The sequence below is a fragment of the Tauraco erythrolophus genome, chromosome 2 (assembly GCF_009769465.1).
Source record: "Tauraco erythrolophus isolate bTauEry1 chromosome 2, bTauEry1.pri, whole genome shotgun sequence".
Lineage (NCBI taxonomy): Eukaryota > Metazoa > Chordata > Aves > Musophagiformes > Musophagidae > Tauraco > Tauraco erythrolophus.
In genome coordinates, this window is record NC_141466.1 from 125,864,339 (window position 1) to 125,933,138 (window position 68,800).

General features: G+C 44.6%; 1 protein-coding gene across 2 annotated transcripts; it reads right to left on the minus strand.

Moving 5' to 3' along the window:
- Window positions 1-11,574: 11,574 nt before the first annotated feature.
- Window positions 11,575-52,280, minus strand: ISM1 (isthmin 1). 2 transcript variants are annotated; one of them, XM_086631106.1, is made up of 7 exons: window positions 52,271-52,280; window positions 51,051-51,577; window positions 29,487-29,723; window positions 19,871-20,138; window positions 16,671-16,814; window positions 13,779-13,868; window positions 11,575-12,092 (listed from the first exon to the last, which is right to left on the minus strand). In XM_086631106.1, exons 1-7 carry the CDS (start codon window positions 52,278-52,280, stop codon window positions 11,575-11,577), a joined length of 1,794 nt encoding a protein of 597 aa, XP_086487232.1. The 2 variants fall into 2 exon arrangements, with proteins under 2 accessions (XP_086487232.1, XP_086487234.1); XM_086631108.1 differs by lacking the exon at window positions 52,271-52,280 and having other exon boundaries at window positions 29,487-29,707; window positions 51,047-51,179.
- Window positions 52,281-68,800: the final 16,520 nt, after the last annotated feature.

Below are 68,800 nucleotides of genomic sequence, written 5' to 3' on the forward strand. Positions count from 1 at the left end.
TGCCAGCAGCTTTTGTTGGTGGACTTTTAGGGGTGCTCATCCCTCTTCTTCTCCTTTCCCATTTTTCCCGTTTGTCTTTTAAAAGGGACTAGGGAACAGGGGCAGTGAGGTGGGTTGGGAGCTGATGTGGCCCAGTGAGGCAGCGGGAGGCAGCACGGTATCCAAGGGAGGTAGACGGGACTCGCAGCTCTCCTTTTTTCAGCCAAATCCTGGCGAGCAACTGAGAGGGCTTTATAGCTGGTGTTGCAGGGGAGGTTGCGTGCTGGTGTGTCCCCACTGCTGCATCCATACCTGCAGTTGGCTTTGTTGCTCTGCATCCATACCTGCTGTTGGCATTGTTGCTCTGCGTCCACACCTGCAGTTGGCTTTGTTGCTCTGCATCCATACCTGCTGTTGGCATTGTTGCTCTGCGTCCATACTTGCTGTTGGCTTTGTTGCTCTGTGGCTGGTTTGCAGCCTGTACCTGCCCCGGCCATCTGCCTGAGCTCTCACTGGCACCAAGTGGGAGGTGCTGGATGGGGACTGTGCCCCAACCACCTGCCCGTGCTGTCAGAGGGACTTCACCTGACCCAAGTGATCCTCCGTGAAGAAAACGCATGTCCTCTTTGCTTTCGTCGTACGCATGCTTACCCAACTGGCTTGGTGACTCATCCTTTGGGCTTCTGCGATTGTGTTTAATAAACCGAAGGCTGAGGTTTCACCCCACAGAGAACAAAGCCCTCCCGGATGCAGGACCGTGTATTGCCGAGCCGCTCCGCGAGCGGCGCATTCCTGGGGGCCGCTAAGAGCAAACGTCCACACCATCTGCCTGCACCCTGTCTGGCACTCTTTGAGGCGCGGAGCTTCTGTGCCTGTGCTGCTTTGAGGTGCGGGGGGTGTGCAATATGGGCAGAGGCTCCTGCCTCGCACAACCCGGTGGCTGCTCAGTTTCTGTATAAACTAATGGTGGATATGAGACCTAATCACGGAACTCTTAGGAAATACCAGCGTTAAAACCTGGAACTTATGTTCCAGTGATCTTCCCTGGTAGTGCTTTTGCCTTAAGAAGTAAGGTGGAGATCTATGGGAAAAGTGATTTAGTCAGGACCCAGTTTTGCGACAGCCCTTCCTCTCTGACTTTGGCCACGTTAATTCTCTTGACACCATGAGGTTCTCTAAAAATCATGAGGATAATATTAATTTTCACGATTTAAAGCTGGGGGAAAAATTAGCTCATGAATATTTGTAACAGCTGAGACTCCTGAGAGTGAGTGATTTAGAGAGGTTTTGCGTTGTGGCATAGAAACCTCCTGAGTATGGAGAGCATTGTAAACCAGATCGGGTACGATTGTGGTCCTGCTGCATAAGCCTGCCTGTCCCACCTGAAGGTGTGTAGTGGCTGACTATATTGCTCATCAGAAGCATCGGCAGATAATCCATTTTATTTTTAACATAGCGCTCATGTGAGAAAGGCTGTATTTGTGGAAAGGCCCCAGTTCCCTCCTCGTTTTGTCTGGAAATTCTGCCCGTGGTGGAGGAATGCTCTCAGGAAGGGGTTATACGAGCTTTGCTATATGGGTATAGTTAAGAGAACAGCTCATAGTCCCCTGAAGCCCTTTAGTTCTGTGCCAATAATCTAATGAAGTTTGCGTTACCATTGCCTATGGTTATAGGCAAGTTCCTCTGCATGGAAGTGCTAAAAAGCCTCACCCATATGTGTTTGTGAGGGATCACCAAGAAGCAGCACAGCCTTTATGTCTGCTCAGGCTTTGAGCTCTTTGTCTAACAGTGCCAGCTACAACCGGCTTTTGTAGCGGAGCTGCTTGTCCATGAGAACTGAACTGGGACCGTCAAATATTCCCAGTTAGCTATGGTCCAGTTAGCGACGATAACAAGATAGCTGTTGCTGTTTCCTTCCTGGGGAGAATCTGAAATAGTGGAAAACATGCAATGGTTCATTGGCCGTTTCCTACATTTTTCCTCCCTTGATGAGACCATCTCACCTTTCTGTCACGGTTTCTTTCATTGCCAGGTGACAGCGCAGTGTGGGTGTGCAGGTGAGGAGCTCCAGTGCCAGGTGAAGGGAACCAGTGGACTGTCAGCAGATGTCTGCCCAAGAGCCCATGGTCCTGGCACCAGGGAGGCCAGATATTGGGACGCTGCTTTGGTTTCATTACGGGCTCCTCTGTGACCACCAACAGCTCTGAAAACTGCCCTCTATTTCCAGTTCTTTGCTTCCTAAACCATTTGTTTTGCAAAACCATTGCAGAGTTTGATTCACAAAAGTGCTCTGAGCCTTGGGTGTGAAATATTATGATAAAAGAAGGCATTCCAGCTCTTTATTACATTGCACATTTTAAATCATGGAAAATTGGTCTTAAAATACAATAAAATTAGCATAAAAAGGAATGCTTTCCAATTGCCTGTCAGGATCCCTTCAGTCTCATAACTGTTTTCGTGTGAAGCAAGGAGTGTAATGCCTGTTGATAGTTGTTTGTTCCCTTGTTGTCTTGAAGTCGCTGGAAGCAATTTGCAAGTTACTCTTGCTCAACGTCTAGGAAGAGGAGAGAATGGAAAATGTTTACTTGTTTCTTTTTGGTAAAGCGTTCATTGCCAAAACAACGGACTGGGCTAAAGACAATTTGAGCCTCACCATTGACTTCGGAAGGTGAAGGATCTGGCCCTTTGTATCCCCGCCGCTCGCCGTAGGTGGCACTGAGCCGAAACGTGGGTGTCAGGCCCATACGCCCATGGCTGTGCCTGCGTGCTTCAATGTCCGTTTGTGCCATTCCCGTTAAGGAGAAAGTTGTCATGGCAAGAGTCATTATGGGAAAGACAGGATCTTCTAAAAGGTTTGTTTCCACACATTATTTTCACGAGTGCATGTCACTTCATTGAACGAGGGGTGGCATTTGGAACATGCCATGTTGGCATGCAGTGACAGAGTTTCTGAGCGCGTTTTAAATCGTGACCTGCCCAGGGATGCCGACCCAATGCTTTGGGGAAGAGACGTGATCGTCTCCTGGGGCTTGCACGTCTCTCACAGCACTGGAAGCATCACAGTTTGTTCTTTTTGACTTCCTGCAGACGGTCTAATTATATGAAAGAGCATCGCTCTCCATTTGGTCAGAAGATGTATTCTTAGCTAAGTTTACCTAATGCTTTCCTGATTTGTGTGGTTTTTTGCTCTTTTTTTTCCCCCCCTTGAGCTGGACAACAATGTGATCTTAGTCCAGCAATCAAACATGAAAGAGAGGCCATATGTATAAAGTACCCTCCTCATGCTGGAACTCGTCCAGAAGAGACAAATTGTCTCATGCAGGGGGTCTGGTTTTGCCTCGTCCCATTAAAAAAAAAGAAAAATCTGACATGAAAAGTATCTTGGGATAAGTCAGGGCAGTGCAGTGGCCATTGCCAGTGGTGCTGAGCTACCCTGTCAGACCTGAGAGCTCAGAGGTGTAGTGATGCTTGTGGCATGTGTGACTGTGTTCGTGTAAAGCTGATACTGGGCAAGTTAGCCATAAGAGGGGTGCTGTCACTTGTCCCCTGCACCGCGGGGTGAGCAGCAAATGTATTGGCATGGTATCTTTCAGAGGAGGCTTTTAAACGCTGGTTGCAATGGTAGTCACTGAAGTCTACACCTGTGTTATGTAAACAACTCAGCCAGTGGTTAGAAAAACTGAGAGGGCTGGTACAGGGAAGGACCCAGCAGCTCTTGGCATTTTTGGGGGTGTGACAAGATGGTAGATGTCATTTAGCTGTGTATGGGTTGATAGCTGCTGCTGTTCTTTTTCTGTGTTTTGTCACCAGACAATGAACCCGTCTGGGAGGACTTTGCCTTTAAAGAGGTTGGAGAGAAGCTATATGCCTGCTGAAAGCAGTGGGAAATTTTGAAGAAGGCAATCTGTGGGAGAATACGGTGAATATTCTTAGGAGAAAAAATCTCACAGTTTCTATCAAATTTGCTGTTCTCTACTTAATATCTGGTTAAAGTGACTTTTGCAGCTAAGGGTGTAATTACCAGCCTGGAGGTGTCTGCTTGACCTCATAGTCCTGTGGCACTCCCCAGCCTTGCAGATCTCCTCTCCTAAAGCCTAATTATCTGGTCTCATCTCCTTTCTAATGCAGACCAAAGACCCCCTGACAGTGGCTTAGATGTCAAAGCTCAGCTCTCCTTCTGTGTGTGCTTTTGGTGTGGGTGAGGCCCAGGTCCCTGTGTGGCGACCTCGGTGCTGTGTCCATCTCAGGACCGAGGTTCAGCTTGGCAGTGTTGGATCTTGTATGTAATTTGATCCTGAAGTGTGTAGCTCTTGGGGCTTCCCACCTTCCTGCTCCCTGTCATCACTGGTGACGGTCAGACACGGAGCCAGCTGGTGCTTTCCTCTTGGCTCACGGACTGAACCCACGGGGCAGTCCTACTGGCTACAAAACCAATGCTGTACTTCTAACCAGGCTACCCAACCTAGCAATGATAGATGCGGTTGTGTTTGAGGTTGAGGTTGGGTCAGCTTCCTCTCCCACCTCCAGCCTGTGCATCTCTGGTGGCTTCGTGCCTCCTCTCTGTGTGCTGGGAAGACAAAGCCGGGTCTTCCCTTCCTTGTGGGTAAAGAGGTTAGTTGCAAAATGACCCAAGTCAATACCCCTGCTCCATTGTGCAGCTGGTGGTGCTGGGACGAGGGCAAACCCACTGTCCTGGGTGGTTTATAGGGGGTGTGAGAGAAATGGGCTTGACCTTTTGCGCAAAAGCCGCATTAAATTACAGGAATACTGGTGGCTGTGCCACTATGGGCAAGGGCAAAACATAGTTATTTGTCAAGGTTAACCACCGCCACTGACCTCTCGCGAACAGCTGAAAGCTGTGGTGCAGCTACCGCTGTGCTGCGGCTGCTGGGACCGTGAGGCCATGTGGGCTCTTAGTCAGGGAAAACAGCTCAGTAACTTTTCCTCCCCTTACACCTACCACTGGACCTTTTAATTTGGCTTTTCTGGTACTGTGTACCTAGTGGTGGTTAAACGCGTGGTGAAACAGTTGGGGAATAGGTCTGTGAGTGTATGGCTAGGCAAGGGATGCCCTCAGCCTGCTGGGAATGCGGGCACTGCTTCATCATTGCCTTTGCTAGGCTCCTTTTCAAGACTTGCTTTGTGCCTCCTGACTTTCCTCTCGCTGAGGCCGTCCTCCTTCAGCTTATTATTACTCGCTGATTTAAATTTTGGTGTTTAATGGCCTTAATGAGGCCACTTTGTAACTCAAGGCACTGTTGTTTTCTGTCCACACTGGCCAGAAGTCACTTCCATTCCTGTTACTGCAACCTCTTTCTCAACCTGAAGAGACTCCTCCCGTTCCTACAACCTTTTCCTGTGTGTTTCCCAGGCAGGTTGTAAGAAGATGAGGGTTGTCTAAGAGAACTGACTGACTCTTACACACTGACTTCATGTCACCTTTGCTTTCAGACGTGGTTACTGCTGCAGAGGAGATGGTGGACCTTGCTGTGTCTCCAAGTCATCACTCGCTGGCACGCCTGGCTGTGCTGGCTTTGGACGGAGGCATCATGCCAAGCTGGATACCCTGTGCATTTAGGGGGTGACGAGGACCGCGGCAGTGCTGGTAAGCTTCTTGAGATTTGCCCTTAGGCTCCTTTGGCAGGCGAGAGGTGTAATACGTCATGCAGTGCTGTGGTCTGAAGGTGCTCCCCATTGAATTCCCGACAGTAAACGCTGCCGAGAGCAGTGGGACACAGGGATCCCTGTGTCTGCACAGTCAAGTATCTTTACACCTTTCCCATCTTCTTACCTGACTCAGGGAGCCCTGCTCAGCCAGACAGGGCTTTTCCCAAGGCCAGCCGTGCCCTGGCTGTGTGTTTTATGGCTGAGCAATGTCCCCTCAAGAGCTGCCTCTGGGAAGCGGAGAAGGGGGATGGCTACAGCTTGGCTTTGGGGACAGACGAATGGGTTAAGCATAGCTTGCAGAGGCAGGAGCCAGCCCAGAAGATGGTGCTTGAAGCGGGAGCTGGTTCCAAGCCTTCTCTGCTCCCCAAACCTTCTGACTCACATCCTGCCTCTACCACCATGGTGTGCAGATGCTGTCCCTTGCTTCAGGCATGGCTCAGAGTCATACCAGAGCCTTCCTGAAATCCATAGAATGAAGGACTGTTCCGCTCTAAGCAAAGCGTTGATCAGGCCCGTAATAAACTGCAAACTCTGACATTTAACACATGTAATGTTGTTTTCCCTGTTTCAAAAGGAAATATTATCTAAGCACTCCTCTGAAAACTAGAGCCACCCACACTTCGTTTAGTTAGGTTTGGCCGGTTTGACCTATGTAATATTGCTATCACTTCCAGACTATAGCATTCTGAATCCCTTATAAATTGTGCATTTTACTGAACGAAAAGCTGCTCTGCGTGTTTAAAAATCCTCCCCCCAGCTCTTTCCTGTGATAGAGAACAAACAAGGAAAAAATTTATAACCCCCTAAACTGACAGAAAATTAGCAAGAGTCGTAAAAGGCGTATGTGGCTTTAGCAATGCAGCTGAAAAGGAAAAATAAATAAACCTGCCACTCAGAAAGTAAAAGGCAGAGCCGAAGAATGACTGCTGCCATTCCAGCTTCCCAGCCCTTCTCCTCGCCGTGCAAGTGCAAAAATCGCCTCGTCCCGCTGTGCGGGCCGAAAGGAAGTGCTGCTCTGCGGGTCTGCTCCTGCAGGCACTACGCTCAGCAACGTACTGCTGGAAAGTGCATGACGAGAGGATATCCTAAGTTAATTTACATAGACATATAAATATATGCATGTGTGAGTATTTTGTATGAAATATGAAACCAGCGATTTCTTAGCCAACCCCGTAATTTGTCTGAAACAGCGCAGGCATAATGGAAACTGCCCACACATTTTTCCATTAAAAGTTACAAAGGGGAGCTGGGAGGGGGGGAACTGGTGATAGAAAAACACATGCTCTCTCAGCTGTCACATAAATACCACGCAGCCCGGCAGCGACACACACACTCACACCAGTTTGCCGGAAAAAGTGTCATCTTTATTCTGGTGCTTACTGCTGGTCTCCTTCCCGCTCCTGCCTTCCCCCCGAAGTGCCCCAGGCTCTGTGTGCATGGAGGGGAGGGACACGGCCGTGCTTGTGCCTGTGCAGGTGCATGCAGTGAGCATTACGGGATCTGAGCTTGTCCATATCTGTTTGCAGGCTGCTTCTTCTGGATTAAAAAGTGATAGCCATGCCGTGCCATTGCCCCCCGCGTGGTGCCAGGTGATCGGGCGGTGACTGTATGGAGCCTGCACAGTAGCTTTATCTTGGGTGGGTTATAAAGAGGCTCCCTGCCCTGCCAGCTTCTCGACCCTACTAGGAACAGCACCCGCCAGGTTTCTGTGTAATCTGTCCAACCTGGACCTAAGTAGTTTTCTCCAAGGACGGATGATCATGCAAGAATCTGTGCCGCTAAGTGTGAGCCGAGGCAGGGCTGCCCCACCGGCACCTACTGCAGCGAGCCACGCTGGCTGCTGGGCAGCTCCAGGGGCATCTTGATGGAGACAGCAGGAAGGGGAGCAAGGAGAGGCCTGGGAGAGCACCGGCAGTTCCTCAGCCTCAGGCAGCTCCTGGGCCATCACCACAAGGTGCAGGTGCTCCCTCGCTGTCTCGCTGCTGTCCACCAGGGAGCCCACCACAGGTGAGAGACTGCGGTATGAGGGCTCTTTGTGGTCTGGCAGGGGCATCCCCTCACTACACGGCACATAGATGCCCTGTAATCCTCTGCCACGCGGCAGCAGATTCTTAAACTGGGAAAGGTCACCTTTCCCCTTGTCTTTCCTTTGACTCTCCTGACCCCACTGAATGGAAAGCGTCAGGTGCATCAGTCATCCATTGCAACCAACCCTACAGTCTCAATGAAAATGCTGTATCTGGAAAAGGGAGTCCTATGAACTCACTAACATTTTTTTGAAAGAATACGTTGTGTTGACAGTGCTAACTATGCTGCACAGCGGGGGGAAGAAGTGCAGCTGGTAACTGAGGCAGGACTGTGGGGATGTTTTTGTTTTTCGCTATATTGTCCTATAACCCATATGCATCACTGCGGGTTGTGTTAGTGGAATTTTACTGCTCAGCAGCTGTCCGGGCAACGTGAAGCCAGGCCCACTCATCCTTTTAACCATCAAAGGTACACGTTCAATCCATTTATGGCTGCCTCGGGGCTCTGCTCCACACGTCTTTGTCAGCAGCAGTGCCAGCTTAAGGCGTTCCCGCCAACTCGACTCTGAAGCCGTGCGTTAATCTGTATCTGTTGATTGATCGGGGTTAAAAAAACTTGGGTGACTTGACTGGTTCCTTTTGCTGCACAAACAGCTTGGCCAAGAGAAAGGTAGTGCAGAGGAACGAGAGGCTGGGAGGTGAAAACACCCTACCCTGGCTTTGCTGATGAGAAATCAGCAAACGGAACTGCTCAGATACAGAGAGGTTGCTGTACAATCTGTATTTCAACTTTCCTTTCAGGAAGCAGGATGGCTGCCGGTGGGGGATTCTCTGAGGATTTCTCAGCGTTGAGACCACAAGCTCTGTTTAGTTCTGCTTGTTTCAATCCCCCTCTTATCTTTGGATGGGTCTTCCATTACTCAGAAATGTAACAGCAGCTTCTTCAAACTACCAACCTGTCCCTGGGAACGTAAGAGCACAAACCCTTCTTCAGGTTTTATTCTAATATGAAGAGCTCTGTATTTAACAGACTGAGCCAAATTTGGCCCTGGTAAACATCAGCACCTTGCTAAGGACCACTAAACAAAGTCATTCCAGGTACAATTTTAGTCACTGGAAAGGAGATAAAGAAAACAGAAAACAAGCAGCCCAGCCCTGAATGGATCATAATTTATTATAAAATAGGACTGACTTTGTTTTTAATAAAGACCATTGCTTAAGGCTGCAGAAGTGCCAATACTCTCTTGATGTGTGCTCCAGGCCTCATCCTATGGAAAACCTGGTAGGTTCTTATCAGTGGTTATTTAGTTCCCTCAACCTTGGCAAATTATGAGTGGTAACACTTGAAACTTTGTGCGTCATTTCATTTATTAGAATAATTTTTCCCCTTCCCTGACACTTTATTTGTTATGTTCAGTATTAATGGTGTAGTAGCATTTCTCAATAGCACCATAATTTAGTAATCCATTAACTGCAGGGATATGTTTCATATTTGAAGAATTGCGACTGCCCTCTCATCACTCTCCCAGAGAAACCTGAGACTGTTATTCCCCCCACGCTGCTAAGTGAATTAAAAAGCAGAGCTTTCTCCCCCATGTTGCAGAAAATACCTGTCTTCCCTATTAAGTGACTGATCCTGGAGTTGCTTATGCCTTTCATCCATCTGCTGTCAATTTAAGTGGCTCCGCTAGCGAGTGGCTCCTTCTTATGACCTTGCAAGAATTTAAAAAACCTGGTTCCTATAAAAATTAAAGGGGCGATCCCCATGTTTACTCTCTTGCTCAACTAACCATGTTTTGTTACTACCAGCTAGCGCTAGAATGTATCCTCATCTCCCCCACCTCTGACTCAAGCCTGCATCTGGGAAGATCCCATGACTTGGCCAAGACTTCCAGCTGCTGAAGTTACCTCCCTAGATCAGTTGCCGTTGCGTATGTGCAGTAGCTTTGCCTGGACCACTGTGTTTCTGGAAACCTGGAGCCAAGCACAGGGCTGAGGCTCTGCAGCCTGTCAGAGTAGGTCTGGCAGATCCGGGCAGAGCCTTTGCAGCCTGTGCACCACACGCTCGGTCGGAGTGGCTGTCCGAGGCCCAGGCTGCTTTTTAATCCCCTGATTTGCACCACCTGGGCAGACCAACACAAGCCTGACACTTCCCAGACTCAGCGGACTCATTATGCATATGTTAATGCTGGGGGGCCATGCACACATCTGTCCGGGAAGTTACAATCAACCAGCACCTGAAAAGCCAACAGAGCTAGAGAAAAGACTTATAGTATATATATGTGTGTACGTATATAGTAGAAGGAATTGTCATATATAGCAGAAGGAATTGTCTTTCGTGGCTGTCTTGGATCTTTCAGCTAAGACTGACTGCAATGTAAGCTGGGCTTTACGCTGGGTGAGGTTCCACACGCAGTGCACATCTGTGTATCAGACCACATAACCCGAAAATAGGCATTTCTCTAGTGACATTTAGCCTTAGTTTTCCAAATGGAAGACATTGACTTGCAGCAAGACAGCCTTTTACAGAATGGAACTGTAAGTATTTATTTACCCACGGTGTAATTTTTATCTTTCGTAAGAATGCAGGTATCAGCAGCTTAATTACAGGATTATTTATGTAAACGTGCACTTTATAAAAATTTGGAAGTAAAACCTTTGCCCAACGACAGTCTTATTCTTGGCAATCAAGCTCCATCTAAAGAAGCCTTTCATGTTAGAGACATATCCCACATGGTGAGTTATTGTTACAATTCAATAAATACTTTACAAAAATAATGCTAGCTTTTTAAAAGAATGAGGACATTTTAATTCACCAATAGTTTGTCCCAGATAGCTTCCTTAAAGAAGAGCTTCTTCTGTAGGACACTGTGCACTCAGCATATGACAAATGGGGGAAAAGGGCTGGTTGCACACTTTATCTCAGGGAACTCAGAAATGTGTATTTCACTTTTCCTGTTCTTTAAAACAACAAACTTCTTTCTTTTATTAAAAGAAAGAAACAAGCAGAGCTAAACACACTCTTAATATTAAAAACGGGGAAGTAATTGTTTTTTCCTTTGACATGGAAATTGAGGAAAATGAAACTACAGGCAGCTGCCCTGAAGATCTGCTCCCCAGCATAAGATGTAAGCCCTGACAGCTGTAGCTCCGTATCTGAGATGTCTCCAGGAGTGGGCTGTTGGTAACTCTGGCAGAACCACTGCATCGGGACTTCTTCTGCTCCGTCGGAAAACCACAGCTATGTCTCACTGCAAGCCTATCCCAGATGGACTGCAAAGACATGAGCTAGAAGGTAACAGGAAGAATTCCAAGAAAAAAATTCTAGTAACGGCCTATATTCACTTTTGAGTATTACCCTTCCAAAAAAAAATTCTTTCTTTCTTAGATATGACCAGTCATGAAATCAATTATAGAGAAAACTGATGCTGTAGGTGCATTAATCTTGTAAACCATTCCCATATGGAAGAGTACATTTTTCAATCCTATTGTTTATAATAACTTTTAAGTATGTGCCCTCCTCAGCTGGGACCTTGGGGCCTGATGGTGATGGCAGCTGCCCGCCCCGCCTCCCCCTCCCCCCCCCCCCCCCGCCATGTTATAGTTGGGGAATAAAATGAAATGCACATTATTAAATGAATGTTATTGCAGTATAAAATCCTACCAGGACAAGTTTTATGCATGTCTGTATGTAAAAATAGGTGTGTGTGAGATAGAGAGATATGTGTTTATAAATTACACACACTAAGAAAAATACTTATGTATTATATTACAACTATATACATTCGTTAGGAAAAAACTGATCGACTCCTGCCAAGGAGACAATGCAGCAGCTGTTATCAGTTCTTTGGCATCCAGGAAACGAATGCTGATTTTGTGTCTGAAGAGGAGGAAAATCTTTTCAGTATTCCCGTGCTTCTTGAAATTGCTTGTAGTAGTCTTCGTCTGAAGGGTTTTCTGTACACTTCTGCCCATTGTTTGGAGGCCGTGCTTCATTGTATCGGCTCCAGTCACCTTTGCATATAATCCAGGGCAGAATGTCCACTTTGTAATGGAGTTCTGCTGAGAATTCGATGCTGATGAGGTTCGGTGTGCCTGCCCCTTTCCCTCTGGTAATCAGCTGCATATTATCATCATAGCAGCAGTGCTGGGCTGCAAGCGTTGTGCTTTCCAAAGAGAGCATGGAGCGGATGCAGTATCGTGCGGTGGGCTTATAGATCTCCAGTTTTTCCTTTGGACCACTTGCATCTTTCCAGCGAAAGTTTTTCCTCTTAATTCGATCATAGATTTCAGCAGTGCTGTATGCAACTTCTCTGGGGTAGGAGCATGGGCAGCTGGGAAGATCATTGACCACTTTGTGCATATATTTCTTCAAGAACTCACTTTTGCAGCTCATCCATCTTTCACAGCTATCAGTATCTGTTTAAGGGCAGGAAATGGAAACTTAAGACACATTATGCAGCATCCCAGTTCTTATGATCAGAGGTAACAAATGAGTAAAACCTAACTGTTCAGCGTCAGCGCTTTGCTTAAGAAAGAAAGGGCAGTAAAAGCTTGTCTTGCTGCCTGCAACGTGTTAACGTGCTGGCTTGTCAGATAAAGAAATCACACGTGTGACTGGCTTTAGGGTCTCGGGCACTGCTAGTCTGAGTTATGGTGCAGCACCATGCCAGTGAGAATCCTCAATGTTTCTGCTACCTGGCAAATTCTAACTAAGCTGCCGATATCCCCATGCGGCACAAGAGACGCTATCATGGGATTACAAGCGACGAACTGAAATAGGGAAATCACAGCGATTTGATGCCAGTCTCCAGTTTAGGCCCTTAGTCCTCACACTCACCTTGTAAGAACAGCACATTCAAATGTGTTTGAAAGGATTAAGTTTCTTGTGACACTAGAAATACCAAGATGGCAAGGAAGGCCTGGATCACTTTTTCTGAAGTTCATCATTAAGCCCTAATTCAGTCTTTCCATAAGCTAATAAATACTTTTTTCTATTTGGTCTCCATCTTCCCAAAGGGGTATTTCAAGCAGCTATAGTTCAAACATGAAGACTGACATCTTAGCTGGCTTCTCACAAACACAACCAAAAGTAATTCAGATTCTAAAAGGGCATATGTGACATAATATCAGCGTGTCTGTACCTTAAGAGGAACTAATGCCACCAGAGCCACGATTTATAGCTGAGATTAAAGAGATTTATAGGCTAGTAGCATATTTAATACTGACACTTTATTATTTTGCAAGAGTCTTGGGAGAATCCAGTTAAACATCTCCTGCCTGAAACATTGTTTAAGGCGTCTCTATCATGCTACAGGCTTTCAAAAAAACCCCTGGACATCTTGCTCCACACTTACTTAACAGGATTTTGGAGTATGGCAAAGACTGAGACCTAAAACTCTTACAGCAAACATTCTTGCAAAATATTTACTTAGTGATCTGTGTCCTGTTTTCCTATCTCCTTCAAGGGGCCTATCCCAGCTGTCATTAACTATTGTGCTCTACCACCATAGGAGGGAGGTGCTGGGTTACATTACTTATCCAGTTAGTCCGGCAGCCAGTGTCTAAGAGTGGCCACACTATGGTTTCGTTGGAGGGATGAAATTAGAACATTACAGAGGTTGGGCTGCATTTTAGATAGATCAGGATTGAGTCATGCCCTGTAAAATTGCTTTAGCTAGCCTCACTGCAGTGCACACAGTTACAAAAGCTGTGCACGCTCATAAAAGTCATTGTCTTTTTTTTTCTAATGTGACAGCTGTACCTAAAATGCTTTTATACTGTTATCCATTTGTTTCAGCAAAATGCTAAAGTGTTTGATTCCTGTCCCTCCGTTAGTGTGCAGCCTTACAGCTCTTTTCCAAACTAGGACAGAGAAGAATCATTTTATAATGAAAGAGGCACGTAAATGTGTTAAGAAGTGAAAGATTCTATGACAGAAGCAAGCTAAGGTTCAGGTCATAAACTTAAGCAGGATTCTAAATGGCCACTTTTACTGACACTTTTAATGGTAAATTCAAAATCTTGGTCCCACAGTAAGAGTCAAAACAGGAAAATCTAAGGAAGGCTCTTATCTAGTACTGAAAGATTGACCAGGCTGCTTACCAACTTCAAACAGTTTGGTAGCGTTGAAGTCTTCGCTTCCTGCAAGCAAGCTCACTTCTGTGGCAGCTGTCCGGAAGGTATCTTCTATCCCTAAGACAAACACGTGTGTTAGTGGTGGTGTTTTCCTGTTAAAACACAATGCAATCAACTGCCTCCCTGCCATCCCCTCCTCCCCCAGGTCTGCAAGGTGCTTTAGTTCGGCAGGGAAATAATCTGGAGTTGCTGCTGGAGGGAGTGCTCATTTAAAAGCATAACGACCAAGGAATCGGTGGTGTTAGGAAGATAAAGCATTAGCTCAGCCCAAAGGCCAAAAGTTTTCAAGTTTTAGAGCTTAGATTATATTTAAACAACAAACTGGTCAGTTATGATCCCAGTGCAGGGACAGCAGTGAGGGAACCAATTTGGTTCTTCCTCTTCCCAACGCAAGGCTTGCCAGCATCAACCAGTAACTCAGGGGGGAGCTTTGCACACACTTCACCAACAGCCACCTGGTCAGCTTTACATGACCAGCACCCTCTCCAGAGCATCTATCACAAGTGACTAACAAAATAAAAACAAGTGTCCACTGGAAGCTCTAAAGCCCTGGGTAAAATGCGATGTCTAAAGGAGACAGCCTTTGTGCTGCTTTCTGTAACAGAGCGACGTGCCTGAAGACAGGTGAATAAGTTCCTATCTGTATGTGGGCAAATGTTTTTTAGGAAGTATGAGGAAGAACGATGCTATTACAAGAAGACTGGTGCTTGTTGGTCTCTCCCAGTGCTAGGGAGTTGAAAGGTGTGAGTAGGTGAGAGATAAATAACCTCTCCAATCAAGCCCATCCCCCACTACCTACAGCAATCAAATAAAATACCAGGATCTTAATACATCAGGATCTTCCGACAACCTCCAGTTAAGTGTTTGCTATCAGTAGAGAGAAACATGGATTGCCAGAAAACGTATTAATTCATCTTGCCAAAGTAATTAAGCATCCTTTCATTGCTGCTTTAGGTTGGCCTACTGACCAGCCTAATGTTTCCCTAATGTTTCTGTGCTATGTAGCCTTAAAACAAATGTCTCCTCAAAGAAGCATTTGAACAGGTTTGTTTGTTGTTTTTTTTTTTACCTTTCCACTGAATTAAAGACCTCCACAGAAAGCAGAAAGCTCTTTAATACGTGATAACTATATGGTTAATAATGAAGTCTGTTCACCATCCATCTTCTTGCCAATGAACTTTCTCCTGATCTCCTGAACGAGGACATAATAGTGGCTTGCAAAGCTTCAAAACAGCCTCAGGCCGCTTTTCAATAAAATTATCATAGGGTTTTGCCTTCACTTCAGCAGTAGATGCAGAATAACAGATATCCAAGAACCCATTACAAGGCAGTAATTCACTGCTGGAATTATAAACAGCAGAAGCTGAGCTTTGCCCTTGTAATTTTAAAAATGTCAGCACAGCCTCAAAGAGTGAATATATTTTCCTTGCTGATCGTTGGGGGTCTGTTATATGACATAATACATTCTTTCAAGTTTGCCACTGTTTGATGCCAGCTGGTAATAAATAGTGGAGAATATAACTGGGGGCTACATGCTTTCTTCTGGAATTAACCCCTTATTATTGAGGTTTTAGGATGTATGAGAGCATTCAGAAACCTTTTTCTCCTGACCCGCCTAGCAGCCGTTACCTTGCAGTGGATGCCTGCATCTATCTGTGAGTGAGAAACTTCTCTCCAGCTCCCTCACTGAGGCTCCGAGAGCCTTCTCTCCAGCACTGCTGGCATTTCACTTCCCATCAAAAAACCCTGACCTCCAGTTTTAAGAATTTCTGCCTTTCTGAGTCATTAAGTAAACTCGGTGAAATGCAAGCTGCCACAGCACGTGCTTTTACTTCTCTCTGATCTTGGGAAGTACTGACATTGCACATATCCCGTGCATGGTGGCAACTACGGCATCGCTGCATCACAAACTTGCCTAAATCCAAACACACAGCAGCATTTCAAGAAGATCATATGCAAATATTCCATAGCAGCTTTAAATTTTTATGATGTGGCTTTGAGTGCTCAGCCCTGCTTTGACCAAAGTGAAAAACTGCACGATGGTAAAGACACCTCCGTTACTGGCATTTAAATGTCAACGACTGTTGAGGGGTAGGAGCTAAGGCAAGGCTCCTTGGCCATATTTTCGGAATACATTCAAGCCAAAACTATATGTTCCTTCATCCCGTTGTGCACATCTGTTGCAGGACCAAACTTGCTGTTTGATAATCCTCCAGTTATCAAGCAACATGTAATGAGGCAGAGATGACACTTCCACCCTAACATGGACTTTCTAGGACAGGAAATTTTGTAGCTTAATGTCCAATGAACCCAAAATGTCTGGAGTGAAATGTAAAGCAGGTATTTAAAGTATTTTTTTTCCTATTAATACACATGGAGTCTTAAAGCAACTCTGTATACATTAGGCACAAAATTTAAAAGCCAGGTAACTGGAGAGGAGCTATTTGTTCACAACACAAGCATGTCCAGTCACTGCACAGCAAAACAGGAGCTCTCTGCTGAGGTAACAGTCAGCACAGCTCTTTTGAAATTCTAAAATTATTACAAATTTCTTTCAAGAGAGTAGATTACACCCTTTGGAACACAAAATGTACTGGGCATAAAAATTACTGCCGTAACCTAAAAAAAGCCTGTATTTGTCTTTTAAGTCCCAGAGGACAGTAGACTGCATCTAGCAGCACATTATTACCAGCAAAGAACCTGCCATTTCATAAATGGCCTTGAGAACCAGCGTGTCTCTTCCCAGTGAAACTCCTACCTAGCCAGGGAACAAACGGGCGCTGGGCTTTGTGCACGGGGGGGCTCTCCTCCCCCTCCCTCGTCCACCCCTGCCCACTCCCCTCCGGAACACGGTCACACCTGGGCAGTTGGGCCGGTCGCAGGTCCGTGACTCCGTGGCAGTGCAGGCGTACCCGCAGGACCTCGTCCGCTTCTGGGTGCCACTCCCGCAGGTGACGCTGCAAAGGGACCACGGGCTCCAGTCTCCCTCGCCATCAATATAGTCTGTGTAAGAACAAGGATGAGGAAGGAAATGAAGAAACACAACTCCTACTACCCAAAACTACTGTGTAGTGTTTCTTATTAAGAAAGCAAAACAAGAATGGAATCCAGATGTCTCTACCTGAAGCTTGGGCGAAATGCCAGGTGTAAGCCTGCTGTTTAAATGGTTTTCACACTTGATGCTCCTTGGGGAAATGCATGCAACATTATTTGAAAAAATATTTCCTTTCTCTTTTGACCTTTTGGCAGCTGAGAATCCTCGGCTGCAATGCTGGGTCATGAACTAACAGTACACATCTATTCACATCATTTCCCTATATACAGGAATAGATTTTCTGACCACAGACTAACCAGGCACAGCATAAATGAAGGGTTTTTTTTCAGCACACACACAGCAATAGCACAATAATCAATTAATTTTTAAGACACAACGAATGGTGTACTATAGGAGGCTTGAGGGTCACGCGTGAAAAATCGCAATTTTGTTTTCCAGTCCCTTGAACAGGAAACAGATATTAGCGGAATACTGCCATGAATATAGGGAACTGCATACACATCTTGCACCCAGAACAATGTGCAATTTGTAGTGTTTCACGTGAATTATCAAATAACATCAAATCTGACTGTTTACTAGCAGGAAAACGAATCACAACTTTATTCTCTTCTGGTAGACAGCCAAGGGCGAATGATACCAAGTCTGCACCACTGTGGCTCAGTGCCACTGTAAGCGTCTAAACCCCTTAGAGCCCATCTCCTTTCTTTGCCAACTGTTGCACATCCCACCTTGTGAAAGCCACTAAATGAGGTCCATGAACCAATCCCAGTTTTCTTGCATTCCCACTGGCCTCCCCAGCTGAGTGTTGTCTCTCACTAGGGAACACCTGGCTTAACGGATTTCTCTGCAGCCTACAGGAGATGTTTAACTGACCCTGTGATCGTAACTTGCAGCCTTTGCTCATTTGGGTTAAACCAGCACTGGTAGCAAAGCAAAATTTGGTTTAGTGACTCTGAGCCAGCCCTGCTCCACAGCTGTAGGTTGAACATGTATGTACGGGCAAGACAGAGGGACAGATCCCTGCCTGCACTGGCCTCTGTGCTACACGCGATTCCTGCTCCCCCCCCACTGCCATGCTGTCTGTGGGCTTCCTGAGCTGGTTAGTAGAACACGTAACTTGATTTATACCATATGTAATGACTGACGACAACTCTGTGGGGTGCTATTAAACATTTATTGCCAGGAGTATGGGGAGGTTATATATCTCACTCGTAGCAAGCTGCCTAGATGTGAGTTCCTCGTGGCAGGGACCTTATGTGCTTTTCCTCCTTTTCTTACACTGGTGCCGATCGAGAAGCCACCACACTCGAATCAGGTGTCCATGGTGTGATGTGGGTGGGAACGTGGCTACCGCCTGTGTGCAAAGACCCACGATTCTGGGATTTGCCAACAGGCAGACACTACAGCAATCTGAAAAGGCATAAGAATTCTTAGGAAAATGTGACCTGCCCTCTCTCCCTGGCCCTGCTCTCCTTCCCAGCTCTTTTCTGCCTCTGATTTTTTTTCTCCACGTGGCTGGTGAGGAAGAGGGAGGATGAGCAGGTGCAATGCTTGTCAAAGAGGGCAGCCTGGGAGGCCCAGGAAGGGCAGGCAGAACGCCATGCAGTGCTTTTGACAGTGGCAGGACGAGGGAGATAGAGCCATGAAACGTGTGAGCAGGGCAATGGCTGGAACTAGCACAAAAGCCCCATACGGGCAGGACCTGCTGGTACATCCTCCTGGCCAAGACCAATGGCACACAACATTTTACATCAGTCAGAAGGCCAGGAGTCTTTTGCAATTAGTAGGGTGCTCTCATATACGACAGAGAGCTCTAGGATAATTTTTAGGACTACTTACCTAATGTTTATACTGCACTATGAAACACACAGTACTTAGTATTAAATATACCACGTTAAGACTTTCAGCTGGAGCTCAACCTGTTCTTCCTATTTTTATATTTGTAATTCTTATTATTTTTTTCCTACCACAATTATTTGCAAAAGCAATTTTATTTTACCTAAATGAGTAACTACCTAATATATGAACTCTTGGCAATAAAGTGTGCCCACAAATAAACGCAGGTGCGAAAGGAAGGGATAGACGTTAATCTCCTGGCCGCAAAATTTAATGCAGATGTATGTGTTTAAGTACACCATGCCACGAAAAGTCTCTCTCAATTGTTAGGGCTCTAGGACTTAACCAAAATGAGGGAAAAATAAGACAGAATCAATGCATGACAGCCACTCTGAGGTATCTAGGGAACGCAACAGAAGTGCCAGGGTGAAAGTACTGTGGCTTTGAAACCCTGCTCCAACTAAAAATCTTCTGTATTTACATACAACTTAGATCTGAGAGGCTTTGAGCTACCTGTGAGCACATATCAGCTTCCCTCCCTCGAGTCATTCCCATGTGAACAGTTACAGCCTGTTGGGGCAGTGAAAAACTGTAGCTCCTCTGTTTCTAGTTTCTGCAACTGTTTCATACAACAAGCTGAAAACAATTGTTTTCGCCATGACACATCTGGAAGAGAATCACACACGCAAATACACGATGTTCCTGCTGCATGTGCCACTCCCCACACATGCACCAACATAATTCATCTTATTTCCGTACCCACCAAATACTACCACATTTTAGATCTTGCTTATTTATCCAATAATTATATTTTAGTTCCCAAACCACCGCACGATTCTAAATTTGTACTTATCCTTACTCTAAAAATAAATATGAAACCTTGTTTCCCTTGCTTTTAAAAAAGTACACTTAGGACTAAAAAAAGGTCCTCTTATGGGATAACTGGTATCATTTTCAAGATTATAGACTTACTAGTGGAATGCAGCTACCACAGTACAGCTTGTGCATCTGCACAGATTTGTATTTAAAAGCTGATGAACAAAAGCCACATGTTGAAAAATTCTATTTTGCTTGGCCTACTGTCAGTGATGCCTCACCATTCTCATTTCCCCCAAACTCGTTTTTACAATCCCAAGATGCCCATAAGAGGCCTGGAACGCAAACTTACCATACTCTGGCTGCTCCTTGGACTCAAACGTCCGGTGGCTGGGTGCATGACTATCCCACCCACCGAGAGGGTTTAGGAAGTTGCTGTCCTCAGTAGTGCTGTCATACTTGTAGTCCTGGTCACCACTGCTCATGCGAGTCAAGGTGGAGGACCTCTGCCACCAGTTTCTCCAGTCAGGTGATGGGACTGGCCAGCTAGGCTTGCTGCTCTCTTTCTGGAGATCCTTGTCTGTCTCTGTGTCGGGGCCATCCACCACTTCAATGGTAACCTATAGGATTCAAAACAGACCAGCCTGTCGGTCAGTATCTCCTCCTAGTCAGTGGGAAACTTTCTATACAGTGAAGACGAATGACTGGTGTTGCCTTGCAAAGGGGCCGTGTAATTCTGTAGGGTTCGTGTGTTGTAAACCATATGTGGATTACTGAGGCCAGAGATATGCAGCGGCTGAGTGATTCCTTCTGCTACCTCTGCTGAATCAGACCTTGGAACAAAGGCTAGGAAAAATCCTGCACAAAATAATAACCCATGCTGTGCCTAAAATCTTTGCAGCAGAATTTTCTGCCTTATGAGAAAAGATGTTTAAACTCAAACATATATGACCAGGAAAAATAAAACCAAATCTGCTAAGCTAATTACACCGAGGTTGAATTTGAGGCAAGCACGAAGCACACCAGTGTGCCGAGCCTGTTCCAAGGACTTGGGCTGACTCAAGTCAGGATTAAATAAGTCCACGAGTGTGAAGGTGGGAGACGCAGAGCTGAGGGTCTCTGCCGGGTTTGCATCTGCCTTGGCCTCTAGCGGCAGCTCAGCCCATCCCCGGCACAGGCTCCCCACAGCACCAGCGCTTCCATCACACAACGACGTGGGCTGTCATGCTGTGTGAAACCACACTCTGCAGGGATGAGAGCCAGCAGCTCTTTCAACCATCGCCGAGTCAGTCGCTGCTAAGCCCGCTGAAGCAAGTGAATTAAGCAATATTCCAGCCCACTGGAATACTGTGTTCAGCTCTGGAGTCCCCAACACAAGAAGGACATGGAGCTACTGGAACGAGTCCAGAGGAGGGCCACGAAGATGATCAGAGGGCTGGAGCACCTCTGCTATCAAGATAGGCTGAGAGAGTTGGGGCTGTTCAGCCTGGAGAAGAGGAGGCTCCGGGGTGATCTTATAGCAGCTTTCCAGTACCTAAAGGGGGCCTACAGGAAAGCTGGAGAGGGACTTTTTACAAGGGTGTGTAGTGATAGGACAAGGGGCAATGGATTTAAACTGAAAGAGGGCAGATTTAGGTTAGATATAAGAAAGAAATTCTTTACATTGAGGGTGGTGAGGTACTGGAACAGGCTGCCCAGAGAAGTTGTAGATGCCCCATCCCTGGCAGTGTTCAAGGCCAGGTTGGATGAGGCTTTGGGCAACCTGGTGTAGTGGAGGATTTCCCTGCCCATGGCAGGGGGGTTGGAACGAGATGATCTTTGAGGTCCCTTCCAACCCAAACCATTCTATGATTCTATGATTCTATGAAGTAGGTTCTCTTTTGGTACTGGAGAGTATAATGATATACAATGCATTTACGGTTCCTACAGAAGCCCCAAGCCAGGATTCAAACTGTGCTGCCCAGTTCCCTCACAGACATCATGAATGTAAATATAATTCTGCGTAGTGACACCCTTGATGACTGCTTTTCTGTTCTGAACAATGTATAATTATGAAGCTCTTCAATACTGTGCGTGCATATAGGTGGCTATTTAGTTAGAAATAGGAACTAGCCATCAGAAACCCAGGCTCTATGAGTCATGCAAGCATAGCATGGTGCACATAAATGATAACATGCTCTGATCCTTCATGCTAATGCAGTTCAGTGATTACACTGGACTGGCTAAAACCCCCACAGAATCGAATTGAATAGAACAGAATAGAAAACAATTTCAGTTGGAAGGGACCTACAACTATCATCTAGTCCAACTGCCTAACCACTTCAGGACTGACCAAAAGTTAAAGCAATGGTACAGAAGTGACTATCAGATACACCTGTAATGTTTAATAGGTACTCTTCATGTTTTATAGATTTACAAAGCAGTCTTTCAAGACAGTAATCCATGAAAATCAGGATGTAAAAGCAGGAAAACCAGAATAATGTACTATTATGCTAAAAGTAATTTATGTAGCTCTATGCATTCGCATTTTGGATAAAAGGTTTAGTTTTATACAATTGTTATTAGTAAAATCACAAGACACACACAAGAAAAAGAAAGAAAAAAGTGTCCGTGTTTCTTCAGCTACCTGTGATCCACAGAGGACCGTGACATAGGAAGCAAAACAGAACTGCTGCCATAGCTTCGTAGCTGCAGACACAGCTGCACAGGCAAGAAGACAATGCCAACGCATCCTTTTTGGAGAGAGGAGATTTTGCATTTATTTCATGCTTTGCATTTGACCATAGACCAAGCCATTGAAACGAAACAACTTTGAGGCTACTAAGAAGCTCCACTGGGAGAAAGAGCAAGACCAAGGGAAAGTGCAGTTGTCAGCCTAATAGCATCTTTACACAAGAGATATTTTACTCCCAGACTAAATATGGAATTGGAACGATTACTTCATTAAACCTCAGTTTCTACAGACCAAGAATTAAAACGGATTTCATAAGTTCGAAAACATCAGGGTTAGTTCAGGCATTCAAAATTCTTGCATCTATCCAAGCAAAACAGAGTTTTCACAATAAGTGAAAGGAAATAGTGTTGCTGCGTGTCTAACGCTGCGCGCTGCTGGCCGGTTGCAGGGCTTTAGCACTGCCCACGTGAAAATCAGTACGACTCTGGCACTTTAGTGGCAAGTATTTCTAAGACCACAGTAACTCTGCAAGCAATGACTCAGCAAAGTGAAAAAACACCCCCCTCTCCCCCCCCAAAAAAAACCCCAGACAAAACCCTCTCTTAAAAAAAGGCAGGGGGCACTTGGTAATCATAGAATCATAGAATGGTTTGGGTTGGAAGGGACCTCAAAGATCATCTATTTCCATTTCATTTGCTTTTGGTAATCGTGATAGTGAGTTGGGACGAACTTCCATGATTTCAGTCAAGTACAGTTTGTAGAACCATAGGGCTCTGATATAAAATACTTACTCAGGGTGCCAAGGCAGTTTAAGCAAAAGAGGGTTTGTAGGGACAGAGAAACTTCTGTTGGGCTGCATGCTACACTGGGGAAAAGAGGCAGGTGTAATGCACAAAATTCCAGGCTCGTGAGACCTCATCAGACCTCCAGCAGCACTGCCACTAACTTCCTTTCAAGACACGTCTGCACAATCAGATATCCCGCTTCAGTCTGTGTTTGCTACCAAGGAGGCTTATTACAAAGGCCTTTAAAATGAGTTTTCCAACACACAGGAGCTTACCCTGCAACAAAACCCTCTTACGTCTGGCTTAGAGCTAGCTAACGTGGAGCAAACGGGGAAGCCACAACCCACCGGGGTGACCCAGTGCCCAGGGCAGGTGCGCTTGTCCGCAGCAGGTGAAATCACACGGTGCTTCTCTCAGTGGTACCTGGGCAGGGAAGGGGTTCTTCCGCTCTCTTTCCTCTCCAGCATGACTGTAACTCACTTTGCAGTAATACAGTGCTTTGTCGCCCACAAACAGGCAAGAAGTTGAGGCCTGAGACCTTACTCCAATTAATAATCCCTTTGTCTCAAAAAGATGAGAGGTCTGGGGAGAGAGATCCATCCCGCATAAGCAGGATTTTTTAAATAGTCTATTTAAAAAACGCACATACTAAAAGCAAAATCCAATGTGGTAGTCTGACACACACCTATATTCTTCTCGCCCTTGTTTTAAGCTTTGATTACCATGTTGTTTTTTAACTCGTGGCATAAAAACCACAGAGTGAAAGAAATTCTATAAAGAACCCAGAGATTGTCTGAACTGCCACTCTTGGAAGTTAAAAAAAAGACAACTTCAGTCGAGTCTGGCTCTGTTTGTTTCCAGAGACTCAGCTATGCTCTGCCCAGTCCCATTAACTCTAATGCACCTTTCCAGAGGCAGGGAGGGAATCAGTGAGTAATCCTCGTAATCCCTCCGTGGTATGACCCAAAAGTTCAGGCAGAGGTGTGAGAAGAGGCTGCTGCTTTGGGCGAGCAATGGCTCTCCCATCCCAGTCTAAAATTTTGAGAAATCGTCATTCACTGAGTTCTCCCCAGTACTTACAGACGGCCTTAACAACATTAGCCCGTGAGTATACCAGTACAAATACACATACACATATATGATACACAAACATGTATCTTGTTTGATCCGTTTCTATACTGGGAGTTATTTATAAAAATGAAAAAAAGAAACCAGACCTTGAACTAGAGTCATTAAAAACAGGCATCTAAAGCAGCTCTGGAAAAGCTTTCGTGCTGTTTAACTACTCCAACAAAAAGATGTTCTCTTAAAAATTAAAAAATAGACCTAGCTCAGTATTCCTATCTTGGAGATTGTTTTAAAGACTTCATTTTCTCTGATTTCTTCTTCCAGAGATTATCAAAAGTGTAAAGGTTATTTTTTTTTCTCAAGCTTCCCAAAATGTCTGTGGTAACATGGTTCTGGTATAAATCCACAATCATCTCCAGAAGTATTCAAATCTAAAATGAAGCCACTTCTTTTATGATTGTATCAGCTATAAATAAGGACGTTCCTCTAAAAATTGTTAAAAATAGTTGGCATAGGTACATTAAAACAACAGATTTGCAGTCAATTTCTAATGAAACTAACGTATCAAGCACAGATGTCTTGAGACACCAACATCCAATTTTCTCCTGGCCAAAAACATACAGAAGATAAATATTTTCCCTGCCTGTTGGAGTGCACAAAAAGTTCTGTGTACCTCATCCTGTTTACTAAGACAATGTTTCTGAGTTCACTTTAATGGTGTAAACATTGCCCTAAGCAACTGGAAGATTATGTTCCAGGAAAAACTACCTTTGCAATATTGCGCAAGCAGTGGATTCTATGACGTTTCTATCCTCAGCTTCCTTCATGCAACTTATGCAAGTTTTCAATGCAGAACCTGTCATTCTGTAAAGGTGGATATGTGCAAGTCAGCAATGAGGTAACTAGAACAGCACAACAGAAATGAGTTCATCATAAGATATTGAAATGTTGAATTTAGATTTACACCACATAACACCTTCAGTTCAAATGATATCAGTAGTGACATCAATTTACTTCCAGTTATGTCATGGCAGCTCACTTGGAACAGTTTTCTGGACTTTTTGAAAGGAATGTGATGGACCCTCAAAGTTTGCTGAGAGCAAAGTAGACAATGTGACTCAAAAGCTGAAATTTGTCTCTGTATGTTGTCAACCCTAGTTGCACTCTCTGATGGGCCCAGCTGAAGCCCAGAATTAAAAATCTGGTCCGAAACCCAGCTCTGAAGTTTGCACTCCGCAGCGAGCTCTTGTTACACCATGACATTAAGAAATCTGTGCAGAGGTACTAACAGCCCTGGTGTTGAAAGTGGTTTAACTGTGGCCCTCTGGCACCCTGCTCTGCCTCGACTAGTCTCTCCAGCTTGCTAAGAGGACTAGCGAGTTCCTGGCACGGCTACGCTGTGTTTCTGGTGCTGCAGCTAGCTCAGCAAAGGAGGCATGCTGACTGGGAAGATGGTCTTGGGAGCAGCGAGTTCTCCATGGTACAGATCCAGCCTAAGGACCAAGAAAATGAAAATGTTGTCTCTGCTTTTCTCAGTGTTAATTTAATGACAGGGACAATTGCTTTGCTACTACCTCAAACTATAGTAAGTCTTAAAGTCATTCCAAGAAATAAGCACTACTGGAGACCTCCAGTTCTTACTGTGCTGGATTAGGGATGAGATGTAACGGTCAGAGCTCAGTTTTACAGATACTCCTGAGTCTTTCGTGACGATACCAAGAGGGTGTTGCTTTTCAATGCAGTGAAACCAGCAGCTTCAAATGACAAATATAAATGCTACCAAAAAAATACATCTGTGTTAAAAGTGACATGTGATATAGATGGAAGTGAGGGACACAGCCATGGATTAGCTGGAGAAGAGCTGGTTTGAAGTGTGCAGTTCTTTTTTAAAAGCATTTCATAGAGCCTTTTTTATCTGTTGTTGCGTACGTTCCTAGAGTGGGTGGTTCTGTGCAGATGTGTTTTTAAGAGAAGGTAGAAACTGAATAGATACCAAAGAGCATAAATAAAGCTAACACAGCAGCACTGGGGTGGTGTGACTGGTGGATATGGCCCACAGGCCTCACGCCAAATGACAAAAACACATCACCAAGCAGGCGGCATTAATTTCTGCCTTAAAATCACTCCTATCAGTTACTACCAATCCTATGGTTCACAGCGAGGATACTAATCAAACCAGATTTAACCATACACTGTTTTACTTCAGTTTTCCAGGGCACATCAATATGTTTTTTAGGACAGGAATCCTACCTAACTCTGCACAGTTTCCACTTGGAACCCGTCTCCTCATCCAAAATGTTTAACGCATCCATCGCAACTGCAACTCACCCAGCTGTGTTTCAGGTATACTGGTTGTGAAATTTGATCAAGATTCAAGTTCTGCAAAGAGCATTAATATCAATAAAATGCTCTTGCCTGACAAACAGTAAGGAGTTTTCCCTTTTTTCTCATTTGTCATGGTGTCCAGCACTGGCAGGAAAGCAACAAAGCAGTGGGACAACAGAGAGCAGCGCACTACCTGCTAACAGCACACAAGCCTGGGAAAATATAAGTAAAAAGAAAAGGGATGGGAGCAAGATTTCAATTGCAAGTTGAAGCATCTGGCTTCAAGCAGAGGATCAGCTGCAGAAAAGAGCTGAGAGATTGTAGACGGCTGGTTGGAACAGATGAGAAAAACCCATCAGAAATGGGAAAAAAGCAGGTTCCTATACACCTCGCATGTGACTTCATTCCGCTACTCAGGAGTAAGAACAATTCTGTCTTACTCTGAATAACCCTGCCCAACTACAAGGTCTGCATCCCTCGGCGAGTCTGTAAAACGAGCACAAACCTACATGAAAGGGATTTTCCACATGTGAGGCCAAATCTGGAGAAAATGCTTTATTAGTTTTTGTATCACCTTCTCTTCCAGAAGTCTTCCAGGCATTGACAGAATAGTCAAAATGACTGAAAAAAAGGAAATCAAAAATCCCCAAACCAAACAGCCAGCCTTTGCTCAACAACAGCTACTGCAGTTACGCTCTTCCACCAGTGTGGAGGCAACGCTAAAGCATAAAATTCCACTTGAAACGATGAGAGATTTTACAAGGCTTAGACCGCCATGGGAAGACCAGTTAGTGTCATCCTGGTCTTGCATGCAAAGAGTCAAATAGTGTCTGGATTAGTGCTGCTCAGACTGTTGTTTCTGAGATTTTTCTAGAAGACCATCCACTATACTTATATTTGATTAGCACCTGATAAATGCGGTGGTAGCTTGAGGACATGTTAATTTTTTGAATTCCTGTGATGGTGTTCTCATATCCACCACTTCCCCCCTGAAAGAGCACGCAACTAGGGCCTGATACAACAATTGCTTTCTCACAGGAAACCAGAGAAGGAATGGTCATAAAGAGAACTCACTGGAGTATCTTTTCAACCTGCTTTTTCAGGCTGAGTTTTATGTCTATTTATTAGGTTCTTAAAATTTCCATGTATAATTTGTCTTTAAAATGCTATTTTTGGTCTATGTAGATTTGTACTAGTAAAAGAGAAAAGAAGCTGTGGGTCTTTGAGAGGTAAATGTGGCCATTGTACTGGGTTAACACACGCAGGCTTTTTTCTCCTTTCCAACCTCACTGTCCTACGAGGACTTTTAAATTAACAGCATCGGGATTGTAACTTACAGAGCCCGAAGTCATTGTGCGAAAAGAAAAACGCGTATCAATTCTGCTTTCACGTGCCAAACAGCTGATGAGAAATCTACAAGTCAACAAGTGTCATTATTTCCATTCAGATGAGTACAGTATTGTTTAATGAGCAAGAATTCACAATAATCCTGTTTTTCCCAAAAGAGTAGGCCACCCTTTACAACCTTTAGGCAAAGAAATAAACTTCCTTTGACTCTGTGATGAATTAATGCGTTTTATCTCCATGAGGCCCGACCTGCTGCAGGACTGCCAACCAAGAACTTAAGGAAGCTTTGTCTATCCCTATTTATGCACTGAAGTAAGCAGACTAAATATAATGCAGAACTTAGGGAGCCTGTTTCTGAAAGAAGATGATCCTTGTGCACAAGAGCTCTGGGATTAATGTTGCCCAATGTTTTCCAGTTTACAGGACGAGGCTTCCCAGTTCTCTGACTCCAGCAAAACTGCTGACATAGTTGGCTGACACATTTCCACGATCAAGTGGTGGAAAAAGTGGTCATAGCAGAAGCAGTTACTATAAAGACAAGCTAGGGAAATGTTTCCATCTCATTTATCTGTTCCATTAAATGCTGTTACCAATCAAAGAAGGTTTTTGTGTCTCTCTGTCCTCCTCTGCAGTTTACATACTGTTCAAACAATGATGTTACACTATTTACCTCACGCCACAATCTGGGACACCTATAGTTTCCCTACCTTCTCCTCCTAAGCCCTTCTGGAAGGCTTCTCCTAGTGTGAGGGACGTGTACACTCAACACATGTTGTGCTTGCCCCAAATCTGTTGGGTTTCTTAAGGTTGCAAGCCATCTGTGATGTAATGGAGTGTCAACTTGGAGGCAGTTTGTTCTCGTCCCTCACCAATAGATCTATTAAATCTTTACGTACGTACTTCTTAGATTTATCAAAAGGATGGTAATTTTGTAGGCTGGGGACTATAAGAAGCTAGGAATTAATTTAACCAGAAAACCAGTTCTATGAGTATATTGTTTTTATAAGCGCATCTTAGGCAGAACAACATTTCAATTTATTGTTTTGGTTAAAAAAGACTGCTTATTAATGCCAATTTTGCTTTAAGGCTCTGAATTAAAAACAAATCACTCATTTTTTCCTCTTTCTAATCCTTGAAGTTTCAAGATGCAAGTGACTTGTAAGAGGCCATTCCAAACCCAAGAACAGTTTGAGGAACAACATATAACAAAGTTGCTTGCAGACAACTTTTATTTACTCCAGGCAGCTGCTGCAGAAATTAACTTTAAGTCTCAGTTCCATGCAGAGGACCACATTTTGAGCTGAAACTTAAAGACTTGTTCTCTTATAACCTTTGGGGATGGTTGCATTTTATAATAGCACACCAAAAGAGAATTTGTTCACAAACAAATTTTGCAACAGAGAATTAAAAACAGAATTTAAATTACCCATTTAATATCAATGAACAGAATATGTTCTAAAATGGCAAAAGCAAAGGTGGCTTTAATACCATTAATAGGTCTATATTGATACGCACGCTTAGGCAAGCAACACTATCCAAAGAGAAATTCAGAAAAAAATAGAAATCTGTGCATTCACTTAAGACAGAAAGTACATTATATATTAAAAATTATATATATATATATATATAATGCCTCTCTTGGTGTTCTTGCTAGAGAGACAGGGTGTTCTGACTGCATGCCATGGAAGCGAGGCTGAAAGTTCTCTTGGTTCAGTAAAATAATTTGTGCAGCTCATAAAAAAATATCACAGGTTAACATAAATTTGTACCTGAATGTTGGGATTCTGCCCATTGATATCTGCTTTTGACAGGTCAGGGAAGTTTGGGAGATCCAGGAGAAAAGATCTGGGTCCATCTCTTTGCAAGGACGTATGCCCGTTTTCCTGCCTGAATCGCTGCTTAGGGAATGGCCGGTGGGCAGCCTGGAGATCGGGGTATTCTCTTCTGTCCTCAGAGTTCAGGTTGAAGCTGTCTTCAGGAGAATGGTCTTCTGCAGTGAGTGTGTTCTGGGGGAAAAAAAGCAACTCACTGTAACAACAACGGAGAGAGCGCACGGTCCTGCCAGTGCCCCCGGCTCCAGCCTCCTGTCAATCATGGTTGTTCAAGGCCAGGTTGGATGAGGTTTTGAGCAACCTGATGTAGTTGGGTTGGAAGCGGGGCTGGAACTAGCTGATCTTTGAGGACCCTTCCAACCTAAACCATTCTATGATTCTATGATTCGATGGTTGCCGAATGCATACAGAAATCCTTACAGCACACACACCCATGGCTGCGGGCTGAAACACACGGGATTTATGACTGGTATTTTCTCGGGTGCTCGTGAGTGTGGCATCTGACTCTCACTGAAATACACTTAGTTACAGTGGTGCAAATCTGTAACCATCTGACAGAAGATAAAACTGAGTCAGACTCGGGCGCTAAGCTCTTCCAGGTTCCTGTAACGTTCCAGCCTTGCAGTGAGCACCTACATATTGACACAAGCGTCTAACTTGAAGCGTATCTGAAAACACGAAGATCTGAAGCAACCTCTGGCAAATCAAATCATATCGCATTAAACGTGTCCCTAAAATGGTGAAGGGTATCTTTATCATCAATAGTTTTAGTTTGCTTTGTTCCAAAGTGGAGCAAAACCACTGACTGCTGAGTGCATGTTGAAATTTATGGTATTATATGATCCCGCTGCTGAACTGGCAACTCCCCCACTCTCTCCTCAGTCTGCAACAACTTCCATCTCGTTGTCTGTGTTCCTCACCCAGTTTCTCTGGTCTGAACCTTCCTTCCTCTGGGATCCCATTTTCATGTTTGCCTAACGGTGGGATTGAATTTCACCGAGTTGTGGGTCAGCGGTTAATGCTTTTGTTATTGTTGAGCGTACTTTCGGGTTTTGTAGTATATTACAGCAGGCTGCCGTTGAACCAGCAGCACTGCAGCCACTGACTTTGACCTCACCAAGGAGACAGATACAGCTAGTATCAAAACACTCGCTCCCTGGGTTAGGACTGGCCTGGAGACTTGGGGGAAAAAAAACAGCAGAGAATTCAAATCTTCTTATGGCTACAAAAAAATGCGCGGGGCAGATTCGGCACAGGTTTTGCTTTTGACTCAGCTGAAAAATGTTAGGCTTGAGGTCTTAGTATGACTGCCTGGGGAGCTTTTTATTTTCAGTTCATAAAGAGACAGCAAGCATGGAGAGGGTAAATGTTAAAGACCTCTCTTTTAAAACAAGCACAATTAAAGTGGAATGGCCACACGTGGTTCTGGCTCTACTGACGCATATTTTTGCCAGCATTTCTGGTTAAACGCAATCTCCATCCAGCTCCCCCGGCTCAAATTAAGCGAGCATACCTTTTGTTGAGCTCTCAGATAGATAAGAGTTCCAATGCCTTTTCTTTTATTTCGTGTTTATTTGCTTAGGAGGTTCTAAATTGACCCTTGAAGAGATTTTACAATATAATCCATGCACATTACAGATAAATATTCAGTGAGTTAAATAAACCAAGATTTAAGAGTTAACCTTTGACTAAGTGACATCATCTCAAGCAAAAACTAAGGTGGTTCTCCTCTCCCCTTCTCTCTGCACTGCATTTGTAAAGAGCAAAATCAGATTTAGCAGAATTAATGTTGTCTTGGTAGAACGGTTACACTTTGGAAGTGCCAAAAGGATACTTTCATATATCTGTCTACAGCACAGATGCAAAAAGTTCATTCTGAATTAGTGTACATGGGCAGAGCTAAAAATGTACGTGCTCCTGCCAGTCTGTACTGCTTGAAGGCTTCGCTTTGTTGGAGGCCAGGTGAGACTTTCAGATGCCTTTAGTGGGCCACCCATTAACACACTCTTCATACAATATAAAGTAGGAAGCAAATGACACAGCAGCAAGCTCTGGAACACAAAATTGAGGGCCACCCCTCTACCTTTAGGTTCTTTTACCCATGTGCTAGTGTCTTAACTTGGCACTTATCAGACAGAATTTAACTGCAAACTTCTTGGTGCATGAGGATGAAATGGCTTCTCAGTTACGTCTGAGAAGGTATAATTTTGTTGTTATTAAACTACTTCAGACAGAAACTGAAAAAAAAGTCGTACTTAACTACTTTTTTTCTGGGGTATCATGCCGATAATCTTGCCTTTATTAAAAATAAAGTGAGATTTTATTAAAAAATAATAAAATTCTCTCATACAATTTCATACTTTCCCTATCCGCTTGCCACTTCAGGAGCACCTCGATTCTCCACGTTAACACACCACAGAGCTAGAGCTGGCCAAGGACTTTAGAGACCAACGTTTAATTCTCTGATACGACTCGCTGTGTGATCTTGGCAGGTCACGGTCTGTCTGTGCCTCGGTGGGGATAACGGCACTTCCCTTCCTCACTGTGATGTTTGCGGGAAGCTCAGCAACTACAATAATAAGGGCTATATAAAAAGTTTTTAATAGTGTCAGACAGATGGAATATCACATGGAGTTAGTTAGAAAATTGTCATGGTGAAGTAATGACATCAGGCTGATCGGGCCCACTCCCAAGCTGCTTGGGGCAGGGACTGTGGCTAATTACAGACTGAATGAGTTGGGGTTGTTCAACGTTAAAAACCGAGGGGGACGCGATAACTGCCCTGCGCCAAAGGCCGCTGCAGCGAGGGAAGGGATGGCCCACTCTGCGTGTTCAGGGTGGAGACCATCAGAAGACGCCGGTTCAACGTTGGGTACACATTTCTAATGGAAGCGACAGCCAAGCTCGAGGGCAGATTGGGGGGGGACAGGTGGAATTTGTCTTTGAGAGGAGGGGTGGGTGACTAACGCCTGGCAGGAATGTCACCGGTAAAACAGTGCGTCCTCTGCCTACAAGCAGTGTCATCTTTTGCAGTGCCTTTCAGGCGACCATGAGCCCAGGCTGTGCCTCCTTGGGGCTCCTGTGTCATACTGCAACACAAGCAAACGGAAACGCTCAGTAACGCGTGATCATTTCAGTTCTCTGCTCATAGTACGCCAACTGAAAAAACCATTTGCTTCCAGTTACTAAATCCAACAGAATGCCTATTTTTTAGGTAGATAATTCTTGGTGTAGCATCTAAGCTGCTATGCTGTATTATTAGAAGGTAATGCTGAATTATTAGAAATGTAAATTTCTGGTAAAAAGATAAAAGAGGCTGCCATCAATAAAAAGTGACCTTGAACTGCGTGGGAAGAGAAGATCCGCATGTGAAGAGGCTCACTCTGTTTTACTGCATTAACTCAGGCAAAGGATCTTCCAAGGCCAATCGAGCAGGAAAAAGTGTGCCCTTACTGCAATGCCAGCATCCTTCTAAAGAAAAGAGGGTTCATGTTCCAAAGCTAATAGATGAAATTTAATTTTATTTTTTTTTTCTCAGGGGTGGGGAATATTCTTCTCTTCTTATTTCTGCGCTATTTCACATGTTTATACTTCACACTGTTTATTTTTAGGTGTACACAATTTGTATTCCCGATTGCTTTTGGGAAAGCAGTGTTGCTTGCCTTCCTTTAAAAGCTATGTCACTTCATTCTGAACTACTGACTCAGTTTCTTTGAAGTTATGACATTTCTAATTCAGGCACATTGGCTTCTTACTCAAATGATGCATCTGCTCTAAATATTTTAAGATAAATCACTGCTTTTCCTTCATTTAACAGGACTATTCACCACTTTTAAACTTTCCATTGAGATGATTTTTAAGGGGTTACTCATGCTTGCTGTCAGCTACAGTTCTGCTGCCCCACGGGATCAGATATTTATAGAAGTTCCTAATTAAAAACCCACACTGAAAAAGGGAGGGCACCAGTTCAGTTCTCATCGATGTCTTTGTGTCCGTCTACAAGGCAGGAAAGAAGAGGGATTAACAGGGCCTTTGTGAGAATAACTTTAAATACTGGAGATACAGGTGGGACCTTCACCATGGCAGGGTTTAAGACGCCAAGAGACAACCCTGCATGCAGGAAAAATTTCCTACCTGATACTGCAGTTTAACTTTTCAATAATCAAATGGGTTATTTAAACCCCCTCCATTGCCTTCCTATTTTATTTCTCCCACGTTAGACATTAGCTGCAGGGAAGTGTACCATCTCTATTTCCCACAGAGATGTTAAACAGAAATGGGAACTTGTAAAAATACCAAACTAGGGAAAAAGATAATTTCTCTGCCTTTTTAGCAGGTGAGGAATCCATCTCCCTCCTCTTTTCCTTATTTTAATCCCATTTTCAGTCCTGTAAAAACAACCAAGACAGAGAATGAGTGAGGAATGACTGGAGCTACAGAAAATACTCAAGAGGCGCTGCTCCTTCTCTGTCCTTCATACTTCTTACCTTCCTTAGTTCCCTCCCCACTTGCCAAACTAACGGCACATTTGCAAGCACGGCTAATTACAGAGTTGAAAGAATTTGGGAAAACCGATGCAACTTACATCCCTAACAGCTCCCAGACAGCAAGGGAATCCATTACTAAATCCCTGCTGCAGCTACATTGCTTTTTTATTTCTTGTATACTCCTTTGAAATATCTTGTAAAATGATCTTGACAAGAGGTCTTGAATTCAAAAATCAACAGTCTGTCAATGCACTTTCATGATGCACCTGTACAGCATCTTCAACCACCGGGAACAAGGACCATTTGTTTATTAGGAAACTTCACAGACGCTATAAAAGGTTATATTGCTATCAGAGACAAAATGAGGCCTGGGGCCTCCACAGAAAACCATTATAGCCATTAGGACTGGTTTCATTTCCCACCTGCCTCAACAGATTGTTTTGATTTTTGAAGGCTGTCATGTGTTTCCAGGTTAGTGCTAAATGATCACTTTGAAATTAAGCGGTCTGGGGAGGCTGAGTAACACACCGGGGTACTGCATGAGACTTTCACCTCTGCAGACCCAAGATCGGTAATGAACTTGGGTGATCTAATTCCTGGAGTTTATTTATTTTTTTTGTCTATCATGAGTATAAGCAGCACAGGACCTAGAAGGAAGAGGTGTGAGGACAGTGTTAGGGAAGCAGACAGTGAAGTTAACAGCTGAAAAGCATTATCAAAGATACACAGAGGAAAATTTCTTTTATGATTAATGCCACGTACAGTCCAGGCAGTCAGAAGACCTTTGTTCTGTTCTTAGCTGTCTTGGCTTTTTCATTTAACAGGCAAATCACTCGGGTTCCTATCTAATTTCTGTGTGACTAGCTGAAAGCATGCAGGGGTACTGAGTCTTACAGCTCTGGTTCACTCTGAGGAGCCACTGATGTATCTCCAGAAGAAGTCAGACCAGAGGGCTGTCACATCAATCACTCAGCTACTGAGACTCTCATTTTCTTAAAACATGCACGTCCCTCATGCTCACGTGTATCAACAAGTAAAAGGCCTTGTCTTTAGAAAGCCACACAAATTAATTGTTGCAATAATTAATAGCATGTTTTAGATAATCACTGTCTATAAATCCTTTAAAATGGACTACATTGGTTTGCATGTACGCAACTGTTTTCACTAAGAGGCTTCAAAACATAGCATCTGCTTTAAACATTGTGTAAATAGAAGATGACTCACTGATTACAGTTGGTAATAAAAATAAAAATAATTTGAAAAAAAGAGTTCTGTTTATCAGGGTCTATTTTTTAAGAATTCTCTATGTAGTCCAGCAAAATTAGTAAAATGATGTTGTATGCACTTCTTTCTAACTTGCAGTACATCTGCATGTGTGATGAAGTGGCGACGCAAAGACCAGACCCAGCCATCCCACAGGATACTGCTATGGGGCACATGAGCTTCAGGGGCTCTTGAAGTGATTTTGTTTCTGTGGAGAACAGGATGGAGTCACAAATACTCTTGCAATTAGGACAGCAGAAATTCAGAGGAGACGTGTCGATCCACCGTCATGGTTGGACAGAGGTCTTCTGTACCCAGCTAAAATGCTGGGTGCCAGTGGCAGCGTAGTTAGGCAGTGAGGTGCTTGGGACACCCAAGTACACACCCAGCCTAACACAGCTGATTTTCTGGTGTACACCAGAATAGCTCTAGGAGCTGCGTACAGCAGAAGCAGAATCTTAAAGCATCTGGGCACACTTATCTCAGAATCATAGCTTTTGAATTTTAGGGTTCTTTACACTAAAACCTTCTAGCCCTCATAGCTACACAGAAAATCTTGAGAACTGAACACGTAGCCAGGAATTATGTTATGACTGCAGAGATCCTAGGGCAGTAGCGTTGATGCCTCCTTCACATCTAAGGTCTAGCAAGTCTCAGACCACTCTTTCGAGGCACACAGCCAACACTTCGACAGGACCCTCCACAGCGGAGGAAAAGGCTGTTGCCTTGTTGCACCATCTGACCTGATACATCCCGAGTGCCGGAGCAGCCCTACTGCCACTCCTCCCCTCCATAGCCTGTTTATTCACCTGCAGTCGTCCAGCTTTGGTCCATCCTTCCTTCAGTCTCTGGCTAGGAGTTTCTCCCACCAAGCTCCCTGTCTCTTCCGCACCATTAGTAAGCAGTGGGTCCAGATCTGAACTGCTCTGGCAGACAATATTTTTTCCTCAGAGCTTAAGGAGAAAACCAACGGTATTGTCCTCAGATCTGGCAACCTTTTGCTGCACGTTGTGGACACGCATTTCACAGCACAGCTATTTTTTATGCTCTGATGTTTGCTTGTATTTCATGTTTTCCTTCAGCTGGAAAATACAAACAGTATGGTTCAGCTTGGAGGTGAAGAACTGCCAGTTTGTATAAACACTTTGATAATAAAAAGGACTTGGTGGTGATTACAGCTCAATGTCGGCTGGAAAAAACAGAGGCCCTTTAGCAACAGTACACACTGGTGCTTTGTTCTTCAGCAGATACTCAGCCATCTATGGGATGGCCAAGCGCACAGAATTAGAATCATGTAGGGCTTTGACAGATGTTCAGTGCCAAGTTTTCCTTGTAGTTAACAGAGATTTTCAGTTGCCTAAGCTGGTGGTAAACATTTAGTTGCTCTTCACAACTCTGAAGATCTTCCCTGTAATCACTGCCTGGCTGGAGCTCTCCATACAGGATGTGTTGATTTAGCAGTTGAAGAGGCAAATGTACAACTGAAGAGCAGCCCAGCTATTCCACTTCAATAACCTGTGGTGCCAAAATGCTAATACTTTGAAAGTTCTGATTCTTTTTAGGCTTTATTAAATACTTGCATAAAATCAGTCGTACAATAAAGCTTTAAACAGAACCCATTTATACCATGGCTAAATTTAATTGAATGAGTCTAATCTCACCCATCACTTGAAATCTGCATCACAATCTACACGTGGGATTCCAGCAAAACAGGAAAATCTGCCTTAAGCTGCAATCAAAACCGCAAAAGCAAAGGAAATCCAGAATATTCATACTTTTTGTATACAACTTCTTGGTCAGGCTTCGCAGGCAAGCTCACACAAAGTCAGTGTAAATGGGAGAACAAACATACATACATCTGAAATGATTTTCACGGGTTTTAAACTAGGTCCTTTTGCAAGTTTATTCCACTAAATCACTACGGCTAGGATTTCACTAGGTGAACCAGCTTTAATAAATGAAGTTTTCATCCCTCCCTAGCCAAAAGAGTAACCTTACTTGAAACCTTTTCAATTTCCAAAGTTGCCTTCAGCTGTTAGATTCCAAGAAACAGCTATTCCCAGTCTCTGTGTCTCCCTCTCATATGCCACCGCATATCCACCCTACACTTTCAAAAGTGTCTATGACTCCGGCTGTGTTAGCTGGCAGATGTTTTTAGAGACTAGAAAGTGTTTAGTCCCTGTGGACTAAAAGTTACATGATGACTTCATCACATAAGCAAAAGCTAATAACGGGAAAGCAAGAAAGCAGACAAGTGTTATATTCCAAAAACATGATGTTTCCTGTGCTTCTGGCAACACTACTTCTGTGCCTGAAAAAAGGCAAATCACTTGAGTCTTGATGCTCAAAACATACACGCCACCGAATCACTGCGAGATAATTTACTTGACCCTCCCTTAGCGCCCTTCCCCACCAAGACTCGTTTTTCTTTTGATGGAAGTTAGAGGGTGAAGGCAGAGGAAAGGCAGTGTTTGTTTACATTCGATGTGTGCCTCACAACACGCTCTGGAAGGGGTTGTTACTACACTCAGGAGCTCACAACAAAACAGCAGCAGAAACCTGAGCGGCTGCCTCAGGACCACGCACCTCTGCTCCTGCAGCGAAGTATTCTTTCAAGCCCGAGTGTACAGTTTTACCCTCTCCATTTAGAAAACTTTGGGGACTGACACATGAGCAACTGGAAGTCATTAGGATAAATGGCATCTGTACATGCAGTGCAGTAACTGTCTTATTTACGTATCAAGACATCAGCAGTGGACTTTATGCCCCCTCTCTACATCTCTGTGAACTACCCTAGTGACAGAACAAGAGAAAGAAACAGGAGGAAGCAGATACACAAGAGAAAGGCCTCCCTCCAGTGACATTATGGGGAAGAAGAGCAAGTGAGTAGATATGCAGAACACCGTGACAATGCGAAGACCCTTCTCTGTTTAAGAGGGGAGAGAGAACAGATTTGCCCTAGAGAGGAGTGAGGGCTTTTTATATTACGAGTTCCATGCATGTATATATAAATTTTCTTAGAACAGTAAGGGAGGGGGGCTATTTCCTAGAGCTGATTAAAGAAGCATGACTCGATTTTCAATTTCAAACGACTCGGGGGGCATTCCAATCGACTGCAGACAGGAAATGAATACCATACATGCACTGAACAAGGCAGATGCTTTTAAATCTGACACTTACGTGAAAAGAAAACATCTTCATTTCTGTCTCCCCTTCACCCCACGATCACTAGTTAGTTCTGAGCTATTTTTAGGATAAATGGTTTTATTTTTCATACTTGTTATAATCTTAGCATGCGCCTGAAGCCACCCAGACGCCACTGACAATAAACTGTATGGCGCAGGCCAAACGCATCTTTAGATTAGTCCCAGTAGCCAGATGCAGCAGCAAGGTAGAAAAGGAAAGATAAGCAGTTCAAGTCTGAGCTAACCTAACCTCCTCTGTTAGAGGAACAGAGATCGGACCCTGGTTCATACACCGGATCTCCAGGAGGGAAAGCTCTTTCTGTACAGAAAGTCCAACGCATACACAGCAGACGCGCTGCAGAGCTTCCAGCTACCGAACTGCGCTGAAGAGCTAAATAGTCATCTTTTCTCCTCGTGTGACTCTTACTGCAATAATTGGCATGGGAGTATTATGGGGTTTATAAGCCAATTGCAATTTGTGGCTCCTTTTATCAACGGCAGCAGCGCGTGTTGGGGAATTGGCATATACGGCTCTTTTCCCGCACTCACTCCGTATGCTTTCAAACACATGATTTCAGCTGCACACTCCTCTTGGATTTTATTGCATGAAGACTTAAATACGATAAAGAAAAAAAAAAAATCAGAGAGGTGGTATTAATCTGGCCCTTACTTTGATGTTATGCAAATAATTACTTCTTTTTTTTTTTTGATGTTAAGATTGCCATAGCTATATTCCTAGGAAGATGAAAATACGATCCTCTTAGGAGAGAGACAGGAGAAGAAGAAAGAGGGACGAGTAGGTGAGAAAGGCAGCTCTGATTTACATTATTCAAAAAGCCATGAATGCTAGATCAAAGAGCCAGAATCAAACTCACCACCACTGAAGGATTTCAGCAGGTTTTTCAGAGCTATTGATCCCTCAAGGGCAAACTCTTTTACACACTAGGTGACGCCTCCAACTAGCCAGAACTCCCACCTTATGCTGGCTAAGCCTCACGTAGTTTGCTTTCATCAGCTGGCATACTGGGAAAAGCAGAGATAGTTAAGACACTGCTGTATCTGAGCCTGATGAAGGAGACATACAGCAGAGCGCAGAAATAGCATGTGTGCATTTTCTGCACTAGATGCTGCCTTTTTAATGGCCATCATGGTAGATGTGAAATGAAAGAACAGATTCCTCACTGAAGAGCTGTGTGGTGACCACTGATACCATGGAGTGCTTTGGCTGAGGACAGAACACAAGTCACTCTGGTGCGAGCCCTGGCCAGGGTTTGTTTGCACAGCATTGACTTGCTGATAAATATAAAACCATCTCATATTTTGTTGTGGGATGAAGGTGGGATAAGACATTTAAGGAGCTACTGCAGTTCAGCCAGCAAGTGGTGACTCGTTCACGAGTTTGGACTCACAGGTCTAATCTGAACACCCAGGAGGCACAGGATCCAACCCTAAATCAAGTCCTGAACTGTCAAATGCACTACAGATTGGCATCTTTTGCCCCCCTCCCTTCCTAGGGTCAGGTGTCTTTGGAGTCCGGTAGAGAAGCTTCCAGGTGTTCTGCCTTGTCGGGACACTTCCGGATCATGCCTTAAGCAAGAGCCACTGGAATTGGGTGTAGTAAAGTAATTTCACCTGGTGCATCCCCAGATGGTCCCCTAAGAGCTGCCTTCAGGCTTCTGATAACAGATCGCTTGCACTGGGCTCATTGTTGCTGCCATTGTAGCATCCCTGGGAGTGCTCTGTTGATCCTGCTTTCCACATCCACAGTGTTACACACACGGCTACAACAGCGCATTACACATCATTCAGTTCTTTCCAAGCTCTGCTCACAATTCAAAGTCTACCTACTCCCACCAGCACTTAGCAGAAGCTGCTACCTTACACGTTTTCATGAAACAGACGACCCTTTTCCTTCTGCATGTTTTGATCAGGAGCGAGTGCTGCTACCATTTAAATGCGTGTCAAAAGCTCCAGGACTCTATCAGGCTAAACAGTTTGTTCAAAACCTTTGATGCTATTGTTCCAGTACACCTGTAGACGCAGACGTGGTGTGGCTACTCTAGGTTCCCTTTTGATATATATTTTCACAAATGTTAGACATATACATATCAACCCCTCTAGTCTTTCCCAATAAAAACTTGGGACTCCGAAGCACAAGCTGAGGTACCTTACTGGCCAGCTGCAGCAAGCCTTTCGTAAATAACGTGACAATCAACCCCAGTAAAGGAAAACGATACTCCAGAAGCTCTACTCTGAACTTACATCTGTTTTCCTATTGTAGGAAGGAATAAGAAGATAGAAATAAATGCTGAACACCTAAACAAGTTCTGAATTAAAAAAAGAGCTGGTAGTAGTAATTATGGATGAATTGTAAACCACCTGCAAACGTTAAGACTGCTGCACTCTTCTGCAGACCGTCAAGACTATGCTGCAAACCTCCAACAGACATGGACTGTGCTCTATAAAAATCATGATGAATACAGACTTGTTTTTATATTACGGAGGTCCTAATCCTCCTCCTCCTCTGCCTTTGCTCTATTGTTACAACATCAAAGACCAACTGCTGGCCAAGATACAGTCAATATGAAAAGGGCGACCAGCAAATTTACTGCTTGACTTCATTCCCTTTACATGGAATAGGCACCATGGCCCTTTTTCAAAGTCCAATCACAGACATATATCTTTTTTATTGGACATCATGTACAATAAAGCGAGGCTGTAACTTGGAAAAAAAAATAGAACACCTTAAAAAATCCCATGAGGTGAACATTCCTTTATAAAAATATCACTGTGGTTACGTGTTTTGAAAAACTCTAGGCACTCTGAAGTGCAAAAGGCATGGACTGGCTAGGTTATAGTTTAGCTAAGATGCATACCCATGCCTAATATCTAGTTGGTTTAAAAAAACCCAACTAATAAAAAGTGATATATTTAAGACAGAATGCCAGTGTCATTCAAATAAACTGAAATGGCAGCATTCATGTCACGAGAATCATTAACTGCTTTGTTACAGCCTGGTCTGTGCAGTGAACCTTTACAGACTTCATCAGTTCAGAGAATCTTAAAATCAGCAGCACAAAATGCCACTATACACACTGCATCTCACACAACTCCAGTCTGATTACTCAGGTAACGAGGACACTTTCAGATGAGAGTTGTATCTGTAGACATTAAAGACAAGGACAGTTTTATTGCTGTTGTGTTGCTAAATAGATGCTAAATGATTTCTTGCTCTGAAATTGAACAGTGTATAAGCAACTCGTACGATGTAGGAGGTGAGTACATTAAGGGTGTTACAAAATCCACGCTGCTTAGTAATGGTTTCTATTTTTTAATAAATTATATGTCAATATCGTGGGAAGTTTTTGTCTGAAACTATTTAAACTATTAATCCTTTTTGGTTTTTTGGGTAACTTGTGCAAATAGACGTTAGTAAATATCTGATTACTAATGTTATATCTAGACCAAGTCTATATTGATTTTACAATTCTCCAGATTTATGTTTTGTCACAACTACAGTAACCTTCGGCAGCCGGTTCCAGTGATGTAATCATGGTTTCCTCATGGTAAAATCTGCTGCTGCTGGGTTACTTCTAGGGCAAGAAAGATACCAAAGCTATGTGACTAATTTTCGAAGCACTAGCTTCAAAAAATAGCCATCCTATTGCTATGGCTCTTTGAAACTCTTTCCATTACCTTATATTCTGCTGTTAGTCACCTCCTCTTTCCATCGCAGCCTACAGTGCAGTTTGTCTGGTGCAAGGACCTCACCTCCAACTCAGCCTTCCCGGGCATGTACAAGAAAAAGTGTTTCAAGGACAGGTGGACTTGACAGTGCTAAGTTAACGGTTGCACTCTATGATCTTAAAGGTCTTTTCCAACTGAAATGATTCTATGATTCCATGACAGTGTTCAGTTGCTCAATACCTGAATGCCCAACTCAATGGGAATGCAAAGGCAAGATGCCTGAAGGAAGCTTTCTGGAAGTTAAACCTGGCCCATGGACAACACTGACTCAGTATCTGTTCCTTAAAAAGGGAGGGATCCACTTTTTTTCAGAGTGGTCCTATAGACAGTGGCAGAAAAAGATGGGGCACGTTATTCAGGTGGTTTTTATAGGCACTTGCACTGTACTTACAATAGTATTGTCACAAGTACTGATCTCAATGGACATGCAGGCAAAGAGGAAATTTTAACCTTCCCGAGGACTAAGAGCAGAACAAAACAGTTCAGGATTTTTCTGTGCCTATGAAACTAACAATGAAACATAATGGATGGAAATTAATTCGTGCAATCTGAAGAAAGGCTCACCCCCAAGCCCATCTTATCTTCTTGGATGGAGGTCCAGATTATGTGTGTTATGTTATGTGCGTATCAGTTCTGTAGAAAAACAGAGTTGTGAAAGATTCAAATCTTTGGTTGGGTCTGCAGCCAACACTAGTCATTGGCTCGCCTTGCTTGGTGAAAGTCAGTGGAGCAAGGTCGATTTAAACACACTGAGCATGGAGGCGTAAAAGCCAAGGTATGTTTGAAGTTCTCCTGCCTTTCAACACGAACTGACTCCACCAAGAGTGGTGAGAGAAAGATATTATCTCTGACTTTCCTCTCTCATCTTTAGGAGAACCTTTGTAAGATTAAAAGGACCCAAATAGCTAGTACTGTACAAGAGCTTAAAGGTGAACAACTCCAGGCCTGCTTTCATCCTGCTGACTGCTAAAAGGAAGGAATAAAAAATATGACCCACTGCTATGAGTTCTCCAAGCACTGAACAACAAGGGCAAAAGGATAAAGGAACTGCTTACCAGTACCGCCCACACCAGCTCCTCTGACCAAGTATTATACTGCCACACAGCTGACCACTGTGGCAAGCCATCACTTATTACAATAATAAGTTACATTTTACTTTGTTTTCTTTCTTTTTCTGGTATTTCAAATTGAGAGTACATGGAAATACCAACACTGGAAACATTCTGCTCTTACTGATGTATCAATGAGCTCACTACTCTGTTTCTTGGAAATGTTATTCATCTCTATGCTTTGGACTATGAATTTAGGCTGGCATTCTCTGTCTTCAAAACTTGTAAATTCGGTATCCTGTAGGCATGATGGCATTAAAGTCAGGAATCACTGGATCATTTAATGCTGCCTTTTGCAACTTACTAAAGCAGTTTGTAGTTTTCTACTCTAAGCTATCACCTCATTATTCATTTGTGACAGTGCTTACAGCCTCCATTCAAGCCTGGAGACCTATTACGCTACACATTGTACAACAACACAACAACAGAACCTCAACCTCAAAAAGCTTAAGTTGAGATTTAAAAAAACAAAACAAAAAATACAATGAGACAGTGATCTAGCGCTGCTACCACTGAAACATAATGCTGTAAAAATGTCATCTTTACGGAGACCATCATTCAGTCAATTCAAAAAGCTTTTAAGCAGTGTAGTCTTAAAGCAGACAGCAAGATAAGAATCATAATAAGAGGCTAAGCAAGCACTAAACAGCACTGTGAACAGAACAAATGAGGCACAACTAGGTACTACCACATTTGTTTGCAAGAAAGACTGGCAAAACACACAAAAGAGCGGAAAGCAACCAACTCAGACAATTAAACCTGCCAAAGCTGCTAAATCTTGCCTATCGCTATACTTTTAGGATCTAAGCACAAAGAAAAACTACATCGCTTCAGGTTTTTTTAGTTTACGTTTGTGCAAGGAAACATCTAAATTGTCTGCATATATATTTGAAGTACGAGTGCATTTCAAGATTTTTAAATGGTGACTCAGAAGAACGCAAGCATAAAAAAGTACAGTAAAATAATTTCCTGCCATTACTAGCATTCTGTGCACTTTTACACAGTGAAGAAAAAAAAAAAAGAGAAATTGTTAAGCATGAATACCTATATACCCATGCACCTTAAAAAATGAAGTGACTTTCAAACCGGTCTTTCCTCCCCACTGGAGTACATACTGATGACTGAGTGTCCAGAAGCCATGTCTATCTCTGTCACGTGTTATCTTAGAAAGCAACACAGCCAGAGTTTTCACTTAATCAATAATTCTTTCATTGTCCCTTCTTTTCTTTGAAGATGTTTCCCATCATTTTGGAACAATAAGGCATTGACTATTAATATACAGATGTGGTCTATATGAGTAGAGACGAAAGAACAACTGCTGAATTCAAAACATTGTTCCCAATTTACATTTAATGTAACTCGGATTGGTTAAACAGATGTCTCCTCAGCAAAAGAATTCCACAGCAGACCAAGGTGTCGAAAAGCTTAGTATGCTGAAGCTTGAAGTACTAGGACCTGGTTACCTATTAGCAGGTCATAACACGTATGTTAAAATCACAAAAGAGTACACAGTGACCAGCTCCAGACAGTAAAACGATGATGAAATTGTTGGAGTCACAAAGACCAACAGCAGAGCTCCAATGGAAGGTCTCCTGGTTTTGTGGACATCTGGCATAAGAAAGGAAAGAGCAGGGAAATGTGCTGAAACTAAGGGCTGACAACTGAAGCAGAAGGACGGAAGGAGAGATTTTTGTGCCAATCAGATAAGACCAAGGGGTCAGAAGCAGTGTGGTTGTATTGTTGTTATAGCTGTGGTGGACCAGCTATGTTCTTCCTGTGTAGAATAAACTTCTCTTTACAGGATCAATGACAACGACAAAATAAAAGCTACTCCAGAAATAGTGCTGATTGTCCAAGTTAGATGAGTCAACATGAGAAGTACCAACCCAGCTCCTTCCAGGATCACTATGTACACATACCTTGACTCTCTACTCTTGATGTCACCAAGGGTGATCATTACAGCTCTAGACCTTCTCAGGAGCCAGACTCAAACCTACCACTCCTTTCACTACCAAGAGTCAGCCGCCCGACCACACAGGGCTCAGAACCGCATGTCAGCAGGCTTCCCTTTAACCACTCTCCCCTCACATACAGCCCCACAGGGACGGATGGACTGAGAGCAGAGACAGGCAAAGGCAGGAATGTGGCTACAGCCTCTGCCCTGTAGTAGTCACTGTGATTTGTGTCTGGCTCCAGGCCCATGGGAACAGACATAAAGCCACCATGATAGCCCAAAATGAATGTAGGACTACATACAAACTGTTTCTTTCATACAAATAACCCAATACTGTAAAGAGATGGAGAATGATCCTGAGTCTTACCCAAAACAAAACCAAAGTACTCCAATAGAGTACTGTATACTCTATACATACATGCTGTACTCTTCTGTATAAGGGACTAGGAAAAAACTGCTCTGAGCTATAGTTGCAGAGACAAAATTGAGAGGTCCTCTGTGATTTAATGCCAGGTATTTACCACCAGTGATCCAAAATGAGCAGTACAGTAATTGCTAGCTATTGAGCTGAAGTTCAGCAAAACATGCCTCATCCAAACATCCTGGTCAAATCTAATGTAGGAAGTTACATTCGTACGTGCCCGACATTGCTCCTTGCAGCCATAACTAAATACAATATTCCTGGATCCGTGTTCTAAATTACTGCAGTAGTCTTAGATACTGAAAAGTTTGCCCATCCTACTCTGAAGGTGTGGTAGGTCTTTTCCATCAGGGATGCTTTAGTTTGCTAGGAAATCAATGGAGGTGATAGGTACGAAGAGAAGCTTAACTAACACTTTCCTGATTTTTGCCACAGGCAGATTTGGAAGGTGGAAGAATCTCTCCTGGGAGCCACAGACAACAGTAAATGCCACACTCAGAGCAGCAGTCTCACTCCTTCACCGTTGCTTCCTGCTGTATCCTTTGCTTCCATGCACGCAGCAGCAGCACACGTAAAGCTAATCACCCTTCCTTCCCCCTAGATCCCGGAACAAGCCACAGCCCACTAGCAAAACCACTAAAGAGCACACATAATTCTCTCCCTTGGGAGATGAGAGAATGAACTGCACATGGTGTAAGTCATTCGTAAGGCTTAGTGCGTAACTGGAAGAACATATGCTAATGGTAAGGGTGAGCTTTAGCTAAGAACCTATACAGCAAGCCTGCTGAGAACTGCCAGGCTTTTCTATCGCTGTCAAAAAGCACGAAACAGAGTGTCCTCTGTGACGAGTAACAACCTCAACAAAAGAGATTTTGGGTTTCAGAGACTCAGCCTGCTTCATTCACAAGCCACCTGCTCCAAAAGTTATCTGTGTAATGTATAAACTGCTGGTAAGGCAGAGAAGGATTCAGCGCTCGTATTAAATATACGCTGTACATCCACTTATTGGCATCTCATACAGCCTAAGAACAGTCTGGAAAATACAAATGCAAAATGAGAATCCACAGTTTTTCAAAGATGATTTAGACAATCGGTTCCTATTAGAACTACCAAAAAAAAAAGCTCCAGAGCTCGAATCGGGTTTAAAAGACTCAGTCTAAAACTCTCCCAAAGTAAACAGCTCGAGTCCTACTTAAACTGAGAAAACCAGAGAGCTGAAATATGTCACTGTATCTGACTGGAGATCATTTTTCTGAACTTCTCATCGTGTTGAGCCGTGGATCTTAGCAGAAAATTAAGAGCTCAGCCCTGTAAAGGACACGGCTCAGAGAGTGACTCTTGTGCAACCGTTTATAAGCAGCAGAATATGTTTCTGCTGGTAGGGCTCAGAGAACATTTCCGACACGCTGTAATTGCTTGCATGCTTATTGAGGAGGGGGGCAAGGACAGGAGCAAGGAGATTAAAAGTAAAAAGCTGTTTACAGCATTATGCTTCTTTTCAAATGACGTTCTCTTCTACGGCTCCAGCTTTATGCACAACTACTGAGTTTCATGCTAATGTAATACTGCTGCAAGTACCGCAGTGGAGAATCTGACTTCATGTGCTATGGCATATATTGTTGGTGGCTCTGTTACTACGTTTTACAAGGTCATTTTTCTTGGTGTGGGAACACTGTTTTTCTTGGTGTGCAAGGCCTGCTATGGAAAAATTAGAAGTGATGGGAATAAACTTCTCGATGAAATATTTGTTCTCAGAATGAAAGCACAGATTTTAAAGCATCGTAAAATATTACAAATGTCGTTCAAAATTTATGTTCAAGCCTTCCCTTCATTTTAGAACTATGTAGAAAGATAAAAACATATCCAAGCAGCATTTTTCCATCTCTCAATATAGCTTCACTTGCTCTTATTCAGAAGCAGAAGTTTGTACTTATTTAGTTCATAAATATACTCCACAAGTTTTTGGATGCTAATTAAATTACACCTAATAGAGTTCTCACCAGTAAAAACATTATCTCCCTCCTCCCCAGTTCTCCTTTTTTCTTTGGTAGAGATAGAAGGAGGGAATAAAATCTGACTGAGAAACAAAAGGCTCTCATAACTCGAAACTGCGAGATATTTTACAATTCCAATCTGCATTTCCCATTTTGCATTAGTTTACACTACCACAAACCAATTCTAACAGCAGCACGAAACTGCAGCAACGCAGAAGTCCAGTGCCTCTTTCTGCAGCAGTGAACTGAAGAAACCTGTGTCTGTACCTCACTCATCTTGAAGAGGACCAGCAAAGTACATCACAATTTTCTCCTCCGCTTCATTACAGCCAGTCACAGCGGCACAACATGATGCCAGACATCTGGGAACTCCAGAGACACGCACAGTACAGGGAAGGGCACCAAAAGTAAAAATAAGAGGGAGGAAAAAAACCTTGTTTCATTTACGATGGAAGCTTCTTCAGGATTTCTTTCACCTATCTGTCTAATTAATTGCAAGAGTTAACATAATTGAAAGCCCAAAGGAAATCAAAACCTATCCTCCAAAATCCTTGCTTCATTTGAAAGACCAAGGGATGGGAGAAAGAGTCGTTCTTCCTCCCTTAATGAATCGGACTTCAAATGCACACAAGTCTGTATTTTAGGCTATTTATACCTCCAATAATATTTAAGATTACTTAGGATTCTTCCTGAATCCATTATATGTAAAAAGGCTCAAGGATGTGCTAAGTTTGTGAAGTTTGGGTTGTTTTTTCTTTTCTTTTTTTTTTTTTTTTTTTGGAACTAAGACTAACACTTCAAATTTTCTTTCAGATACAGAGGACCAAGTTATGACCACTTTATTTGTGCAAACAGACTGCTTAAGTCCTAAAACACCACACCCCTCATTTGGTAACAGCCAGTTTGTTTTTATACAAATCTGCCTTGTCAAAATGCATCTATAAACAGTTGCTGCAAAGATTACTTCCCTGGATTTGTCCCAATGTGCACAACAGACTTTGTCAAAAGAAATTTCATCGAATGCAACACTGACCTAACTGCTTCTCACAATCTTTTCTCTCCATAGACCTACCAAGACAGATAAAACAATACGTTTTTTTTTCAGTAGAGGCGATAGCAACCAGAGAGATTTCTATTTGCTTATACCAACAAAGCTAGGTCTGTGCAGTTTTGCTTTCCACATTGATTCTTTACCTAGGAATACACTGCACTAGGATCTTGCATTTCACTTCAGTATGTGCCACGATAAGAGCCCAAGAAACCGCAAAATCTGAAGATCCCAATGCAAACTTGCCATCAAGATCTATATTGTGATGCTCTGAACGGAAGCACCTGCCTGTCAGAGTACAATTTTCCAAAGCAGGTTACAGTATTTTCCAGCTATCAATAGAATCCATGGAAGTTATCAAATCAAAAAATTGACAGACTTCCATTTAACTGACTGCTCTAATCAATATACTTTCTTGCATAATGTCTTGTATAGACAGGCTCTCTCAAATACATAACTGTAGAATCGATTCAGTTGGGAAGTATATAAAAATATCAATTCTACAAATGGAAAAACACGATGAAAATATGGACTGCTAAAGCTATCACAATGCTTAAAGGCACAGAGTTTCATTAAGTTATCTGTAAAAAATCAACAGACGGAAAAAATTAATGAAGTCAAAATCAACAGATTTTCGCAAAACAGCCAACTACAAGATAACATTCCAGGATAATTATATGAAGATTATTTTCCTCTTGTTTCACCCTAACCTTACAACAGTGCTCTAAAAAGAGCTCCTTGGGGAAACGGCATCACCCAGAGTTCCCACTTGCCCAGATGTTTCCCTCATTATGTTACAAGCCTGTCAAGAAAAGGCAAATTCAGGGTTATTCTAATGATAGCAAACACCTCATAAAAAACCTCTCCAAATTTACTTTTCCAAGGAACATCATTTTAAAAGGCATTTCAAGTGCCCATGAGGAAAGAAAGCATCATTTATAAAACACTATTACCAGCAATCTTGAAGGTATTAAAAAAAAACATCCTGGAATGTCAGGCGGGTGATAAAACTGCAGCTCAAAGACAGACAGCATCGTGGGGCCTTATCCGAAGCACGCGGCCGAGCACTCCCAAGCAGGACTCCCACCAAGTTCAACGGCAGGTTTGCTGAGCTAAGAGGACCTGATTCCAGTTTGTGACTGGGATGTTGAGTCTGCAGATCTGGGAAACCCCCACGGTTTCGCTTTGCGGAGCCCCAGCTGGGGATCCCATGGAAACAGAATGATTGTCACAGCCCGCGCTCTATTTTCCCTCACGCTTTGCAGAAACACGCTCCGCTGGTACAACGATTCTTTCCGAGATGATAAACGGGTTTATGTAAATTTATGGTGATAATAATGATACCTTTTCTGTCGGTTCTTCGCACGATTTGGCACTTGATTTTTCTTTGATGCTTGGATAGGGGGGAAAAAATGTTGGACAGGGCACATGCAACTGACCAGAGATTTACAAGCTTTGCCTGAGTATTTTGATGATTCTGCAGCTTTTATCACTGTCTCTAACCATTTTAAATGAATGGCAACATGTTATACTGAATAAAGAGCCACCTGCAAAAGTAAGGAAACAGAAAAAAAAAAAAACACCTTTTACCTTTGCCAGACATAATTCACCAGTGGTTTTCCGGAATCAGAAGACTGGAACAGACTGGCTGGGTCACAAGCCCTGTCCCTCATGAGCACCCTGTTTCTTGGCTGTTTCAGGACTGAATATCTCTACCTGTCTCTTGACACTTTCCAAGGAAACCCAGGTGTTTTGTCCCCGTGTTTTCCAACACCATACACCTATTTGATTCCCCCTAGCCCTGGGGAACACTGCGTCCTCATGCGGAAGGCCCTGCCCAGGGCAGACGGCCGCCATCCGCTGCGACCTGTCCGCGACGCTCCAGTAACGGGGGCCGCCCCAACGCCTCCAACACGGGGCCAAAACGCGGAGTGGGGAGCGGCTCTGTCTTTTCCCACCTCTGTCCCCTGGAAGAGCGTAAATCCAAGGGGGGAAGAAGACGCTCCCAGGCGCCACGCGAGGGAAGCCCTCGAGCGGGTGAACACCTGGCGGCAGCGCTTGCTGGTGCCTCGGGATCGGGACCGGGACCGGCGCGGAGCGGCGGGGCGAACCGCGGCCGAGGCAGGTGCACGGCGCCGGCTCCCGCTCCCAGCCGGCCCCGCCTCGCCGCCCGCTGCCCCGCGCGACATCCCTCCGGGAAAGCAGGTGGAAACCGTTGGCCGCGCGTGGGCGCGGAGGGACGGGGAGGGGGAGGAGGAGGAGGAGGAAGAGGAGGAGGCGGGGCGGCACTCACCTGCCGCTGGCTGTGGTTGCCGGTGCCCGCGGGGGCGTGGGGCTCGCCGCCGCCGCGCAGCACGGTGATGTGCAAGGTGAGCAGGAGGAGCCCCAGCAGCAGCAGCAGCTCGGCCGCCAGCCGCACCATCCTCTTGAGCCGGGCGGCTTTAGGGCCCCGCGGCGGCGGCGGCCGTGGAGGAGGCGGAGGCGGAGGAGGAGCCGCGGCGGCCGCCGCCGCCGGGGCCGCCGCCGCCACGGGCGGCGGAGCGGCCCCGGCCCCAGGGGCGGCCGCGGCAGCCGCAGGACGGGCGGCGGGGACCGCACCGCCGCTCTCGGCGTCGGCGGGGCGGGTGGCGGGCGCGGGGCAGCGGCGGCAGCAGCAGCAGCAGTAGCAGCAGCGGCGGGGGCCGCCACACCACGGCGGAGCCACGTCGGGTCGGGACGCCGCGGCGGCGGCGGCGAAAATCCCGGCGCTGCCCGGCTGCGGCGGGGGGCGGCAGGTAGCCGCGACGGGGCCGCGGACCGGCGGCGTCTCTGCGGGCAGCCCTGCAACCCAGAGTCACCGTGGGCCGTCGGAGGGAGGGAAGGGAGCGGGCGGGCCGAGCCCCCGCCGCCTCGGGAGCCGCGGGCCGGCGAAGAGCAGCGCGGCTCGGCTGCCGACGGGGAGACGCTGCGAGGACCGGGGGGAGCCGGCCGGGAGCGTGTGTGCGAGTGAGAGGGAGGAGGGAGGGAGAGGCGGGGGGGGGGGGGGGGGGGCGCTGGGGACGACTCTCACATGGCGGGGAAGCCGGGACGCTCCGAGGGGAGGAGAGAGCCTGGGGCTATCGCCTCCCTCCTCGCGAGGGAATGGGGGTGGCCCCTGGACCAGCTTCCCCCCCCCCCACCCCGCCGTGTCCTCGCCCGCCCCGCGGTTCGCCCCCACCCCCGACGCCCGTGGAGGCGTCGCCCTGTCCTGTCTGCCCCGCCGGGTCCCGTCCCGTCCCCTCCCGGCGGGGGTGTGAGGGAGCGGGGCCGCAACGCGACACCCGCCCTCAACCCCCGCCGGCGCCCAGCCCTCGACGGGGCGGCTGCGAGCTCCCCGTGGAGAAAGCGGAGATCGCTGCTTCCCCCCCCCGACCCCAGTTCCTCCTCCTCTTCCTCCTCTCTGTCCTTCGGCTCGGTCGTGGGGAATGGGGCGGGGGCGGAGGGCGAGGGGCTGCAAAAAGCTTCAGCCGCCTGCCCTCCCTGGGAGTTGGATACCTGGCTCCATCTCTCCTCTCTCTTCCCTCCAGTGGCCCTAGGGCTGGCCAGGGCAGCTCCGCACTCTCCTGCCACCGTGCGTGCGTGTTTGCAAGCGGCTGGCGCTCCTCCTGGCTCCTGCTGCTGCTTCCAGACCAACTTTCTCGCCCCCCTCGCTCTGTGTCGGGAGAGGTGCGTGTCGGATGCTTTTATACTGCTCTGCCTCCCTCCCGTGCTGTCCCCGTCCTCCCCTCGCTCCCTCCCTTCTCCTTCTCCCTCTCTACAGCTCCTGCTGCAGCCTAGCATCGCCCCCCGTCTGCCCTGCACTCTTCCTCCGTGGGCTGATTTGCCTCTCTGCAAGCCCTGGTTTGCCAGGGCACCCTGCCACGGCACCCACGTTCCGTCCCGCTCACGGCTGCACCTTGCGTAATGGCTTCCACCGCTGCTTGGCAGGAACGGAGCTGTGCAGAAGTGTCGTGGTCCCTTTCAGCTGGTCTGTGCATCCTCAGCAGGGAACGGCACTGGAGGGCTCAGGTCACTGGGGTTTTACACTCCTTGCTGTCATTTCCCTTCCTCTTGGTTGCTGACTCTGTAAGTACAGTGGAAAACACTTTCTCTGTCGGATGGGAGGCCCCCAAATTTTAAATTAATGTGAATTTTAAAAGATGTGAAAATGAGGCTTGGATTATCACTTGCTGTAAATCGATCTCTTTGCGTCCAGTCTGATGGAGTTAAACCTCTTTTTGAGTGCTAAAGATGCAGCTCGGTGTAATAAGAACAAACACAGCTCAAATAAACTTGAAACAGAAATAAAGTCACCTAACAAAACCCGAGAGTTTTAGAATCTTTGTCGCCGTTCTTCCACAATTGGGAATGTTATGTGTAATAATGAGGATACGAGTGATCAGGGCCTGTGCGGGTGTGTGACAGCTGGGAGGCTGAATTGGTATCAAAATGGCGAAATGAACAAAACGGGGGAAAAGTCGTTCCCCACCCCAAATGTTTTCTGCTTGAGACCGATGTCCTCAGCACGGTTCCTGCGACATTAAGGCTGAGAGGTACTTCCAGAGCTGGTGCCAGCAGGGACTGAAGCACGTTGTGGGAGCCTCTGCCCGTGGTGTGTCTGACCTGGGAAGTTGGCAGATTTGGGGTGTGAAGAGAGTTGGAGCTCATGGGAGGTTCCTTGCAGGTCTTGGTGCGTCTGAAGGCTGCAGTCACGAATGAGTCGGAATGATGTCTACTACCCTTCCAGTCTATCAGATAGGTTTCCCTTCCAGTGATAACCACTGTAAATGATTAACCATCAGGCAGGAATGTGGTTAAAATAATTGCACTGGAGTATCGTTAAAGATGTGACCAAAAGCCACAAAACCAAAACCTTCGGATTTAAGGATTTTTAATCTGTAAACATGTTCTATGTTAGCACTGCAGAAGGAATGATTGGTGCAGATGGTCGTGCAGGGTCAGGACTCCCACAGGGCTGCCCTGAGCACGTAACAGTGAGGTACAACTCCTCCATCACGTGAAATCACCCATGGATAAATAATAAATAAAAATAAATAAATAAACCCGATATTGCCCCAATGCTCTTGGGTTACACGGCGAATCGTACAGAGCTATTCAATATTACATAAAGCCGTAACAGCCTGTGGGACTGTCCCGTGTTTTTTAAAAAATGTGGGGTTTTTTTTAACCCAAACATTCCTTGGGCTAATCAAAATATTGAGAAGATAAAAACACTGATGTACGTCAGCTGTCAGCTCTCTGCCTGGGCTCTCCTCCTGCCGCCGTTGCTGTGATCTTGGTGGCCGGCGGCTGCGCCCCCGGGCAGGCACGGCAGCGAGCACGAAACGGGGCGATTACGGAAGCAGGCTCGGGGAGATGGGCAGTGAAGAGGCAGGTGGACTGTCCTTCTTCCAGGTTTGCCGAAGTCCGACCCTACCTCGTGGGTGTCGGTGGATCTCGGCTGTTGAAGAAAAGTGGAAACTTGGCACGTGCGTTCTGTATTTCAGAGCTTCACAGTACAAATGGACAGCCAGAGCGAGACTGAAGGCTCGTAATGCGAAACAGTCCAAGTGACAGCCTGGTGAAAAACACACACACGGATCTGCCGCCGAGCTCTGGGTAATGTAAGTTCTCCCTCGCCTTATGAAAGAGGCTGAACCAAAAGACATCTTTAATCCAGATGAGATGGGCCCGTACTGGTGCACATTTCCTCGCGGGACATGAAATTTTATGCACTAAGCTGTTGTGCAAAGACAGTGAGGGACAGCACGACGCTACTATTGGCAGCGAGCGGATGGCAGCGAGAAACCGAAGCTTCTTCTCACTTGAAAAATTCAGCACAAAAGTGGCACTTGGCGGAGGGCGATACTGCCTGCGTGGCTGCGCTGGGGACGACCGGAGCGGCGAGTGTGCGCACGCGTGCGCTGTAGATGCCAATTTAAATCCGCATCAGCAGATGATTTCATCGATGAATCCAGACGGCTGAATCGCAACTGGTAGGGGAGATGTACTTACAAGCAAAGGGAAAAACTCTCTTTTCCTGGCTGGGTGAATGCTTGCTCCAGCAGCTACCAGCAGATCCCTGGAAAATGAAGTGAGGGTTCTCCTGGAGGAGGAGACATGGGTAACCTGAGGGGATGCTGCTCCTGGGATGTGGTTATGGGCACCTGGCAGGAAGGTAAATCAGCAAGTGGGTCTGATGGTGGGGCTGATGTAAGGGAGATACATTCCTTTGATAGCTCCTTCCTTGTGAAGGTTCACAGCTCACACCTCACCCCTCCGGCCCCAGCTTTTACCTTCCATTTCTCTTTCCTCTGACGGCAAAGGCAGGCTCAGCTCCTGTGCGCTCCCAGCCCCTCGTCAGTGACAGGGGAAATGCATTGAGCCCATGCTCTCCAAAAGAGCGTTAAATTCACGCATTTTATGCAGCATTTGTGATACAACAAGCACGCTACATGGTCAGGTAGTGCAGCTCAGCTGATGTGAGAGGAGTCAGTAAGCCATGGTGGCTCACCATCTGATGTCCTGCCTCTCTTGAGCCCTGCGGATCTTGCATTGTTCGCTGCACAGCTTCGAAGGGGAGTTGCAGCTGTCCGTGTTGCACCCTCCATCACATGGTGAGGACTCTCTCGTGGGGAGGTGTTTCAGGGATCTGTTGGCTCCAGTTGTGGTACTGCCAGGTGAAAGGCCCCATGGTCTCCTTTGTAGTAGCCTGTCAATGAAAGCACACCACAGTTATCCACAGCCACCATGCCACCTTCAGTGCTCAAGACCGAGAAACTGTGTCTGGGGCTGAATTTGCCATGTCCTCACTGGCATGTCCTGCTGTTGGTGTTCCTGTCTCCTACTGTGGCCATCTCGGTTGACCACATCGCATGCTGACCCCACCACATTGCCATGCAGGCACCTACACTTGCTGTTAGGAGTCCTGAAAAAGCATTGCCTAACTAAGACACAGCACTTTGCAGAGTCTGGGTGGTCCCACTGACTGAAATGAATAGTAAGTCAATTGTACCTGCTCAAGTGTGAAAAATCCTCATTTTGGTTGAGCGCTGCCAGGTGACATCCTTCAAGGCCAGCCTGAGAATCGCTGGAGAGGGTGGGGGGGTGAGAAAAAAATACAGTATGATATAATATAACACAATGTAGGTCACTTTACATGCTTCATCTCAGAAATGAGGACGTAGAGGTGGAAGCAACAGATTAACTGGCATGAGCACCACTGGATTTTATGTCAGAGCCCCATGGCTCACTTGGGTCCTGCGGCCCAGTTGTCCCAGCGGTTAAAAGATACTGGTATTTACCTGCTTGTTCACTTTACCTCTTTATTGCCAATCTTGGTGTTGCTCCAGGACTGTGGAGTCACCCTGTCTGTAAGATGGATAGCTTTTCAGAGGAGCATAGCTGGTAGAGCCCCATCTGCCCTCCGCAGTTCCCTCCTGCCTGCGCCTTCTCCCAGGATGCCGTTGTTTTATCTTTAAGCCTGGGGGTTGCTTTAAAATTATCTGGGATGAAAACCTGGCTCCACTGAAATCATTGGCAAAGCTCCCATTGACTTCAGAGGAGCCAGGATTTCACCCTAAGACGCTTTGTAGATTATTGGTGAATGGAAAGCATACGTCTGGCTTCTCGAGGGTTATTATTGTTGGTGGTGACCTCTGCTCTGGCGAGCATTGAGCAAGGCTGGGTTGAGACAGATGGCTAAAGCTTTACTTGCCTCTTCCCCTTCTTCCTCACGGGGGCTTTGCTTTACGGCTCATCATCTTGGATGCTGCTTATCAAGGAATACCTTCCCGTCGCCTGCCGGTGGAATTTAATGCCTGTTTGCCCACATTCCCCTTCCCCCCAATGCCAGCAGATCAGCAGATAGGAGACGGAATGGCTGATTAGCTTCTAGGTCCAACCTCTTAGCTGTAAGCTGCAAATGCACACACAAGGGTCTTCTCTAAAAAGAAAAAAAAAAAAAAAAAGAAAGAAAACAAGAATAACCTTCCTCTGCAGGCGACATAGGGCTTTCTGTGATGCATGGTTTCTTTATCTCAATAAATTACAACCTGAACAGTGAACACCCTCTTTTTAAAACAACTGATTAGCTTAGAGTTCTCCATTTTCCTGCTTCTCCTAGACCAGTGCTTTCCTTCCCGTCTACATGTTTTGCCACCAGCTGGGCCTAATGGCTGGGTCAAGGTTTCTGAATCCTGCAGTGCCTTGTGTGACAGACTGGAAATTCAGTGGCCACTTTATTAAAAGTTGAAGCAAAAGTGGAAACATATAACGAGTAGTCTGAATTATGGAATATGGAAACGGTGAAAACAGTCCAGCCCAGTTTCCTGCCTGTTGTTTATTTTTATTTAAATACCAAATTCTGATTATTTTATGCTCCCCCACGTTTTCACTTTTCAATATGCTGCACGTTTTTACACTGATGATGTGCAACTGCACTGTAGCATTTGCCAAGATGCGGCAGTACGGGGCTGTGGGAATCAGCACGCCGGGCAACATTTTTCAAAAGTGCCCGAAGAGCCCAAATTCTGCTGACTTTCATAAGAGCTTGCCACAAGGCAATTTTTGCCTCTTTAGGGAAATACAATGAAACCAGCAAACCCCTTTCCTCTGAACACAATTTTATCGCTGTAGAAGTGCCTGGGTTGGTTTAGCTGAGACGGGCGCTGCAAATGGAGTAAAGGCTCAGACACTTGATTGAGTTACCTCTGTTCAGCGAGTCGCAGCACATCAGCGGAGGCGAGCGCTTTCCTGGTGGTTTTTCTGGCTGCCATGCCAGCCGTGTGGCAGAGCTGGGCCCCTGGCCTGGAGCAGGGAGGTAGACCTGTGTTTTGGCAGCAGCGAGCCATTAAATTGGCTTATGCATTAAATTGGCTCAGCCAAATTTATCACTAAATTTACTTTATTACACATAATAATGAATAACGTGGCAGCTCACCCTGTGCGTACCTACGCAGGCTGACTGCGGGTGCATGGCAGTGGGTGCTGCAGAGAAGGAGCTTTACACGAACACGTCTGGTGGGAGCTAAAAGCAGAGTGAGGAGGTGGTCCTGGTCCAGCTGATGGGTGAAAAAGTCGTAAATCACCGTTAAAGGGTTGCGTGACTCACGCTTGAGTTGGCTGACCACTTCTGACAAGTCCCGTGCTCAGCAGCGTAGCAGATGAACAGCCTTTCTGATAGCTAAAAAAATAGAGAAATAAACAGAGCAATTCGCACCTTCCACGCCTATGGTTTTCAGCCCTTTACTTTCCCAGGGAAAATATCGCATTACTGGCTTACAATTGGCTTTTTTTTCAAGACTACGTTTGTGACTCTGGAGATCAGGAACTTAACTGAAAAAAAAATAAAAAGAACAGAAAGTCAGCTGAGTGGCTGAAGGACAGCTCTGCAGCAGGGAAGGGAAAGGAGGATTTCACAGCAAATGCCGTGATGGTGGGTGAGGTGAAGGGCTGACTGTCTCCAAAAAAAAGAGTTTAGCTGTTTCCATTGCAGGAAGGCTTTCATTCCCACAGAGAAGGCAGAGAAAACACAGTTCATTTCTTGATGGCTTCAGGTGGCAAGTGTCACCTAGCTTCACTTACGTGGTTTAACAGAGCTGGAGCACAGCCTGTGCAAGGCGACTCGTACTCCTGCTAGAGCGTTGCTGCACTGGCACCGGTACGGATCTCCCTAGTCTAGTTATGCCTCCTGAGCTCTAAGGGGTTTTTTATTGCTCTTACTAAATCAGTTCCTCTACTTGATAGCTGATGCTCTGGATTTCCTAATATCTTTGCACAATGTTTTGTCAAGTCAAAATTACACCACATCAATGAAACAATTGGTTTTGAAACCTGCATGCTCTAATGCCTGTAATACCAGACTGTTGGATTTACACTGAGGTTTCTCAGCTCAGTTTTGAACCAGTGCTTTAGGAGCTAAATAGTATTAATGATAAATATCCTCCTTTTTTCCATAATGGAATCTCCAGTGAATGTTTCCAGATAAATACTTCACACAATGTACCGAAGCAAGTGGAAAAATGCCACAGTCTTGTCATTACAGAGAGACTTTGTTTAACAAAGGTGGCAGGAACATGGGGAGTGAGGGCAGGTTTTTTCCCTGCCAGTCACCTCTTTCTCTGGAGTGCATTTGTACCCCAAGCCTGAGCCCGATGACAAATGCTGTATTCCCTGCAGAGATACCTGAATTATCTGCTCTATTAGCAACAGTCTTTTAAAACATATGTTTGCTGAGATACAGGAAAAAAGCTCTTATGGGAAGTCAATCTCTCTTCTGTAAGGATTGTGACAAAACGTGCTCAGTGAAGGCATATCTGTATGCAGCCATTCAGCACGCTGTAAGGAAACAGCTGGAATAGGCTCATAGTTATTACTGCAGGTGAAAAAATCATTTAAACTAGCACATCTCCCTTAATGTTTTTTATTAAGTTGCTCAGGTCTCAAAGTCATTCGTGCTGGACAAAGGATGGGCAGTTGGATTAGATGCTCTTTCCACCAGGGCTGAAGCACAGGCTAGTTTCCGTGTCCTCCCTTTGTGTGCAGCTTTTAACACAGCAGTGCCCATGTCTGTGATACCCTAGCACCTACGGTGATAATCATCATTGCAAATAGTGACAGAGTCCCTGGGGGATGTCCCGGGCAGTTGAGAACAGGAATAATTTGAAATGTGCCTTTAAAGGAGGAAGATCTTATGTCAAATAAAGCAATGGAGAAAGAAAACAGAGAATCTGGGGCCTCTCATCTAAAGTATTTAATTCTAAGAAAAACGTTCTCTGCTACCCAACTTCAAGCGTACTGTCTGGCAAACAAATGTGCACCGCTGGTGCTCTCCAGCACAGTTTGTATAGCAACATTTTCACCTACTGTCCACGGTGGGATGGTAAAAGTCTCAGTGGATCTGGATGAGATGGTCAGAGCACAGAGACACGCTGCAGAGAGGTGCCCAGAGAGCCTCTGCAGCAGACCTGATGCCTGGTGTGTGCCAGTGAAGAAGGTGGAGAGAGCTTGGTCACCCACCACCGCCCGGGGAAATCACACAAACATCTCTCCTGGTCCTGCCAGAGGCAGAAGTTTTGGAGAAAGTGCTGCGGTCAGCTGGAGATGCGGGGCTGGGCTGGCTGGAGGCTCCTCTTTACATGGCTATGGTGGGTTTGCAGCAGGACTCACCACTTGTGGGAGAGGGAGGGAGAAGAGTTTCAGTGCGCGACACTTTGGTACATGCAACTGAGGCAATCACTAAAGAACAAAGTACGTGTTTATTTAAGGCAGCTGACCTGTCTGTAGAACATTTTCACTCCTCTAGTACCTTGAAGACAACAGCAAGTGTGAAACAAAATGGCATGGAAAAAGCCATACCTGGAGCTCCACCTTGCTGCTGGAGACAGTTATTTGCTGCTAATTATCAACCGAGATTTTTCTTCTCTATTTATTGGTAACATCCTCGTGCAGGGAGAAGCAGCTTCAGGAGGTGATGCAATGCTACACGAATCCTCATGGCAGGCTGTAGAAAGACTGGTACAAAAAAAAAAAAAAGGGGTACGTGCCACTGAACAACACAACCCCATCTGACCAAGCTCAGACTTCATCTTTCCATTGCGCTGGCTATGACTGCATAAAATGAACAATGGTTATATCACTGAATAGTTTATATATTTCCAGTGCATTTTCTTATACATAATGTCATTCTCTAAAAACATGAGATGTGTGGGCTTATTGTTGCTATCGAAGCTGCTGCTGGTGTTTTGTTTTTTTTTTTCTGGATAGTCCACCAGTCTGATCAAATGGCAGGGCATTCGGGCCAGCCTCTTGCATGAAAACCATTCCAGAGTCACCTCTTCACAAGCTTAAAAACTCTGAGGCTGTTTCTCGTGCTGGATCCACAAAGCAGGTGGTTGATAAGATTATTGGCTCAAGAAAATAGAAAATTTGTGGCTGGGCCCGCTATAAAAGGAAATTCTTTTCAATGATTTACAAATAAATGAACTTCAGTGCAGGCAGGATCAGACCGTTGTGTATGAAGAATCTTTTTACTGTATATGGAGACACTAGAGAGATCTTTTTTAAACAAGAAACAACTTGAAACCGAATGAGAAATGGGGGTGGGTGGGGGGTGGGGAGGCAAAAAAGCAAATTAACCCTTTTTTGACTTCTGGCACTTAACTTCCAGTAGCTTTTTAGTTGATCCCTGGGGGACTTCATCTGTAAAATACTACAATTTACAAGTGGGTTTAACTACAACATGTTGCTTTTCAACCACAGACAGACAGGAAAAGATCCAATTGACACCTGCTTTAGACAACAAATGGGACACAAAAGATGAAACTCATTTCAAAGGGTCTATTTGTTTGTCTCTTGTCATGGATTAAACCAGGGGGCCACTACTTCAGGATGGATTCTGCTGTCCCTCTAGTCAATGGAAAAAAAAGCCTATTTGTGTGAATAATGCAGAACCAGCCTTTGGCAAGGAAACGAGTTGGTTGTTGCTGAAATTTTACTGACAATTCTGTAGTAAGCGAGGATATAGTACTTCTGAAATGCTCGATTTGCAAGCCAGATGTTTGAAATATGAATATTCACACTTGCAGAACTTTAAACAGACTGATGAAAGTTTACTGAAAAACAACGGGGAATACAAGAATTTTTTTAAGAATGCAAAGTACCACAGTGCTTTTTAAAAATAGGTTTTCATTTATTTGATTCAAGTCTAACTCAATTTAGAAAATTCTTCCTGTCTAAAGCAATTTCTGTGTGTGTGTGTGTAAGAACAGAGAAAAATTGCTGAAATTATGCTTTTTAGAAATTCAAACCAAACGGAAAAAAAAATTACTACCTTGTTGCCAGTAGTTTCATTAAAGGCCATAATGAGACGCTGAAGCAAACACTCCAAATTGTCAATATGCTTAAACAAAACCCTGCACACAAACTGTTACAGGGCTCCCCTAAACACAAGCACGCCTAATAAACTCTTTGCACTTTCTGTTTTGGGCCCTGCAGTTGTGTTGCCTGGGTGCGGGTGAGGCTGTGAACTGCTCGGCTGCAACCCAGCTCTGCCTGCCCAAAGGAAAAGAAAAAAAACCCAAAACCCTGACATGAACATTTTGGCAGCTCTTTGTTTCAAAGAGAACAGAACTTTGTCTACTGCTTGCTGTCCTTTGATTTTTCATGGATGCGATGGTGGATGGGGTTTCCAAATCCCTGTCCCTGCCAAACAGCAAGCCAGATTTAGTCCTCAGATACCTGCCTCTAATCCCCTGGAGTTGCACTGATTTTGGGCTACACATAAGCTTTAGCTTGTGTATTTAATCACTGAGGGGGTTGTGGTAGTTAGAGCCTGGACTGTTATCCACCGTTCTGCTCGTCTGACTAATCTCACAATCTTTTTTTTCTTAAAGCTTTCAAACCACGTGAGCATATTAAATTAGTGGGATGTTTTTTAAACTTGCATTTCTGATGCTGACTAACATAGAGGAAATAATGAAATGAAGTCAAAGAGGCTCTAGAGCAGAAGACAAACCCCAGTAGCTGTAGATTTTATCTCTCAGCTCCTTAGCTCTGAGCACTTGCAGCCAGCAGGGCTGGCGAGCCTGCCTTGAAGAGGCCCAAAACCTGCGTCTGAGAGTCTTGCCCACCGTGGTGGCTGCTACTGTAGAGTATCCATAGGTTGGTGGTACTTGTAGTTTGGTGGCCACTATCATCAGTCAGGTGAGGCTGCAGAAACTAGACTGTGTAGACAACCTATGAGCGGCCAAACGCCACGATACATCGTGTGAACACAGCCAGTAGTTCTAACGCGCATGTGAAGAAGGTGAAGGTGACAGGAGCGCTAACTCTGAATTTCCTGCCTTTTGTAGCATGCATCACACCCCCTTCAACAATGTTAAAATTCTGTTAGCAAAGAATTTTGTCTTCAATGCTAGTTTTTATGTGCATTTACTGAAATGCTTTAAATCTGATTTCCGCCCTTTTAACTCTGGATGGTTCCTTGAGGCTAAAGGACATGGGTTTTGTATCAGTTTAACTCTGATTTGAAACTGGTGTACTTAAATACAACTGCAACTGCCCCCTCTCTGCAGGTAAAGAAGATGCAAACATAAAGTGTGTTCCAATCTGAGGAATACACTATACCAGCGTAAAGCGCCTTTTGCTGTTAACCTCACCTTCATTATGGCTTTCACTAACCTAATAGTTTCAATTAAAAAAAATCATACCCTCCGAGACAGATTTTTTAATCTATGTGTAAAATGAGGTATGAAAGGGCTGGAAGGCATGGTCATTCCTGGCTAATAATACAATTTGAGGTATTAGATCTGAAGAGGTCAATTGGATGTGTGTGAAACTAAAAGCTGCTGATTACTGGTGTGTTAGATGACAAAAATGTCAGCACTGGTCAAGAGTGCTGAGCCTGAACCCCGCCCTCAGGAATCCCAAACTCACCTATGTTATATGATTGCCCGATAAACTAATTTAAACAGGACAGCATTTAGCATCTTGGGGGAAAATGAATGTGTAAGTGTTGAAATTGCTCAGTTTTGTCTCCTTCTTATGACCCTCAAGGCTGCAATATCTTTTCAAACGAGTTAAGTGTGGCAGCTTTGCTTCTGTCTCTAGAAAACACATGGCAATCCTCTTGGAAGCAGTTAGACTACAAACAGTTCTGGTTCATGTAGTGCAGTGATTGCGTCTATACTGGCATCTATTTACTGTAGACATCAGTACCAAGTAAAATAGTTGACATGGTCGTTAAAGAAATAGAGGACTTGCAAGCATAATGTGAAAAGAGCTGTGATACCTCTCCAGTCCACTAGCATTCTTTGACTGTTCTAGCAAAATAACAGACAAAGCTTACTTGGCCTTGCAGAAAGACTTTCACTAGAGATTATTAAATGAACTGAACAATCATGGTTGAAAGGGCAAAATTCTACCACTGACTGAAAATTATTTAAACAGTAAAAATTGAAAAAAAGTAGAAAAATGCACACATATATATGTGTGTGTATGTCTCTCTCTCTCTCTCTAAAACCACTGAGAAGTGATGTGCTTAATTTGGCAGATAACACAAAACTGATAAAGCTGAACAAAGCTGAAGGAAACCACAACAAACTCCATTCAAAATAGACAAAGCAACAATGAAGAAAGTCAGAGTAGAAACATGTAGCAGAAACGACGTGGCAGAAATACTCCCGTGCGTTGCGTGATGTGAAGGGAACCCTACTAACCTGGGTGCCTGTGTGGACCATCAACAGTTGCTTGGGGAGAAGTGCTCAGAAGAAAAAGCTGCAAAGGACAGGGAGAAAATAACGGTGAAAATATTCTCTTGCTGTCATTTCAGCTAGTGTTTTAAGTGATAACTCTATGTCAAAACCACAAACCAGCAGATGAAAAATTCCACATGACAACCAGGGTCAAAGGAACTTTCCCATGTGAGAAGGGACCTAGAAGGACCAAAAGGAAGGAAGTGAGCAGACATACCAGCAGATAGAATAATGTCTAGTCGAAATAGCAACTGGTTTACACAAAGGCAAACGATCTCTTCCGTACTATTGGACAGAGAGAATGCAGCATCATTAAATGCCATGACTTCAGAAAGCAAAAAGGAGTGTGCTTTTTAATAAATAATGCCTGGCACTGTAGTCACAAGTACTGGGATTCAGATAGAAAAGTGCTCAAACCAAAAGAACAAAGAATTTTCCCACAAATCTAAGCATTTTTATGAGACCAAAATCTCTTCCACAGACAGCATAACACTAGCAAAATCAGTAGTCTTCCATCTAATGTGGACTGCTGCATTTTTTTCAGTAGACACATGGATCTCTGTGCAGTTCCTGGGCCTACTGACAATACTTTTACTTTTCTTAGCTGCCTGTTGCTGCCCTGCAGACTCATAAGCTACAGGCTGAAAATCTTCTTTCTAAAGGATTTCAACCCTTGGTGCTCAGGACACAGTCATCTCAAGACCAATTAAAAAAAACAACTAGTGATGGGAATGGAAAGATTCTCCATTGGACTTAATTATCTAGGGCAAGGAGAAAACATCCCTTTCATCCAGGGATTGTGTAATTGTCTATTACGGGCTACAGTCTTGGCTTTAAAATGAGCGACAAAACTCATACTGAATTAAACAGAAGAAGGATTTGACCTGTGAGGGTTCAGACATTTTGAAGCATCTGATGTGCTGATCACTGACAATAAGAACCTGGGAAAAATAGTTCAGTACTTAGGCAATATACTTGCAATGTCTGATAAGCCTCTCTCTCACCACCCTCCCGCCCCCTCCAAAAACCTCAAACAAACAAGAAACCCGGGCTGATTCTCCCTGTCTCCACAGTGTACATGTGCATTTATGAAATTAAGTTTGCCTGTTGCTCAAGTGGAAGTCCAGGCCATATAGAGAACATACATTTTGTGGGTAATTCGGGGATTTCCTTAAGGTCAGGAATTTGTGTGTGTGTATATATATATATATATATAAATTAAATAGAAAAAGAGTATAGGAAATCCCGAAATAAGCAGCACTCAAAAGACTGGTCAAGGCTATCGTTACAAATAAAGAAACCAGGCTAAGAAACCAGTTACAGTCTGTGTTAGGCTGGCAAACTAGATTTGGAATTAAGTTTTAGCTGGAATGAGTTTCTAAAGTTATTTTTAGCCTCAACTATGTGAGAAGCACATGGCTCCATAAATACATTCCCCTCAAGAATAAGTTAACGGGAGTGGGGTGCGTGAAAGGAAACAACCTAAACAATTCATTTAAAGTTAGTAACTGAGTTAAGAATTTTATAGCTTTGTTTTTTAAACATTTGTCATTAAAGTGTGATTGACTTTTGCAATAACATGCATGCGTGTACCAACAGCACATGGAACAGCAGACTGATGGGAGGATTCCCATGGGCCCCTATTAGCCTGTAGCATCCCTGGGTCCCCCTGGAGCTGAGTGAACTATTCACGAGAGCATTTTGGTGCAGCTCTAGCTTGAAATGCCCTACAAAGGAACCTGCTTTTTCCTCTGGTCAGCCAGAGAAGGCTTTGGGAGAGTCAGCCTGCGTGAAACCCTCCAGGAATCATTTTGGAAAACTGTGTGTAAGAAAAAAAGTAAAGAACAGTTGTGCCGTAACGCTCATACATTTTTACCAAATATGTTTGGCCTTCCAGTGGAAGTGGGACCTAAAAAAGGACTTGTGCAACAGAAATCTAGACTGTCTTCTCGGCTACATCAGCAGATCTTACAAAAAGGCAATACTTCCTCTACAAACCTTCTCTCTCCTCTGGGTAAAGGTAAAGATGACAAAGGGCTTGAGAAATTCAACAATATCATTATGTCCTCAGTCTGCTAACATTTCACCTAGGAGATACTCCTGACCTTTTAGCGGGGGGGGGCGGGGAGGGAAGAGAGAGGGAGGTAGATGGAGCTTGTTTATTCTGGTTCATTCCCTGAGCCAAGAGGTCCTAGGGCAGTCGCTTGGGTGATGCAGCTCCCTAGGTCTGCAGGTTGATGAGCAAATTTACTCCAGATAGAAGAGCAGACACCCAGGACTTTGCTGCTTCTGCAAGACAGAGGCATTTTGGTCATTTTGTTAAATTGACATAGGCACCAAATTGCATATGTGCTGGCAAATTCGGCTCCCAGGCTGGAGGGGACCCTCTGAGGGGTCTCCAGGACCATCTGTGGCCAACAGGGCCATGGAGCAAGGGCAGCTGGACCTCCCTGCTGATAAAAGGCCTGGAGGACTTAGCTGTCGCTTCCAGTTTGGGAAGGTTATTAGTTATTTTTGTTGTGCTGGATGGGAAGCGAAAAGGTTTTCCCCTCATTTGATATGACTGCTTTGTTACATTGGATTTCCTCTAGTAGCTGATCCACGTAAAGGTTAAAATAAATGCAGTCACTATGAAAACCAGAAAAGGGACTTCATTAGCTGAAATGGCAAAGAATTGTATTTTTTGGCATGCTGGAGTCTGGGTTTCACCTCCCCGCTATATATGTGTGTGTCTTCTGTGTATGTGTGTATCTGTCCACATGTGTATCTCTGACTACGGACTCGATTTTCTTAAACTCTACAGAGAAGTTTATCTTTGGTTACTTCTACTGTGGACTACCGGCTTCGTTGCTTTTCAACCCACAGATCAAAGACTTGATGTAAAAACAGTGCAATTATGACTAAAATAAACACTTTAAACTCTGTTACTGTTAGTTCATCCAAATTTTTTTTCTAGGTTTGTATTAACACTCATGTGACTCAATCAGCATTGGTAGCAATAAAATACACATGATAATCCCCCGCTGATCCATCATTTGTACCCAGAAGACTTAAGTGGTACAGCTTGTATTTTATTTCCTTTCTCTAGCCTCTGTCAAAAGTACATGCCCTCATGAAATGTATATGTGATACTTAGAAATCAAAAGAACAGCTAATTAATTACATCCCACCTCCTCATATGGAAAATGAATCTAAACTAGCATCTAAAACACAATGTGTTTGCTTTAAATAGCCAAACGCGGAGGGACCAGAGAGGTCTGTGGGGAATTTTTGGCACCATATGAAGATTCTTTTAGCCCTCGAATCCCCCACCCTTGAATTCTGTGGTGGGTTAGTAGGGAAAGGATATAAAATTGTGGAAATTTTTTTAAAGGCTTTTCTCTTTGTTTTCTATTCTCCTTGGCCGCGCTCTTATATTTTAATAGCGTATAATAGTAAGGAACAAGGAGGGTCATTCAAAAATACTTTTTAATCTTTATTAAAAACAGAACTGCTTTTTGCTGCCACTGGACCACATTTACCTACAAAGTCCTAAAAAGGCTGAAAGGACTGCAACCATAGCTTCTACTTAGGGGTTTTGAGGGGTGCCCACACAAGACTGAACGACTGCTGGCAGTGGAGAATACCAGCCTCTCGCTAAGTTTTACATAGTGCTGACCACTTCAGTATCAAGGCATTTCCCAGGGGTCCGAAATTAGATACCAGCATTACTCTTTTGCTTCCGAACAAAAAAGATGCTTTGCTTAGGCCTGAGTTTTTCCACTTACCCCTCCTCTTCCATTAAGGCATATTTAACTTTAATTCACCGTGATGGGGCAGTAGGATGAATTTGAGGGGTTTGGTGAATGAGGAGGACATTGCTCATGTATTAATAGCTAAGAAGTGCCACAACAGCAAGAGATGGAGTGAATGCTTGATCTTAGCTGTAATGTGATTTATTTCTTTTGCTTCCAAGAGTGCATGTATGCTTGAGCTTTTTATATGTCCACATATATCCTTGCACCTTCAGACTTAATTTTACTGTCTGCACCAGAAAAAGGAATTCTAAAGGCCTGAAGAAGGCTTCTGGAAAGAATAAGAAGGGCATAGGGAATATAAGGGTTTAAATCAGATTTAACAATTCAGAAGTATTAAGGCTGACCTAGCCTATTCCAGTATGGAGGATAGAGTACCTGTATTTGCTTTTCCTTCCTCCCACACGCTGTACAATCCCAGCCTCTATTGCCATTTGCACAAATAAACAATAAAGCCCCAGATATTGGAATTAATGGGTTTCTTCCACCTGTGGGGATTTCTATTTCCTGCCCAGTTTGTAAAGGATAATGCATCCCCCCTCCCCTCAGCTTCCATGCCATGGACAAGATCTCAAATTTCTGTATCAAAGAAGTCAAACGCACTGCTAATACTTATTGACACTAATCAGATGATCCAAGTGCCTTGCTTACTCACACAGGCACAGCTACTGGGAACTGAATTGCTGACCTGATCTCATATACTATGTGGAACGTAACATGGAACTATTAGGAACACTGATACCAATTAGCAGTCATATTTAAAAAACAAGTAAACAAGAATTAAATAAACATAAAAGTCAGAAAGAGGTCATTTTAAAAGGACGAGAATTTAAATGTTTACACACAAAAAGAAGAGCAATATAAAAAGAATGGCAGTTTGGCTTGTATAATGCATGAAGGGCTTCTCCGTTATTATGTCTGATCTTGAAAAAAATTTCTCAGAAGATTAGAGGAAAAAAAATAATTGAAAAGAGTAAAATGCCATGTTAAATTCACAT

Excerpts from the sequence above, each read along its gene's own strand:
- ISM1 (XM_086631106.1), bottom strand. Across the intron at positions 20,139-29,486 it reads GGCAGAATCCCAACATTCAG|GTTACCATTGAAGTGGTGGA; the intron begins GTACAAATTTAT and ends TGAATCCTATAG. Across the intron at positions 13,869-16,670 it reads CGACCGGCCCAACTGCCCAG|GGATAGAAGATACCTTCCGG; the intron begins GTGTGACCGTGT and ends TGTTTGTCTTAG.